Consider the following 72089-nt stretch of genomic DNA (forward strand, 5'->3'; position numbering starts at 1 on the left):
ATGGAATTATACAATATGTGACCGTTTGCATCTGGCTTTTCTTCAATTAGCATGATGCTTTTAATAGTCATCCATGTTCTAGCATGTGTCAATACTTCATTCTTTTTTATGACTGCATGATATTCTAGTTTATGTATATATCACACTTTGTTTTTTCATTAATCTGTTGTTGGACATCTTGGCTAGTTCCACCTCTGACTATTGAGAATAGGGCTTGTATGGCCAGTAGATGTGGCCACCATCACAGCCACCTGGCCCGTGCAGGTTCACGTTTGATTAAAAAAAGATGGTAATGAAACAACGGAGCCAAGAACTGGTGGGCCATTACCTTTAATCCTAGCTTGCACCCAGCGGGCGAGAAATACATACAGTGGGAAAACACTTCCCTTTCCATTCAGGGCTTCCAAAGCTGCTGACTTATCTGAGTATTCCTAGAATCAAAGATTTCTATCTCACCAGCCTTATTCACCTCTGTTCCCCATCTCCTCTCTGCACAAACTCTGCACAAACTGGCTTCTCCTTCAGTACTCCACCATCTTGGCTGCTTCTCCTCTGCAATGCTAATAGCAGGAACAGAGAGAGAGAGAGAGATCCTAGTCTGCCTCATTTTATATTATAGAAAATTAAAGCCTTTAAGCCAATATGAAAATAAGGCAGTCTCTGATACAAAGCCACTTATCTGAGGCATAAATGGGATTCCTCATAAGAGTGCACCACCCACATCATGCAACAGTCAAGGGTTTGGGGAAAAGCTTAGTGTTGAGAAGATCTTAGTACTAAAAGGTTGGGAAAGGCTTAGTCTTAAAACTAAGCCTTACTTGAACACAGGCTCATCAGCTTGAGTTCAGGGTCACTGGCTTGAGCATGGGATCATAGACATGACCCCATGGTCGCTGGCTTGAGCCCAAGGTTGCTGGCTTGAGCAAGGGGTCGCTTTTTCTGCTGCAGCCCCCTGGTCAAGGCACATATGAGAAAGCAATCAATGAACAACTAAGGAGACTAAGCAACAAAGAATTGATGCTTCTCATCTCTCTCCTTTCCTGTCTGTCTGTTTCTGTCTGTCCCTCTCTCTGTCTTTGTCACAAAACAAACAAACAAACAAAAAAACCCACCAAGACTTGGGTTTTACCAGAAGCTGGCTGTCACCAGTAAGTATATTTAAGTTAAACTCTGACCTGTGTGCCCATGTGAGTTATGGGAAGAGCTCCCATAAATGCCTTTAGTAATGTACTATTTTTGTTCCAAATTACTTTGGCCCTTTGAAAGTTATTTCTTCGATCATTTTAACTATATGTAATCACTGCTTGACATTTGTTTATGGATTTTCCCCCAAAGTAATAATGCACTAGTTTTTTTTTTTGTTTTGTTTTGTTTTGTTTGTTTGTTTTTATTATTTTTTATTTTTTTACAGAGACAGAGAGTGAGTCAGAGAGAGGGATGGGCAGGGACGGACAGACAGGGGTGGAGAGAGATGAGAAACATCGGTCATTGGTTTTTCATTGCGCGTTGCGACACCTTAGTTGTTCATTGATTGCTTTCTCATATGTGCCTTGACCATGGGCCTTCAGCAGACCGAGTAACCCCTTGCTCAAGCTAGCAACCTTGGGTCCAAGCTGGTGAGCTTTTGCTCAAACCAGATGAGCCTGCACTCAAGCTGGCGACCTTGGGGTCTTGAACCTGGGTCCTCTGCATCCCAGTCTGATGCTCTATCCACTGTGCCACCGCCTGGTCAGGCATGAAAGAAAGGATTCTTTTTAGGCCAGATATTTTGGGATGAAGGGAATAGCAGGGGTCTTATCAGGCAGATCACTTCCTTAGTATTGATCAGGAAATTCTAGACTGGTAGGTCAGTGGCTTTCAACCTTCTTACACTTGGGGACTGGTAACTTAGCCAGCCAGAAACGGATACATGCGATGAATAAAGTTACCTTACTGTGCATAACAGTGCAACATGGTACAAGCTGGTGCTTGATTCCTGAACTCCACCTGTATGATGCATTGACTACTACATAAGTTTGTCCAAATGCTTTTTGTCTCTTGTGCATGGTTTGTAAATGCTCTACACAAGGCAAAAGGTTGTTCAAATGAGCCTACAATTTCCAAAGCTATCTAAGACAACCCCAATAGTATTTTCATCAGTGATACAGGCTGATAAGTGGCCATCACCCTGAACATAAGCAAATTTCACTAAGATTGTTGGGTCTATAATCTTTATACAACATCAGGGGTGGTTAACTTTTTGGCAGACTGGCGTTTGAAAAACACAGGTTGGTTGTGAAGTTTTAGTAGTTGACATGGCTGAGCAAAGGTGATTGCATTCTGTCCTGTTTCTTTTCCTCACACTACTTATAGCCATTGGAGTCCCCAGTTTCACTGTAGGTCAGCAGATTGTCATCCACTACATTAACTAAATGCATAAAATGCTCATGCCCTAATACGCACATTTTTGGGAAGTGGTCTCATAATTCGTCATTTGTGAGCTTGCAAATATTTTCCTTGAAATATCCTGCACTTCTCAATTCTGAACGTCATGTACAAACAGCACAATGGTTGGAACCAACTGCTGGCAAACTGCTTTGCCTTTAACTTTTGTCATGTTACCCAGAATAGAGAAGTGGCCTTGTTTACTTGGTTCTCACTGAGAAACATTCTTTGTCTTCCAAGGAATATATGAGAAGAATTCCTGTATTAGAACATGAAGCTCTGAACAGTGCTCTGCTGGAGTATTTAGACCTGATGACTGAGCTCCAAGAGGAAATTGCAGGGAGAGGAGGTGGCCTGTGTTGTGGCACTGTAAGAAGACAGTTGTTTTGGTGGGGGACAGTCTTTCGTCTCTGTTCCCAGAGCCTGGGTCTTAAAGCAGTCAGTTATGGAAGAGGCTGGTGTGAGAACAGTGCAGAGCCCACTGGCAGACCTCAACCCTCTAGGAGTGAAAGAGGCCTTTGGTGTTTAATTCTCAAATCAGCCCCAAACTGGAAGCAACCACAGACAAAAGGGAAAACGAATTAAACTATGGTACAGCTGCACAGTAGAAAGGAGCTTATGATATTTTGATGAGTGGGAGGAAGAAAAGGTTTCAGCATGCCATATTATTTCATTTATACAGAGTCTAAAGTCAAGCCAAAGTGATTCTGAAGTGACAGGTCAGAAAACTCGTGGGGGATGGAAGGTCGGTGGGGCAGAGGTAAGGGAGCTTTTGGAACAGGTCCTTACCTTGATCTATCGGTGGTCCTTAGCTGTCTGCATGTCTAAAAACACCTAAAATTTGTGCTTTTTACTATATGTAAATTATATCTCAATAAAAGTCATTGTGTACACAAAAAAACAAAAAATCAGCCTTAGGCTATAAGGACCCTGCCTTCTTACAGCCTGTCCCCCATACCCAATGCAAACTATAAGCGAGCAAACATATACATCATATTTACAAACTTATTCGACCTACAGTGCTGCTATAATCATGTATGTACAAATATTTATTTGAACATCAGTTTTCAATTCTTTTGGGTATATACCTAAGAGAAGAACTGCTGAGCCATATGGCAATTCTATATTCAAGTTTTTGAGGAACTGCAAAACTGTTTTCCACAGCAGTTTAAATCATTTTACGTTTTCACCAGCAATGTAGGAGGGATCCAATTTTTCCACCCTCACCAACATGTTATTTTTAGTGTTGATATTAGTCATCCTAGTGGGTGTGAAGTGCTACTTCACTGTGGTTTTGATTTGCAATTCCCAAATAACTAATGAATTTGAGCATCTTCTCCCATTCTTTCTTGTTGTCATGTTATATTATTTTTGTTTCTTCATGATTATTTTAAAAGGAGGAAAAGTGAACACAGAGACATGCCACCTAAATCCTCTTCCAATGAAGGCCTTCCTGCCCCAGTTGCTGAGAGGGCTCCTCTTTAGTGCTGTCTGCCTCTTCAGGGCTTGCCTCAGCTGCAGAGAGCCAACTTTCCCAAGATAAGACCCCTCCTAGTATAGCCACATTTAATGACTTATTAAAGTGATATGTAAATATCTGCCCATCTCAGCCAAACCTGAGACAACTCTGAGGGTTATTCTAGCTCTAGACAGCCCCATGGGGCAGCCAAGGCCTGTATTACAGCTCATCTGATCCATCTGACTAGTCTTGCTATCTTTCTATCTTTTCCACTCCATAATAAACACCCTCCTGCACATTCAATGTTTTAGTGTCAGCATTCTGATGAACCCAGCATGAACTGGAAGTAGAACTAATCATTATTCCTCCAGTTTTCAGAAAAGTATTTAATATTTGCTCATATATTTTATATAGTAAAATTAGGAATGTTTGCTTTTGGTATCCCTCTTAAATCTCATTAGGCTCTGAGCTACAGAGCAGTGCCAATTTGAGACATCAGAGACCTAATTTTTATGATGCTCTCAGCCAAATAATTTAGTTTTTGTTGAAACTAAGCTACTTCCTTAAACACTGCTCAATGGGCCCTGACCTGTGGTGGTGCAGTAGATGGAGTGTTGACCAGACCTGGAATGCTGAGGTCACTAGTTCAAAACTGGACCTGTCTGGTCAAGGGACATACAACAAGCAAGCAATGAACAGCTAAAGTGAAGCAACTATGAGTTGATACTTCTTGCTCTACCCTTCCTTTATTTATTGACCCCCTATTGTAGGGTCAATAAATAAAATCTTAAAAAAAAACTGCTCAAAGGATTGAAACTACTGTGTGAATGCACCTGATGTTAAGGAGAGCATTTCACCTTCTCATCTGTTGGTGTGTTTAAGTACTTTGAAAAAAATACCATCTTTGAAATATCAATAGTGGGAGTTAAGGGTGTCTATAGCAATCATAGCTGCTTTGTGTTCCTTAAATTGAATTATGTGTCCAAAAAGTCAATCATCAGCTTTTGTTTTCACTTCTCCTGCATCATCATCTCATCATCATCTCCCTTTATTTCTCCCTTTCACCTTTTAAGCCCCTGGTGGTTGCCCTGCAAGTTCAAGCTCAGTTGTGTCTGTGCTTCTTGAGCTTTGTTGGAAACTTGAAGACATGCCCATTTCCCTCAAGTATTTCTTTGATTTTAGTCATGGCTAGATTGAGGACAGAGAGATTGTCTTTTTCTCTACAGAATTGTGTTGCCATCACATACCCTGGGGGTGCTTGTGGATTGGTCTTAATGGGTATAATTTCTGTGGAATTATTCAAACCTGCTCTCATGGACTCTTTTTTTTTTCTCATGGACTCTTATGGCACCAGTGCTTTCGTAACCATAAAAAGCCACTTCCATGTCCACTTGAGTTTTATTGGGTCACCATAGTAAGGGATCTGACATTGGGGTCAAATGTCTATTCATGTTATGAATGAATAATATATTATGTTCATTTTCTATTGCCATTGTAACAAGTTCCTACAAATTTAACAGCTTAAAAAAATACACCTTTATTAGTTTACAGTTTTGTGGGCCAAGAATTCAGACTGGATCATCTATTCAGGGTCTCACAAGGCTGCAGTTGAAGTATTGGCCTGGCTATATTCCCTTCTTAAGTTTGAAGTCCTTTGTCAAGCTCACGTGGTTGTTGGCTGAATCCATTTCCTTGTGATTCTAGGACCAAGTTCTCATCTTCTTACTGGCTCTTGGCTGGAGGCTGTCTTCAGGTCCTTAATGTCACCCACAGTTCCCTGCTATATGGCTCTCTATGAGCAATTACAATATGGCTTTTCAAAGATCAGTAAGATAATCTCTGTAGTCTTTGCTAGCAAGATGGACTCATATCTCCATCATAATATAGTCACAAGTGTGACATTCTGTCTCACCTTCACTATATTCTATTGTTTAGAAGCACCTAGTCCACTCACACGTAAAGGGAGGGGATAATACAAGGGTGTGGTTGACTCAGGGTCACCTTATTGTGCCACAAATGTCAATCAATACTAGCTGTTGACCAACCTTTATTAAAATCTAAACTCTCCCAGAAAGATACAGATGTCTGGTCTCTCACCTCTCAATTAGAGGCCTGGCTATTGTTCAGAACAGGCTTTCCAGCTTCCCCTCCTTTGAGGACTACAATGCCTCAGCAACATGCCAAAGGCTCTTGAAAAGTGTTGTATTAGGTGACTGTCTTCATGTCAGTTGTTTCCTCTGGGGAAGCACTTCCTTTTACCAAATCAAAAGTCCAACTGTGTTATGGTGATCAGGTTATGCTTCTGTCCCTCCTTCTGACAGACTGCACTCCTGGGGGAGGGTAACAGGCAAGGACCATTCTGCCTCCTTATTCCTCATGTATTCCCCTGCCTGTGCCCCTGAGCCTGGATAGGATGATACTAAGTGCACAAAAGAACAGACTTTTTTAGAGGCAGGAACTCTGTGTGACCTTTGCCTCATTCTCTGCTTTGGTCAACTCTGATTTTTTTTTCTTTTCCTCATTATGATTTTTTTTTCTTAATGGTATTTTGATAAGGGTAAGCATATAATTAGGTCCTTAGTTTATAAGTTAATAGGAGGCACCTGTTGCTATGAGAAAGTATTATAGATGCAAAGGAAAGAGGAAGTGAGAATAAGAAGTTTTTAAAGCATCCACGGAGTCCTCATTGACATGTCCTGAGACATTAAAGCCATACTTTGGGGAGAGAAAGGGCAAGACCCTGAGAAGTTACCAATACAAGGGAAGTGTCAGGATGAGGAGGGACAGCTGAGGGGCCACCTAAAGCCTGACAGCTTGGACCCTTGGCTAACGCTGGCCCACCATAAGGGGCTCTGGCCTAGGGAGAGCAAGCAGAGGCTGGCCCTTCTTGGGGTGACACTAGCCAGGCTCCAGCGTGAACAGCCACTCATGCAGAGGCACAAAGAAACAGCAAAACAGGTGTTGCAGCAGTGGCAGCAGGCTGCAGGCAGTAAACATACTCTGGCTACTGCTTGAGGAGTCACACCTCTCGATGAAAGCTACCTTGCTCCTCTATTTCCTGGCTGTGTGTCCTTCGTCAAGAGATTCTGTCTCTTTTAGTTTAATTTCTGGATTTATAAAATTGGAATGATAGCAGCATCTACCTCACAGTGTTGCTGTGAGGAGAAAATTGGCATGTTGCCTAGGTCATAGCAAACCCCCCAAAACAATACTAATGTTTATGCATCCCTTAATTTAAAAATAAGACAACAACAACCTCCAATCTGCCTGGCATTGTATTAGGTTACTTCACTGGGGAGTTGGGGGTGATTCAGAGGAAAGATGGGGACTGTAGTGTCCTTTCCAACCTTTAGTCCCAGGCAGACAGTGGATGATTCTTATCAGGGAAGTATGACCTTCACTCCTCTCATCTCCTATAAACAGCCAGCCACATCCAGCCTCTGTGACACCTAACACTGTAAAACGTGCTCCAAACAATGGCTGCTTCCTCTAGAGCATCCTTTTTGCAGACATCCACCTAACTTGCTCCCTCACCTCCTCGGAGCTTTTGTTCAAATATCACTTTACTGGCCACTCCCACAGAAAATAGCAACTCCTCCCCTCCAGGACATACATGCCCACTGCTATTCAATGTTCATTTGGTCACTTATTGTCTGCAAGCTCCAAACTCCCATGCTGCCAATGTTTGGTATACACATCTGTGGTACTTTGTATTTGTTGAATAAATGCATAGGAAAGGGGGTCAGTATATCTGGGTTTCACTGAAATAGAAGAGGGAAGGGGCCAGAGGAAAAGCATACCACGAGCAAGGGCAAAGAGGGAGGTCACTGCTAGTTAAGGACACTGGTTGCATCTCAAATCTTTGAAAACACCTGGAAAGATTCCCTGCAGCAGCTCTCTAAAAGGATCACTCTCAAAATGCTCTCTCTCGCCACCAGGCCCCGCCCCCAAGAAGCGGGGCAGGGAGGAGGCACGCAGGCGCAGTTGCGCTCTAGCGGTGCAAAGCCTGTGAGCCCAGAGCCCCTGACGGGCCGCCTGAATCGGTGGCTGCAGCGCCTGAAGCCCTGCCCTCTGTCGCAGCTTGTCACCGTGGCCCTGGAGCGACCTCACTGAGCTAGAAATGCCGCCGCCAGACCGGGGCCTGCTCTGGCTAGGCCTGGTCCTGGGCTCCTGCACCTCTCTTGGGTCCACAGCGGTGGGAAACAATGCCAAAGGTAATGCCTGTGTCCCTGCCCAGATTGGGGGCTCTCGTCCTCCCTCCCAACTCCTCTCCATTATTTCCTCCCTAAATCTATTCTTTCCTCCTTCACGCCCTTTCTCATAGTATTCCTTCTTCCTTCCTTCCATCCTTCTATTCATTCTTACATCCACCCTTCCTTTCTTCCCACCCAGTTTTTTCTTCCCTCTATCCGTACTTCTCTCCTTTCCTAAATTATTCTTTAGTCTATCCTTCCCTCCCTCTCTCTCCCCCTGTCTCTCTCTTGGTCTCTTCCTTTATCCCTCCCTCATCTGGGCTTGAAGCGATGGCCAAAGCTATCCCTGTCACCCAGGACTGGGGCTTTCTCTGTCCACCCACTCCCACCATCCTTGGCTTGGTTAGCTGGATTGTCAAGGTGTCAAGGTGCAGGGTACAACCTTGAGCCTTTCAGTACCCTAGAACCTGTCATGAGTGGGGGTTCAGTGTCAGTGCAGGTCATCTCACTGAAGCCCCACTCTCCTGTGCAGATGCTCTGAATATCCTCCTAATCATCGTGGATGACCTGCGCCCCTCTCTGGGCTGCTATGGGGACAAACTCATAAGGTCCCCAAACATCAACCAACTGGCATCTCGCAGTCTCCTCTTCCAGAATGCCTTTGCCCAGGTATGTCTGGGGTCCTTTAGGTGTGGTTGTGAGCCTTATGCAATGAGAGTTGGTGAGGGGTGGGCACCTCAGCAGTTGTTAGATGGCACTGATTGTGCCAGACATCTGCTTATTAGAGGGAAGCATAGTCTGGAAAATGGCGATTGAAATAATCTGGTTGTTTACTGACAAGGAAGATTGTGCTTTTAAGGGTTCCCCTCCTCCTTGGGTACAGCGTTTACCCTGGCCCCAATGTCCTCAGGATAGTCCTGACTAGCTTTCTTCCCCCAAAAGGAGGTGGCCTGATACTGAGAAAAAAAGGGTGCTGCAGAATGCTACCTTCAGACCTGCCGACTAACCTTGAACTAGTGTCAGCCAACTTGCCATGGTGGCACACCTTCCTGAACCCCCTCACAGGGCCATTCCCAGGACCCTTGCCTGTGAGACATTATTGTGTAGAAGGAGTACACAATCATCTGCTGGTTTGAGGGGCTAAGTCCTTCCCTCTCTCTTTCCTGGGAGACATTTCTGGTGACTAAGTGAGCCCCAAATCCCACGGTCTGGCTGTAAGATCTGCATGACTCAGCAGCCAAGCTGTTTGCTGAGGATTGGGAGGTTGCCTGGTTACGATTTAGCTCCCAGACTGTTTTCCTCTGATGTTGTTTCCTCTGCTTTTACTCCTTAACAGCAAGCAGTGTGTGCCCCGAGCCGTGTGTCCTTCCTCACTGGGAGGAGACCTGACACCACTCGCCTGTATGACTTCAACTCCTACTGGAGAGTACAGGCTGGAAACTTCTCCACCATCCCTCAGTACTTCAAGGAGAATGGCTACGTGACCATGTCTGTTGGAAAAGTCTTTCACCCTGGTACTGCGTGCTATCCAAAATCTGAGTTCTTTTTTGTTTCATGCCCAAGCATGGGGGATCCTGTTCTGGGGTTGGGGCTGTCTTTTCAGAGACCTCTTGGGACTGGGTGGACATCCCGTTATTCACTGTTGATTTTTTACAAAATCTTCTCAACCTGGCTTCATGTTCTCACCCAAAGTGAAAAAAGGTAGAAGGAGGTTTTCTTCTTTTTAGGAACTAGTTGTGGTGCTGTTTGGTTCCTTCAGCTCATGGGGCAGAAGATGTGCACTGGATGGGGAGGTAACAGTGTTGGGTGAGATTCTAGCTATGTGCCTGACTCTTTGTACCCCAGAATCCCTGTCAATAAAGTTAGGGGTTAACGGTTAGAACATCTGAGGATGTCCCATGTGACTAGCTGTTGTTGCTGTCTTGCTCAAGGAAGGGGCTGCTGCTGAAAGTCTGTGAATTATGTCAGCAAAAGCAGTGTGATTTGGTGCCCAGGACCTATAGGCTGTCAGGGGCTGCCAGTTGTGACCTTCAACACTGCCTGATAAACTGGCTCTCTTTAATGTCAAAATGAAAATGCTGAAGCACAACTCTAAGGCTTTTTTTTTAACATACAGAATAATTTCATGATTATTTGACAAAAAGATGGGAAAAAAAAGAAAGTATGAAATAAATGCAAGTCACTTGTAATCATGGCACCTTGTGGTGAGCTGTATTTTGATGTCTACTCTATTCTGGACACATTATTTTTCTGATTGAAGATTATTATGTATATAAAATTTTATATCAGCCCTGGCCAGTTGGCTCAGCGGTAGAGCGTCAGCCTGGCGTGCGGGGGACCCGGGTTCGATTCCCGGCCAGGGCACATAGGAGAGGCGCCCATTTCCTTCTCCACCCCCTCCTTCCTCTCTGTCTCTCTCTTCCCCTCCCACAGCCAAGGCTCCATTGGAGCAAAGATGGCCCGGGCGCTGGGGATGGCTCCTTGGCCTCTGCCCCAGGCGCTAGAGTGGCTCTGATCGCAGCAGAGCGATGCCCTGGAGGGGCAGAGCATCGCCCCTTGGTGGGCAGAGCGTCGCCCCTGGTGGGCGTGCCGGGTGGATCCCGGTCGGGCGCATGCGGGAGTCTGACTGTCTCTCCCTGTTTCCAGCTTCAAAAAAAGAAAAAATACAAAAAAAAAAAAAATCCCAAAAAACAACAAAAAAATTTATATCTGTATTTTTTTTTTTTTTTCCTGGAGCTGGAAAGAGGAGGCAGTCAGACAGACTCCTGCATGTGCCCGACCGGGATCCATCCGGCACGCCCACCAGGGGGCGATGTTCTGCCCATCCTGGGCATCACTCTGTTGCGACCAGAGCCAGTCAGTCTAGCGCCTGAGGCAGAGGCCACGGAGCCATCCCCAGCGCCCGGGCCATCTTTGCTCCAATGGAGCCTTGGCTGCGGGAGGGGAAGAGAGAGACAGAGAAGAAGGAGAGGGGGAGGGGTGGAGAAGCAGATGGGCGCTTCTCCTGTGTGCCCTGGCTGGGAATCAAACCCGGGACTTCCGCACGTCAGGCCGATGCTCTACCACTGAGCCAACCAGCCAGGGCCTTATATCTGTATTTTTAAATAAACTTTTTCATTATAGTTACTCTTCATGAAGAAATTTTAAAAGATTATTAATTGATTTTTAGAGAGAAGAAAGGATAGAGAGAGACAGAAATATAGATCTGTTTCTGTCTGTAACCTGACCAAGGATCGAACCCACTATGTCTGTGCTTTGGAACAATGCTCTAACCAACCAAGCTTTCAGGTCAGGGCCATGCAAATTTTTTAAATATCAGCAGAGTAGTCTAACATACAGATGTATTGTACGTTAGTTCAAGTTTTTTTTTCAGGTCTTTCCTGTCACACATACAGCTGGGATTAATATCTCTGGAGGTAGAGTGAACTGCTGTTGGGCAATACCACCAGGATTCTGGGCCCCTAGGTTTCAGTCCCAGCTCTGCCACTTCTTAGCTATCAGTTGCCCTTGAGCAAATAATTCATCCTCTGAGTCTCATATTCCTTTCCTGGGGAGCTGGAGTCATAGATCCCCTGATTACCTTCCAGGGAAGCATCCCAATGCAGGTATGAAAGTGCATTGAAAACCCAAATTCTATATGGTTCACAGTGCTTATCATTACGGGCAATGACTTGAATGTTTTCAATAGCTTTCCTTTTGCTCATTGCATACATCTGTAGGATCAGCAGCCGCCTTCTGGAACACAGCTGGTCAGTCTAGGTTGAGGGTAACTTATGGCTGGGCCAAGTCAGGCCCAGGTTTGAAGGTGAACCTGTCAGGAATCATGTGCAACCAAAAGCCCACCATCTGGGCAGAGTGTCGCCCTTGGTGGGCGTGCCGGGTGGATCCCGGTCGGGCGCATGCGGGAGTCTGTCTGACTGTCTCTCCCCCTTTCCAGCTTCAGAAAAATACAAAAAAAAAAAAAAGCCTACCATCAGAACTTTCTGCAATCAGTACTCATATCACCCCTTGTCTGAGTACCGCTGGAGACAGTTTTAGGGAAAGGAGAAAATATAGTAGAGGGGAGACCATGTTTCAGGGAGGGAGGCCAGACAAGACTTGAGTGGTGTTGCTTGGCTTTCTTCCTCCTGATAGTTAGTTTTGGGGATCAGGCTCTAAGCACTGTGTTAACCAGAGAACAAAAACTCACCTGCAGTCCTTGTGGAAACACATTTTTCAACTGAGTCTTTGTTCTCAAGACTTTGCTCTGTCAGGGAAGAACCTGTCAAGGATGTTAGCAGCCACCACTGAGTGAATTCTAGATAAATGCCAGTTAGTGTGCTAGGCAGTCTTTTAATCCTCTTCAAATCTTCAAGAGCAAGCAAGGTGGGTTTTTTTTTTTTTTTTTTTTTTATCATAGTCATCATTTCCTGAGGAGGAATTTCAGGCTTACGTAGGTCAAGTACCTTGCCCAAGGTTACACCAGTACTAAGTGGCAGTTCCAGGATTTGAATCCAGGTCTGTCAGTGGCCTCTGCTATATCCACTGTGCTTATTGTGCTGATGCACCTTCTACCCACTGCCCTGTAATGTGTCACTGTTCTGTGGCTCTAATGCACTTCCTTCTATGCTCCTCCTGGCTAATCCCCATAGGTAGCACTTCCCTTAATTACCCTTGAAAGCCTTACTGACCCCTGGAAGCCCTTGCTGCCCACCATCACTGGACCCACGTCACCTCTGTGCCTGGGGTGTCCCACCCTCACTTAACACAGTACTTTTACTCTCTAGATAGCTGGCAGTCTTTTCTTGGTTTCACATGTTGTCATTTTGTCTTCCCAAATAAGCTGTTAACTACTGAGTTTAGGACTAGGTTTATACTTCATGAATGACCACTGAACCTGGAGTTCTAAGGCATGGATTGTAGTGCCGGCTCATTTGTCTAATATCTATTTGGCATCAGGCAGGGCACCAACATTCTCTGAGCCTCCCTTTCCCCACCTGGCCCATGGTGATGCCAGTGCCTCTGCCGCCTCCTTCATAGGGCAAGTGAGAGGCTTCAGCTGGGGCTCTGCAGGGTTGTGTTGCTGTTAACAGGCTAGCTTAACTCATCCTTTTAGGTTTCTTCCTCAGCCTAGCATGAGCTACCAGGGCTTTAGAGACCAGGAAATCAGATGCTTAGTACTCAAATAGAAACCTAGAGAAAGTTGGCTTTAGTGGGGACTTCATCACGTGGCCTAAGCTCTTGATCTTATAGGTAAAACAACAACAACAAAACTTAGTATCAAAGAAGTGAGATGATATTTCCCTGTTTACAAAGTTTTAACTTTGGGTGAAGAGGACATTGAAAGACCCTTCATGTTTTATTTACTGACTTTCTTTTTTCCCCCCCTCAAGGAATATCTTCTAATCATAGTGATGATTCTCCATATAGCTGGTCAGTTCCACCTTACCATCCTTCCTCTGAAAAGTATGAAAACACTAAGGTAAGTATATGAAAGGGTTGCAGTTATGCAGAGGAAGCACTTTTTCTCTGTCTACTAATTTAAGGGTCACTGTTGTGTATACTATACCTTCTTTCAAGCTGGTTATCCATTGAAGTTTGTGATTATGACTTGACAGAGACATGTGTTTAGACCTTTTACATTAGGTCCAATAGGAGAGGTGGTTTTGTTTTAGAAGTTGGTGGGCATGTCTTTTTTTTTTTTTTTTTCATTTTTTCCAAAGCTGGAAATGGGGAGGCAGTCAGACAGACTCCCGCATGTGCCCGACCAGGATCCACCCAGCATGCTCACCAGGGAGCGATGCTCTTCCCCTCTGGGGCGTTGCTCTGTTGCATCCAGAGCCATCCTAGCGCCTGAGGCAGAGGCCACAGAGCCATCCTCAGCGCCCGGGCCATCTTTGCTCCAATGGAGCCTCAGCTGCGGGAGGGGAAGAGAGAGACAGAGAGGAACGAGAGGGGGAGGGGTGGAGAAGCAGATGGGCGCTTCTCCTGTGTGCCCTGGCTGGGAATCGAACCCGGGACTCCTGCACGCCAGGCCGATGCTCTACCACTGAGCCAACTGGCCAGGGCCGGGCATGTCTTGTTCTGGAACCTTATATTCTACTGTGTGAAAATCATTTAATGGCTCCTTGGTGCTCATTCTGGATAAGGTTCTGAGCTGAGGGTTGTAGGGGATGGAGAGTCATGGAAGGGAGAAGAGAGACCTGTGCTGCAGCAGTCTCAGCCCAGATTGAAAAAAAGGCAAATAGTCTGCCTGTCTGTCTTAGGCTTAATGGATATAGTTAGGTGCTGAGAACTTTGATGAGGGTTTTAAATTTTTAGAGCATTGTGGAATAAAAAAGGAATATACAAAGAAAATCTTCATTAAGAGGAATATAATATATGTATAGATGAAACTAAAACCCATATTTAAGAAATTCAGAAAACCAGATGCAGGACTGAGGAATGACATACATGCTCCTTGAAAATTTTTGAAGATATCATGTGGAGAAGTATGTGGATTTGTAGGGTTTGCTGTGGTGGAGAGGAGTATTTTAATTCTTGACAACTTTCTATTTCAGAATACAGTTAAAGCTAAGGGTTCTGGACTTTGGCTTGTGGCTTGAGTGTTAACAAAATGAGATTGGAAGACCCCATCTAAATCCTTCCACTCCCTGAAGCCATCTTGCTACTTTTTAATGACCTCTGAAATGTGCCAGGCCCCTGGCCCCTACCATGTGCAATTGTTTTCAAAGTGGTGGGTCTGACTGTACCAAACCCCCCATGAGTGCTGCAGATTCTGTGGAGAGCAGGTGCTGGGAGTCAGGTGCTGGGCTGTCTAGCCCCAGGGCAGGGTAAATGAGGTAGCCTATGGAAGGCAGCTGCTGCTACACCTGGGTCTTGGTGAGGTCGCAGTCATGGTCATAATTGACTTTGGCCTTTGACCACCGTGGCCACTTTGGGATATAAAGCAGCGGGTTCCATTTTATGCAAGGTGTGGTTGAGGGTCTGGGAATTCCATGGATTATCACCTCATCTAATTGACTGGGATCCTGTCATTTATAAGCTGTAATCTGTCTTTGAAAATGAAGACATTATTGCTTTTGTTAAAATTTTTGAGATATAATTATATACTCTAAAAATGACCCTTTAAAGTATATAGTTCAATGTTTTTTAGTAGTGACGGAGTTCTGAAACCATTACCAAAACCAATTTAATACCATTTTTATTAGCCCAGAAACTAATCCTGTGCCCTTTATCATTCACTCTCCATTTCCTCTCAACCTCCAGTTTGGGGAAACAACTGATGTACTTTATGTTTGGATTTGCCTATTCTGGACAAAGTGTATAACTGGAATTATATAGTATATGCCTTTTGTATCTGGCTACTTTTACTTAGCATAATGTTATTGAGGTTCAACTATCTTGTAGCATGAATAAGAACTTCATTACTTTTTATAGACAAATAGTATTCCATTGTATGGTTGAACATATTTTACTTGTCCATTTTTCATTTAAAGGACATTTGTGTTGTTTTTACTTTTTGGCTACTATAACTAAAGTGGATATAACATTCATGAACAAGTTTTTGTATGAACTTAAGTTTTTACTTCTCTTGGGTAGATTTGGTAGGACAGTGTTTGTGTGGACATAGCTTTTATTTATTTATTTGTTTATTTATTTATTTATTTATTTATTTATTTATTACAGAGACAGTGAGTCAGAGAGAGGGATAGACAGGGACAGACAGACAGGAACGGAGAGAGATAAGAAGCATCAATCATTAGTTTTTTGTTGTGCGTTGCAACACCTTAGTTGTTCATTGATTGCTTTCTCATATGTGCCTTGACCGCGGGCCTTCAGCAGACCAGGTAACCCCTTGCAGGGGCCAGTGACCTTTGGTTCAAGCTGGTGGGCTTTTGCTCAAACCAGATGAGCCTGCGCTCAAGCTGGGGACCTTGGGGTCTCAAACCTGGGTCCTCCGCATCCCAGTCCGATGCTCTATCCATTGCGCCACCTCCTGGTCAGGCGAGACATATTTTTTTGATAATTAGTTTATTTGGGTTTCTTTTAATTGTGACCTAGAGATAGAGGATTAGCAGCAGGGATATAAGTACTGGTGGATTTCTGACCCTTCCCTTGAAAAGACGAAAATACTTCTCTATTTTATTTCTACTTTTTATGGCCTGTCCTGAATAACTAATACTTAATGTGCTGCTGATCTGAATGTTAGATACATGGTATGTGTAACATTCATGACTTCTATTTCTTGCACTTAAAAGTTGACTTTAGGCCCCGGCTGGGCAATTCACTGAATAGAACATCATTCCAGTGCACCAAGATTGTGTGTTCGATCCCTGGTCAGGGCACATCTGAGAAGCAATCAGTGAATGCACAACTAAATGGAAAAACTAAGTGGAAAAAAGAGTTGATGCTTCTCTCTCTGTCTCTCCCTCTTCCCCTCACCCTTTCTCCCTTCCTCTCTCTTTCTCTCTCTCTCTCTCAAATCAACTTAAAAATTAAAAAAAAAAACTGACTTTATATGTTTTATTTTGAAAGACATGTAGGGGGCCAGATGGAGAACTCCATGCCAATTTGATTTGCCCTGTTGATGTGGCCGATATACCTGAGGGTACCTTGCCTGACAAACAGAGCACCAAGGAAGCCATACGATTGTTGGAAAAAGTGAAAACATCTGCCAGTCCTTTCTTCTTGGCCGTTGGGTATCACAAGCCGCACATCCCCTTCAGATACCCCAAGGTGAAGAGCTGGCTGAGGGCTGATCCAACCTAGCGATGACAGCTGTGTTGTTTGTTAAAGGAGGGATTTGTGTAGTGAAGGTGGCCACATCCTGCCATCCTCGCTCACCAGGGATGCCTGATGGCACTAATGTACTCAGAAGTGTGAAGATGAGATTCAGAGGTTAAGGCTAAGTAGTAGATTTAGAACATATAAAAATACTTTCCTCTACTGGAGGGTTTCATTTCATTTCCTTGAACTTAGTGAACAAATGTTGGGTTGGTTGGTGAGATTATCACAGAGAATTGAGTCAGAGCTGCCAAAGCCTGAAAATAGGGGATAGTCCTTGTGACACACTTCCAGGGAATGTGACTTCCTCTTTAGTAATTGCCTTTCCCCCAGATCCTGTGAGGTCAGACCACTTACACACAGGACACTGCATTTCTTGTTGGAACCTAAAATCCTGTGCTTACATGTATAATTTAGAGCTTGTAATCTCTTTAAAATTTTTTTTTCAATTTTACCCTATCATGTTATCCCTGGGCCTGAGCAGCCCATTGTTTTGACTTTGAAAAGAATGTCCCTTACTTATGATGAGAATCAAGACCATAATGTGGAGTGAGTCTCATTTCTGCTTCTTATGCAGAAAAGAGTTAAAATAGCAGGCATAACTATCATCCTTTGGAAGTCCTGCTTATGAGCTTGGCCCTTGGATGGGAACCTGGATTTCTGAAGTGTTCCTACCATTCCAAGAACTGATAAGTGACTCACTATACCTAAACTGTTTATGCAAACCTCTTCCTTCCTTCTTAGAGTCTAGAAGTTTGGTATGTGCAGGCAGAGGGTGCCTGGGTGACCAGCCCCAGTAAAAACCCTGGGTACTACTACCCCTGGTAGTGGTATTTCACAGAACTTGTTGCTGCGGGGATTAAGTACATCTTATTTGACATCATTAAGAGAGGACTCTGGAAGCTTGTGCCTGGTTTTCCCAAGACTTCATCCATGTGTCTTTTTCCCTTTGACAACTATTTGATCTCCTTTTACTGAAATCAGTCATAGCCACAAGTATAACTGTGCTGAGTCCCAGTGAATCACTGAACCCAAGGGTTGTTTGGGGAACTCACAATACCTCTCTACACCTTTTATAATAGGAGGAGTGCTGGGGATAAGAACAGGAGGGCATGATTTGTATGAGGAAAGAGAGCTTCACTACTCTGTAGAAAACAAACCATATTATTTCATTACCATTGGCATCTTGTGGGAGTGCTTTAAGTTCTTGACTTTCATGTGGGGGGGGGCATACCTGAGCAATGTTAGTGGGCCATCATGTGAATGCTCCACAGGCTTAGAAAAAAAGGCAGTATAAATACCGTTAGAGTCTCAGCCTTGTACCTTTACCAAAAGGGTGACAACCTGGTGACTTTGTGTGCTTTCTCCCAAGGAGTTTCAGAAGTTGTATCCCTTGGAGAACATCACCCTGGCTCCTGATCCCTATGTCCCTGCTGGCCTCCCTTCTGTGGCCTATAACCCCTGGATGGATATCAGGCAGCGGGAGGACGTCCAAGCTTTAAACCTCAGTGTGCCCTATGGCTCAATTCCTGTGGACTTTCAGGTACCAAGGACATATTTTGGGGGAGTATTGGAGACTTATGGCATGATGTCACTGGTGATACCACTTTTCTTAGTGGATGCTACTCCATCCATTATGTCTTACTAAGAACATTCTCTGTGCAAAGCATCTTTCAAAGTGCTGGTGTTGGGGGTGGTCTAGAGGCATTTAGGACATGAAAAGTGCTGGATGGATAAAGAATCTTCCAGTCAATGTCTCCACTTCCAAAGAAAGGGGAATCTAGAGATTTGAAGACTTACTGGATGTGGGCACAGAGGTTGGGAAGAGACCTAAATGATCAACAGTAACTCATGGGAGATGCTATTTAATCTAGGTGACAGTTCATCAGTTATAGGGTGGTGGGCAACTCCTATGCATCCCAGAAAACTCAGTTTACTGGTACTTGCAGATCCCCTCTGCAGGCAAGCCAGCACGAGCACACATCTCTCTCGGGGGTAGCTTGGTAAATAGGGTCTTGGCTCTGAGAGAGCTGGGGCACCAACATGGCCGGTGCCATCCAATTGCAACATCTGGTTTCCCTTTGCCATGGTGTGGGGATGGAGCAGATATGGAGTTAGAATCCTCACAGTGACTCATCAGTTACCCTCTCCTTGTGCAGAAGACATACTGACTAATGCTATTTCTGGAATATTCCACATTCAGCCCTGCCTTTCTGTTACCATGAGAACACTCCAACAGGCAGTCTACAGTGGAAGGAAGGAGACCATTTATTCAAAGTGTGCTTTCTGGACCACCTGCAGCAGAATCACCATGATGGCTTTTTAGAAGCACAGACTCCTGGTCCACTCATATTTAGGGAATTCAAAGGTAGAGTTGGGGTCCAAGAACCTGAATTTCTAAATAAAGTACATACACAGTTGACTCTGATGCACACAGAAGTTTTAAGAACCACTGCTATTGGGTATAGTTTACAGCAAAATATAATATATAGGTACCTCTTGCTATTCATACATATTTTACCGCTGAGTTTGGATAGCAAGAGTTTGGGTGGTAAGGGATGTATGTCCCTCACATCCATTTGATACCTGAGCTTCTGATGGCAGTTGTGAGAGTTTGGAAAGCAGTAGATTCATGAGTTAGTTTGGTTCCTAATTTCCATCTGTAGGGGTTTTAATAGAGAGGTTGCTTGAATTGCAGCTTTGAGGCTGTACCTGGGTACCTTCTTAGTGATTGGTCTCTTAAAATTACCCTTAATAAAATTGACTGTGTGCCTGGAAGAATGCTCAGTATTTTTTGTGTGTTCTCCGATCTTTTGGTCTCCATGGGAACCAGATGGGGTACCTGCTGTCTCGGTTGTCTAGGTGAGGAATTAAAGACAAAGAAGTGTGGTGACTTACTCCAAGTTGTATGACTGCCAGCACCTCTTCTCAAATGCTACTCCTGTGTGAAACCTTCACTGATATCCCCAGGCTGACTTGAGGGCTCATTCTCCCATGTTGTCCCTGGGCCCTACTAGTAACATGTGCATGTTCTAATCTTCAAGCTTGTGTCCTCACTGGACAGATGACTCATTAAGGGTAAGGACTACATCTGCTTCTTTCCCAGCATAGGAAGGAGGGCATAGTCTTGAATAGGAAACAGCAACCCTCCAGGAGAATCAAAGTTCCCCAAGTTGTGGACTGAAGGCTTTTATCTAGTAGAACACTGAAGTAGGCCAATGTTTAGAATAATCCTCCTAGGAAGTGGTTAGTTAAATGGACAACTGCCATCTTTACCTCATGGGCAGAGTGGATGAGTCCTCACTGGAAGGAAGAATAGAAGCCAGCAGGTCTAGCTGATAAGATGGCTAAGCACATGGTAGAAACTATGGTTACTCTGGTATATCAGTGGCCTCCTTATTTCTCAGCCTTGGTGGGGGTGGGGTTCATAATTTTTGAAATATTTGTGAACAAGGCTGGGAGGGAGCGATCCCAGATGGGACTGTGGCTCTTTTACATCAATGCTTGGCCTGCCTGCTCCCAAAGTCTCTCTTGGGTTTAGGGACCATGGACAGTGGGGTGTACTCTTATCCCTCCTTTGCTCTCTTGCCTGCTGGGACTTAGAATTGAGCCATACATGGCAGCCACCGCCCATGAGGATAAGCAGTTGCCATCTTCTGCTTGGTTAGAAAGTGGTCAGAGGAAAGGCCCTGCCCACTGCTATTGTTATGTGTTGAATTGTGCCCCTCAAAAAGATACTTTGAAGTCCTGAACCCCAATTGCTCAGAATATGACTTTATTTGGAAACTGGGGTTCACTGGGGATGTAACAAGTTAAGGTGAAGTCATATTGGAGTAGGGTGGGCCCTGATTCAGTCTGACCAGCATCCTCATGAGGAGAGAGAGACACACATGGAAGAATTCCATATGATGGAAGCAGATTGGAGTGCTATAGCTGCAAGGCAAGGAATGCCAGGGACTTCCACCACTACCAGAAGCTAGAAGAGGCAAACTTCCCTTGAGCCTTCAGAGACAGAAAGGCTCTGCAGACACCCTGATTCCAGACTTCTGGCCTCCAGAACTGGGAGATGATATATTTCTGTTGTTTTAGGCCCCCTAATCTGTTGTCATTTGCTACAGCGGCAACAGGAAGTGCATACATCTTTATGGTATCTTTGATGTGACCCTTAGCAGAGTTTAGAGAGACTGAGGGATCAGTTTCTGTGTACATGGTCATCTTCTGGGCCTATAAGAGTAAGTGAAGGAGACAAAAAGGAACAGTGTGTGGCAAAGAAGTGGCGTTTACATCTGCTGTGTCCAAGTGAAAGCTGATCTCCTTAAAAAAGAATCTTACTTGTAGACTTGCAGATTTCACTATGACTATGGGGCGAAGGGATGTAGATGGTATAGAAATGAATGTCATCTTTTGGCTGAGAAAATCAAGGACATCAGCAGACGGATGTGTTTAGGAGGGATATTCAGTGAACAGTATGTCTGTATACTACTGCCATTTAAATCTTAATCCCTCTCATTATTATTTAAATTTGTAGCGGAGAATTATCCAGAGCTATTTTGCCTCTGTTTCTTACTTGGATACCCAGGTTGGCCACCTTTTGAGTGCCTTGGATGATCTTCAGCTGGCGAACAACACTATCATTACATTTACTTCAGATCATGGTAAGCATTTTGAAATACCCTGGTGAGTCACTCAAAGTCTCTGAACTTTTCTGTGAAATGTGATTTTCTAGATTGCCATAAATATAGGCATGTTATTTTTTGGGAGTCAGTGGTGCCCTGAATCTGGGGTTTTGGGGTGCTTTATGCCCACCTTGTTAGCCTTGGGACTTCTCTCCATGTCTCTGTGGGTCAGAAGAGCATGTTGGATGCTTGAGTGATGAAGGTAGGTGGGTGGGGGAAACTTGTAACAGTCTTTTTTTTTTTTTTTTTGCTTGGTGAACTCAGCAGGAACCCTCCGTTTGTGGAAAGCCCTTTTAACTTCCATTTTAGCTTCCATTTTAACTAAAGGTTTGAAGAACTTTTTATTGGTCTTAGGAGGATCTAGAACATTCCTGATAAAACCCAGTAAGGCCCTCAGATATGCCTCTACCCCTCCACCCCAGCGCTGCTGCCCTTTCTGTCAGGAGCCTAGGGTTCACGACCCTTATTTTTTCTAAGGCAGTTTCTCACTTTTCCCCAAAATGGAAATACCTTCTTTTCTAAATTCTTTTTTTTTTTTTTTCATTAAATGCCAGTTTATTACTATTTAGATCTTGTTTTTTGAATCTGGGCAGTACTTTCATGGGGGCATGAATGAACTGGATTAGGAACCATTTCATATGAAGACTATTTCAAGGATGTGAAATATTTAGACTAAAAAGATAAAACTTTGGGGAGATGTGTTAGCTGCCTTCAAAGAGTCACAGCCTGTCAGACTGACGAGCTGTGAGAGTTGTTCCAGTTGACTGCAAGTGTTAGAGCAAGAACACTGGGAGAAATTACAGACAGACATGTAGGCACGATGCAAGGGACACCTCCAGATTAGCTGTCTGCAGTTGAGTGTAAATTGATAGCTTTTTTTTTTTTAGGGAACAACTTAATGATAAGAATCAAATTCTTAAAAATGGGTATGCCATTTTTTTATCCAGCCATTTTATTTGGGAAACTTTTTTTTTTTTTTTTTTAATAATAATTTTATTTTTTTAATGGGGTGACATCAATAAATCAGGATACATATATTCAAAGATAACAAGTCCAGGTTATCTTGTCGTTCAATTATGTTGCATACCCACCACCCAAAGTCAGATTGTCCTCTGTCACCTTCTATCTTGTTTTCTTTGTGCCCCTCCCCACCCCCTTTCCCTCTCCCATTCCCCCCTCCCCCCCGTAACCACCACACTCTTATCAATGTCTCTTAGTTTCACTATTATGTCCCACCTACGTATGGAATAATACAGTTCCTGGTTTTTTCTGATTTACTTATTTCGCTTCGTATCATGTTATCAAGATCCCACCATTTTGCTATAAATGTTCCGATGTCATCATTTCTTATGGCTGAGTAATATTCCATAGTGTATATGTGCCACATCTTCTTTATCCAGTCATCTATTGATGGGCTTTTTGGTTGTTTCCATGTCCTGGCCACTGTGAACAATGCTGCATCTAAATTCTTTTTAAGTTGAAAATTTTCAAACATGCCCAAGAGGAGAGGATAAACAACAGCTCCTTGGTCTCCATCTTCCTCTTCCCCAGGTATCTACTCATGACAGTCTTATTCATCTCACCCTTCCCCACACCCCCACTCCTGAATTATTTTGAAGAAAATCTCAGGTTGTTCATTTTTATGAACAGTACCTTTAAAAATTTTTGTATTTTTGGAAATATAACCATACTACTATTATCGTACCTAGGACCAGAAAAATAATTATTTAATATCATCTAATATGAAACACAACAATGTTAGAACATAGCATGCCCATTGTAAAAGGAAGAAAAAAGTATACAGAACATATCATACAGGGCCAAATCACCCTGCCCTTTTATCCCACCTGCTCAGGTGACAGATATGGGGCCATCTACCAGCCTTTGGTTGAGCATATACATGTGGGTATGGGTTATGTGTGTGTACATATATAATATACTAGTAATGAAACAGGGCAGGATTGATTTGCTGTGTGCTGTTTTGTTCCCAGGTTTTTTATGACTTAACAATTTCATAGTTTTCTGTGTCATTTCTCACAGATGTACCTTATGCCTTGTAAAGGTCTGTATTCCTTATAGATGGTGGTGTCATAATTTTTCAGTTTCCCTAATGACCTTCCATCCACTTCAGACCTCTCTTTTCAGTGCCCAGTTTCCTCTTTCAGTGCTAACACAACCCACCACATAAAGGGAAGGCCTACTTGAAAACTCTCTTTGCTCTGAGGCAGGTGCAGTAGATTACAAATGGTTCCTCTCAAAGGGCTCTCCCAGGACATCCTACATCCAGATTCCAAAAGCCTTCTAGAATGCTTGCATAGCAGCTTCTTATGGCTTTGGTTATTTTGTAACACACAACACTGAATGTACAATCTTTGTCATACATATATTTATTAAGTGAGAGGTGGGAGGCAGAGAGGGAGAGACAGACTACCACATATGCCCCAACCAGGATTCATCCAGCAAGCTCCCTACCAGGTGAGGCTCTCCCCAACTTGGCCTCTGCTCCATTGCTCGGCAATGCACTATTTTAGCACCTGAAGCGAGGCCATGGAGCCATCTTCAGTGCCCAGGAATAACTTTGCTGGTCCCGTTTGAGCCATGCTGTGGGAGGGGAAGAGAGAGAGAGAGATAGAGGGGGTGTGGAGAAGCAGATGATTGCTTTTCCTGTATGCCCTGACTGGGAATTGAACCGGAGACTTCCACATGCTGAGCAACTCTACCCCTGAGTCAACTGGGCAGGGCCATTTTATATTTTTTTTTTCAAAAAAAGTACTCAAACTTTAAAAGATTAGAAATTTATAACTTGGAATAAAGTTATCTTTTGCAAGGGATATTTTAAATCTGGGTTAAAGGTGGTTTTTAATCAAGGTTAAGGATTCGGAATCAAAAGTTATATTGTTCTGGTCTATAGTATGACTTAAAAGTTATACAAGCTGTTATTGTCTTTTTTTTATTTGAATAATTGTGCCACACTTTCACAGCTTATTTTTGGTAGTACACACCCAGAAGTGAAAACCAGAACTGTGAAACTTGAGGTAAGATACATAGTTACAAGATAAGGCAGTGGTGACAATACATCTATCAGGGTCTCTGCACAGTCAAGAGTGAGCCCATCTTAGCAGGGGAGGTGGGTCTAGGGGTGGAGCACTGATCCATTGGAGCCCAACCTAAATGCATATTGCTAGTTGCTTGCTAAAAGAAGATACTTTAGTTTGGGAATTTATTATTATTTTTTCTTTTTTTAAAAATGTATGTTTTCTTTAAAAGTTTACCTCAATCAAGATAAATGTCTAAATTCCAATAAAGCAATATTCAGGTGCTATCACCGTTGTTGTGGTAATTCTGGAGGGATTTTTTTGTAGGTGATAGGTTTTTGCTTCTAGTGAATTTTAATAATAACAGGAAATGAACTTGTGTCTAAAATGAACAAACTCTATGTTATTATTTCATTTTCTGTCATTCTATGCTTTCTTATGAATCAGGGTGGTCTCTAGGTGAACATGGAGAATGGGCCAAATACAGCAATTTTGATGTCGTTACTCGTGTACCCCTGATGTTCTATGTTCCTGGAAGGACGGCTCTGCTTCCGAAGGCAGGCGAGAAGCTTTTCCCGTACATCGACCCTTTTGATTCCATCTCAGAATTGATGGAGCCAGGTATACATATGCTAAAGTGGATGACTGCTGACACTAATAGCTTCTTTAGTTTTTATAAACCACCTTACCAAATCATACTGTAGGGGCTTTCTGTCCACCCTCCTGCCCAGTGTTGGTATTCCTATGCATATTTCCTGGGTACTTTCCATGCTCTGGGTCAGGGAGGAGTGGCAGGGCCAGAGTTGACAAGTGTGATCCCTGTCCATGAGGAACCATGGATGACGGGGGCTTGGAGGGCATCCCCAGTATGGGGAGGGCTTTCATGCAGGTGACAACCAACTGCAACCTACTCCAGAGCACAGGGGAAGCGAGTAGTATTCTCAGCCAGGGAAAGGACTGTCCCCTACACACACATACACACACAACCCCTACGCACAAACACCTCTGTTACCTATACACACTTTTGGCAAGGACTTGGCCCTTTTGTGAGAGAGAGACATTTGCCATTTTGGCAGCTCATCAGTCTAGTGAATCATTAGTTCTGTAATATTACCAGGTGATTTTCCTTCTGCCCTCTCTAACAATGAAGGTCAAGTTTACTTTGTCTTCCACATTCCAGTTCTTCTAAGCTTTGAAAAAAACATAATCTTCTCTTGTCTAGACTGAAATCCCTAGTCCTTCAGTTGTTCCTCTCAAGATAGTATTAAACCTATGGTTATACTAGGATTATCCTGGTCTCCATCTTCCAAAATGCTCCAGTTTGAGAAATTATTTATAGAAATATCTTTTGGGCAAGATATACTCCCTGCTGCATAGGGAAACCTGAATTTTTTTTTTTTTTTTTTGTGAGTTGTCTCTCGACTGCTCAGTGAAAAGATGAGGTTTGTACATTAGACAATATTTGTTCTTTTTGGAGTACTTTTTCTATGAACTCTGCTAAAGCAGGTTATCCCCTTTCTGGAGTTCTGCATTTGGTCCATCTTTAAAATCTATATTCTGCACTTTATATTGATTCCTGTTTATATTTTTCCTGGTTTTAGACCATTGTTCTTGGCCTTTCTGGATCTGTCCAAGTTTGCATACTGCTCCATTTGATTTTCTGCACATTTGACTTTTGTGTCCTGTATATTCTGTCTTCTTTCATGTCACTGATAAAAAGTTAAAAAATTTATTTTATTTATTTATTTTTAATAATTTTATTTTTTTAATGGGGTGACATTAATAAATCAGGATACATATATTCAAAGATAACAAGTCCAGGTTATCTTGTCGTTCAATTATGTTGCATACCCATCACCCAAAGTCAGATTGTCCTCTGTCACCTTCTATCTAGTTTTCTTTGTGCCCCTCCCCCTTCCCCTTTCCCCCTCCCTCTCCCCCCTCCCCCTGTAACCACCACACTCTTATCAATGTCTCTTAGTTTCACTTTTATGTCCCACCTATGTATGGAATAATGCAGTTCCTGGTTTTTTCTGATTTACTTATTTCACTTCATATAATGTTATCAAAATACCAACATTTTGCTGTAAATGATCCGATGTCATCATTTCTTATGGCTGAGTTGTATTCCATAGTGTAAAACCACATATATGTAGTCAAATAATTTTTGATAAAGGTGCCAACAACACACAATAGAGAAAAGAAAGCCTCTTCAATAAATGGTGCTGGGAAAACTGGAAAGCCACATGCAAAAGAATGAAACTGGACTACAGTTTGTCCCCCTGTACTAAAATTAACTCAAAATGGATCAAAGATCTAAACATAAGACCTGAAACAATAAAGTACATAGAAGAAGACATAGGTACTAAACTCATGGACCTGGGTTTTAAAGAACATTTTATGAATTTGACCCCAAAGGCAAGAGAAGTGAAGGCAAAAATTAATGAATGGGACTACATCAGACTAAGAAGTTTTTGCTCAGCAAGAGAAACTGATAACAAAATAAACAGACAGCCAACTAAATGGGAAATGATATTTTCAAACAACAGCTCAGATAAGGGCCTAATATCCAAAATATACAAAGAACTCATAAAACTCAACAACAAACAAACAAACAATTCAATAAAAAAATGGGAAGAGGACATGAACAGACACTTCTCCCAGGAAGAAATACAAATGGCCAACAGATATATGAAAAGATGCTCATCTTCATTAGTTATTAGAGAAATGCAAATCAAAACTGCAATGAGATACCACCTCACACCTATTAGATTAGCTATTATTAACAAGACAGGTAATAGCAAATGTTGGAGAGGCTGTGGAGAAAAAGGAACCCTCATACACTGTTGGTGGGAATGTAAAGTAGTACAACCATTATGGAAGAAAGTATGGTGGTTCCTCAAAAAACTGAAAATAGAACTACCTTATGACCAAGCAATCTCTCTACTGGGTATATACCCCCAAAACTCAGAAACATTGATACGTAAAGACACATGTAGCCCCGTGTTCATTGCAGCATTGTAAAAGTTAAAAAATTTAAAGGCATGATTATATCCCTCTCTTTACTTGGAGAAATCTTTGGACAGGTTGACCATGTTTTTTAAAACTTTTGTTGGGAGATGTTCAGCAAATAAAAATTCATAAAAGTGTATTGTCATCCAGTTTATTTACAGATTTTATATCTATCCTGCATCTCTTTCTTGAACTTTGGTCTTGGATTTTCAACAGCCTCTCTTACCTAGACAGTCTCACATGCCCAAAGCTAAATTTCTAACATTTCACTTCAAAGCTTTCCTTTGACATTCTTCCCCTTCTCAGGAAATTACAGTAGTCTTTCCAGCCAAAAACTTATGGAGGCATTCTCCTTTTTCTAATTTTTAATTTTTCAAAATTTTATTTATAAAATTAACATAGTGACATTGATCAATAAGAGTACATAGGTTTTAGGTGTACATTTCTAGAGCATTTGAACCATTGATTATGTTGTATACCCATCACCCAAAGTCAAATCATTTATCGTCACCTTATATTTGTCCCTTTTTACACCTTTTGCCCCCCCTCCCCCTCCCCATTCATCTACATCCTCTTCTGCTCTCCCATAATCCGTTCACCCTAGTACCCACTTCACTTTTATTTATGTCCATGAGTCTCAGTTTTATATCCCATCTATGTGTGAAATCAAACAGTTCTTAGCTTTTTCTGATTTACTTGTTTCACTCGATATAAAGTTCTTAAGGTCCATCCATATTGTTGTAAATGTCACTATGTCATCATTTCTTATGGCTGAGTAGTATTCCATTGTATATATGTACCACATCTTCTTTATCCAATCCTCTATCTAGGGATACTTTGGTTGTTTCCATGTCTTGACCACTGTGAATAATGCTGCGATGAACATGGGGGTGCATGTGTCTTTACGTACCAATGTTTCTGAGTTTGGGGGTAGATACCCAGGAGAGGGATTGATAGGTCATATGATAGTTCTATTAATTTTTTGAGGAACGACCATATGTTCTTCCATAATGGTTATACTACTTTACATTCTCACCAGAGGTGATTGAGGGTTCCTTTTTCTCTACAGCTTCTCCAACACTTGTTATTACCTGTCTTGTTGATAATAGCCAATGTAACAGGTGTGAGGGGGTCTCTCATTATAGTTTTGATTTGCATTTCTCAAATAGCTAGTGAAGATGAACATCTTTTCATGTATCTGTTGGCTATTTGTATTTTCTCTTGGGAGAAGTAACTGTTTAGTTCCTTTCTCCATTTTTTTTTTCTGAAGCTGGAAACGGAGAGAGACAGTCAGACTCCCGCATTCGCCCGACCAGGATCCACCCGGCACGCCCACCAGGGGTGACGCTCTGCCCCTCCGGGGCATCGCTCTGCCGCGATCAGAGCCACTCTAGCGCCTGGGGCAGAGACCAAGGAGCCATCCCCAGCGCCTGGGCCATCTTTGCTCCAATGGAGCCTTGGCTGCGGGAGGGGAAGAAAGAGACAGAGAGGAAGGAGGGGGGGGTGGAGAAGCAAATGGGCGCTTCTCCTATGTGCCCTGGCCGGGAATCGAACCCAGGTCCCCCGCATGCCAGGCCGACGCTCTACCGCTGAGCCAACCGGCCAGGGCCCCTTTCTCCATTTTTTAATTGGATTGTTTGCTTGTCTGTTGCTGAGCTTTGTGAGTTCTTTATATATTTTCGATATTAACCCATTATCAGAACTGTTGTTCGCAAATATAATCTCCCACTGAATTGGCTGACTGTTCGTTGTTGGTTTCTTTTGCTGTGCAGAAGCTTTTCAGTTTGATATAGTCTCATTCATTTATTTTTGTCTTTACTTCCCTTGTCTTTGGTGTCAAATTCATAAATTGTTCTCCCACAGTGAAGGTCCATGAGTTTAGTACCTGTGTTTTCTTCTATATAATTTATTGTTTCAGATCTTATGTTTAGGTTTTTGATCCACTTTGAATTAATTTTTGTGCAGGGGGACAAACTATAGTCAAGTTTCAATCTTTTGCATGTGGCTTTTCAATTTTCACTGAACCATTTATTGAAAGGGCTTTCTTTTCTCCATTGTGTGTTTTGGCTCCTTTGTCAAAGATTATTTGTTCATATAGATATGGCTTCATTTATGGGCTCTTGATTCTGTTCTACTGGTCTGAATGTTTGTTTTTCTGTCAGTACCCTACTGTTTTGATTATCATGGCTGTGTAGTATAATTTGAAATCAGGTAGTGTGAAACCGCCACCTTCATTCTTTTTTCTCAGGATTGCTTTGGCCACTTGGGGTGTTTTGTAGTTCCATACAAACCTGATAATTTTTTGTTCCATTTCTTTGAAAAACAACATTGGGATTTTGATGGGGATTGCATTAAATTTCTATATTATTTTGGGTAATATGACCATTTTAACTGTTGATTTTTCCAATCCATGAACATAGCCTACTTTTCCATTTCATTGTGTATTTTTCTATTTCTTTCAATAATGTTTGGTAATTCTCAGTACATAGGTCTTTCACATTCTTTGTTAAATTTATTCCTATGTAGTTTATTTATTTACTGTTGCAATTGTAAAAATAATTGATTTTTTGAGTTTCTTTTCCAAAGTTTTGTTATTGGCATATAGGAAAACAATGGACTTTTGTACATTGATTTTGTGTCCTGCAACTTGACTCTATTGGTTTCTTGTTTCTAACAGTTTTTGGTGGAATCTTTGGGGTTTTGTAGATGGCAGGATCATGTCATCTGCAAAAAGTGATACCTTCCTTTTTCCCAGTATTGATGTCATTTATTTCTTTCTCTGAGCTGATTGCTCTGGCTAAAACTTCAAGAAATATGTTGTGCAAAAGTGCAGAGAGTGAGCAGCCTTGCCTAGTTCCTGATTTTAGAGGAAATGCCTTCATTTTTTCACCATTTAGTAAGATATTAATTGATGGTTTTTCATATATGGACTTTCTTATGTTAAGGTACTTTCCTTCTATTTCAATTTTATTGAATGTTTTAAACATAAAGGGATATTTTATCTTATCAAATGCCTTTCTGCATCTATTGATAGGATATGATTTTTGTTTTTTGTTTTGTAGATATGGTGTAGTACGTTGATCAATTTACGTCTGTTGAACCTTTCTTATGCTCTTTAATGAATCCCACTTGATAGTGATGTATTATTTTTTTAATGTGTTATATTTGATTTGCTAGTATTTTGTTTAGGATTCTTACATCTGTATTCATTGGTCTGTAGTATTCTTTTTTGTGTTGTCCTTGCCAGGTTTTGGTATGAGGGTTATGTTAGCCTCATAAAATTTGTTAGGGAGTATTGCTTCTTCTATTTCTTGGAAGACTTTGGAAAGCATAGGTACCAAATCTTCTATGAATGTTTCGTAGAATTCAGTAGTGCACCCATCTGGTCATGGTCTTTTCTTTTAGGGGAGATTTTTGATAGTTGTTTCTATATCCTCCCTGGTTATGGGTCTGTTTTGGATTTCCACTCTTTTATGACTCAGTCTAGGAAGATTATATAGTTCTATGAATTTATCCTTTTCCTCTAGGTTGTTGAATTTGGTGGCATATATTCTTTTATAGTATTCTACAATGATCCTTTGTATATCTAAGATGTTTGTGGTAAATTCTCCTCTTTCATTTTGGATTTTGTTTATATTAGTCCTTTCTTTTTATCTTTAGTGAGTCTACCCAGGAATTTGTCAATTTTATTGATCTTTGCAAAGAACTAGCTCTTTTATTAGTTTTTTCTATAGTGTTTTGATCTCTATTTCATTTAGTTCTACTCTAATTTTTACTATTTCCTGTCGTCTGCTGACTTTACGTTACCTTTGTTCTTCTTTTTCTAGTACCTTAAGATGTGATGTTAGGTTGTTTACTTGGGATCTCTCTTCTTTCATGATATAAGTCTGTGATGATATAAACTTTCCTCTTATTGCTCCTTTCGCTGCATCCCAAAAATTTTGATATGTTGTGTTGTTATTCTCATTTGTCTGTATATATATATATATTTGATCTCTGCATTTATTTATTCTTTGACCCAGTCATTTTTTGTAAGTATGTTGTATAATTTTCTTATTTGTGTGGGTTTTTTACATCCTTTTTGCAGTTGAATTTTACTTTCAAAACCTTCTGGTCAGAAAATATGCTTGGTATAATTTCAGTCTTTCTAAATTTGTTGATGTTAGTTTTGTGGCCCAATATACCATCTGTTCTTGAGAATGTTCATGCATATTGGAGAAGAATGTATAATCTGTTTTTTTGCCATTAAATGTTCTGTAAATGTCTATTATGTCCTTATGGTCTAGTCACTAGAATCTAGTATATCATTTAAGGCAGTGGTCCCCAACCCCTGGGCTGCTGACCGGTACTGGTCCGTGGGCCATTTGGTACTGGTCTGCAGAGAAAGAATAAATAACTTACATTCTTTCCATTTTATTTATATTTAAGTCTGAACGATGTTTTATTTTTTAAAAAATGACCAGATCCATCTGTTACATCCGTCTAAGACTCACTCTTGACACTTGCCTTGTAAGTTCGACAATTATATATATTTTAAAATACCAGTTTTTACGCTGGTCGCATAATTTTATTGCATGCATTTATCCGTCCCAACCTAAAGGCTGGTTCGTGAAAATATTTTCTGACATTAAACCGGTCTGTGGCCCCAAAAAGGTTGGGGACCACTGATTTAAGGCTGATATTTCTTTAGTGATTTTTCTGTTTGGATAACACTGGGGAACAAAATTTTTGTTGCATCCACAAAGACACTTGCTCTTACCTCATTTGAGTGTGCTGATCTCAATCTGACATTAGTTTTTCTCTGTAAGCTACAGTTTTTTTGCAATTCCAGATTTTAGGTTTTCATCTTATTGTAAAATTTTCAACATTTAGTTTAACATAATGAATTAGAATGTCTTCTTGGGCATCATTTTTGTGAAAATATAATAATTTATATAATGCAGTAAATATACTATTATGCTAAAATATATGATTGCACCAGAATTTGTCTACAATTTCGAAACAGAACATATTAAAACATTATTTTAATCATAAAATTTGCACAAAACTTATTTAAATTCTATTCAGGCAAAATTTTGCATTTGTAGTTCTTGCGTTTGTGTACTTATTCAGAACAGTCTTGTTTGATGCTCTAGCAGTAGTCTGCTCATCACTAACAGCTCCATGATTTTCGGGAAACTTATCAAGGTGACTGTTCAGGAAATGAATCTTAATGCTCATGTTTCATCCAATGTCGCAGAAAGCCAACAGCATCTTTTAAACAAGAAGTTCATAGTTTTCTGCTTTTTTTGTAGCCAAGGAAGTTCTTTGTAACTGCCACAAAAGACTGTCAGGCTGCTTTCTCCTCCTTATTCATCTTCCTGGCAAAGTCTTTGTCATGTATGAGGGTTTGGATTTAAGGTCCATCAAATACACCTGCTTTTATCTTCTTGAAAGACAAAGCAGGAAAAGCAGAAATAATATGTTGAAAGCATTCACTTTCTCTATTCAAAGCCTGAACAAACTGCTTCATTAAGTCAAGTTTGATGTGAAGTGGGGGAAAAATGATCCTGTCTCGATTAACTACAGGTTCATTTACAATATTTTGCATGCCTACTTCCAGAGCTTCACATTTCGGCCACTCCTTCTGTGTCCAGTGTTTCTCCCGAGCTCGGCTGTCCAACAAACTCAGAAAGCAAGGATACTTCGGGAAACCTCTCTGCTGTCCTAACAGGAAATTTACCATCTTAAGATCCACACAAATAATCCAGTTATGCTCCTCATAGTTCAGAAAGTCGAGGACAATTTTTATGTCATTATAATCTTCTCGCAGATGAGTTGAATAACCAGTTGGAACCGCTGAAAATAGGCAATATATGCACATGTCACAAATGATGAAATATTCCGCCTTTGACGTTGAAGTGTGTAACAGCCACATATATAACAGTAGGTATCAGGACTGTTCTTACATTTACGGTTACTGGAAGAAGCCATGATTCAATCTTAAAACAAAATAAGAGGGTGTTTTTATCAGATAATAATTTTTTACATTTAAAAACAACTGCAATTATGTAAAAGAGATGATTGTAACACATTAATTGCCTTGTGGTTATGTTCAATCCAAGAGTTGTTGCCCTTTAACTCCAATTTAAAAACCAATGCATACCATTAACTGTAACAAAAAAATTAAAATTGCATAAAAACTAGAGCATCCACAAAAAAACAGATTTCAGATTTGGAATCAGCAATGCAGAAATACTGTGTATAGAAAAAATTCTAAAACCTCATGCAACAGAGAATGAAATTTTTTTTTTAATTTTTTTTTTTTTTTAGATTTTATTTATTCATTTTAGAGAGAAGGTACACAGGGAGAGAGAGAGAGAGGCAGAGAGAAGGGGGGAGGAGCAGAAAGCATCAACTCCCACATGTGCCTTGACCAGGCAAGCCAGGGGTTTCGAACCAGCGACCTCAGCATTCCAGGTCGATGCTTTACCCACTGCGCCACCACAGGTCAGGCAGAAAATGAAATTGTACCCCGGTGTTATCCTTGTTTTTATTGTGAAATTGTTTTTTATTTGTAGTTTTGATTTGTGTTCTTTGTGTTTGGTCAAATAATGCCCTTGAGTATTTTTTGTTGTGGGGTTTGTTTCCTGGTGATAAATTCCCTCAGCAAAGTCTGCAAAAGTTTTTATTTTTCCTTCATATTTGAAGTATAATTTTGATGGATATGGTATTCTTGGCTGGTAACTCCTCTCTTCAGTACTTTGTTTGTGCTCACTCTCTTCTGGCTTGTAGAGTTTCTGCTGAGAAGTCTAATGATAACCTAATGGGCTTTCATTTATATGTTATAGTCTTCTTTTCTCCAAGCTGCCTTGAGGATTCTTTCTTTGTTGATTTTTGAAACTTTTATTATGATGCATCTTGCAGTAGATTTGTTTTGTTTGAATTAAGTTGGCATCCAGTTTGCTTCTTGGATTCAAGGCTCTAAATCTTTCAATAGGCTTGGGAAATTCTCATCAGTTTTTTGTTTGAATAGGCTCTTTATTTCTTTCTCCCTGTCTTCTTCTTATGATATTTTTATATTGCTCTTTCTGGTAGAGTGAGACAATTCTTTAGTGCTCCCTAATATTTTTTTAATTCATGAATCTCTCTCCCCTTCTCTCTGTAGCATTTCTAGTTGTCTTTAATGTCAAAGATTTTTTCCTTTATCTGGCTTGTTCTGTTAGTTGAACTTGCTACCTCAGTTTTCAGTTAATGTATTGAGTTCTTCATCTTTGTTTTTAAAGTTTCAATATGCTGGGTGAGCTCATTAAGTTGCCTATTGGTGTTTTCCCATTATTGAGTATTTTTAGAACTTCTGTTTAGAATTCTTGATCACTTAACTCCATGGTTTCCATGTGATTAAGGTTTTTTTGTTTTGTTTTGTTTTGTTTTGTTTTAAGTTTCTTTCTGAGCAACATTTCTCTCTTGTGTGGCCATACTATTCATTTTCTTCCTCCTTGCTGGCATTTGAGAGTAGTATTGTTAAGAACTCTAGCAGAAAGAAAAAACAACGTAAATGAAAAATAAAATTTAAAATATATAAAAATTTGAACTATAATGACAAGTAAAGAGGAAAAAGCACAGAAAACTAAGATTAGGAAAGAAAACTAATAATACACCTACAAAAAATATGAATAGAATACAGTGGTCCCTCTTCTATTGTAGGGGTTAGGTTCCAGAACCCCCCGCGATAGACAAAAATCTGTGAAGTAGTGACCTTATATTTATTTTATTATATATATTAAGGCTTTATCAACCTTCCTCCACACTTATAAACCTTACCAACACTGTTATTAACCTTTCCCACACTCTTTCAAACACTTCCTGTGCTCTTAAACACTTGCTACACTCTTAAACCTACATAGTTTTAACAACATATAAAATTCTATGTGGGTACTCACCAGTGAATACTAATGTTTTAATCAATATTTTTAAAGCCCTGGCTGGTTGGCTCAGTGGTAGAGTGTTGGCCTGGCATGCAGGAGTCCCGGGTTGGATCCCCGGCCAGTGCACACAGGAGAAGCGCCCATCTGCTTCTCCACCCCTCCCCTTCTCCTTCCTCTCTGTCTCTCTCTTCCCCTCCTGCAGCTAAGGCTCCGCTGGAGCAAAAGTTTGCCCGGGCGCTGAGGATGGCTCTGTGGCCTCTGCCTCAGGCACTAGAATGGCTCTGATTGCGGCAGAGAAACACCCCAGATAGGCAGAGCATCACCCCCTGGTGGGCATGCCGGGTGGATCCCAGTCGGGTGCATGAGGGAGTCTGTCTGACTGCCTCCCCATTTCCAGCTTCAGAAAAATACAAAATATATATATATATATTTTAATATTTTTTATATTGTTTTCAATTTTTAGGCTAGAAAATGCTTATTTTACCACAAAAATAATTAAAATAATAAATATATAAAAATACCTATATACCACCAAATCCTGCAATATAGCAAAAAACCCATGATACAAAATTAGATATATGTAATTTAAAAATCTGCGATACAGTGAAACCACAAAAAGTGAACTGCAATATGGCAAGGCACAACTGTATATAAAAACTATAGAAAGTTAAATTCAAAAGAGAAAAAGAAAGAAAAAAATGAGAAAAAAGTGAAAAGGAAAAAATGAAAAAATAAAAAGGAAAAAGAAATTTGGGTTTTGAGAGATTACTGTTTTCTTCTAGTAGGTGTCACTGTATTGTAAGTTTTAGCTCTGTGAAATTCCTGGGCTGTCCTCCACCTAGATGTTGCTGTGGCAGTGATATAGGCAGGTCTACTGTCACATTGGTGTGTGGGGCATGCTATGAGGGCTTTAAAGCTTTGGCTTCACTGCTTCAGTCTTCTGACTTTATGGCTCTAGCAATGGTGACCTCAGACCTCCTGATACACTTTTCCACATCTCAATGGACTAAGGCCCTGGTCAGCAAACTGTGGCTTGTGAGCCACATGCGGCTCTTTGGCCCCTTGAGTGTGGCTCTTCCACAAAATACCATGTGTGGGCACTACCTCGATAAGGAATGTACCTACCTATATAGTTTAAATTTAAAAAATTTGGCTCTCAAAAGAAATTTCAATCTTTGTACTGTTGATATTTGGCTCTGTTGACTAATGAGTTTGCTGACCACTGGACTAGGGGACCAGAACTGGAGAACCTGTATTCTTCAGGGGAGAGAGTAGCTCTGGAGAGCTAACTGTGGCATTTATTTCTGCCACTCTCTGTACCTGTGAGGTGAGGTAGGTGGGATCTGGGAGGCTGGCACACCGCATTTCAGTTTTTTCTGTCTCTGCTGATAGCAGGCTGCAGGCAGACTTGTGTCACTGGCCATGACCCCATGCTCTGCCACTGCTTTGGTTTAGTATTTCCCTCTGTGCTCTCTATCTCATAGCTCCTCCTGGAAGAAGGAAACCCAGTTACTCTGGGTTTCCTTCCCTGTACCCCTCAGAACAAGCCCAGGCAGACCGAGCTTCCCTCCTCCTCAATGTCCAATAGAAAAAAAAGTAACCCAGTCACTCTGGGTTTGTCTCCTCTCAAGAGCTGACCATGAATGTGTTTTATCTTCCACTCTGCCGAACCCATCCCACCTTTATTCCATTCGATGCGTGGATCTTTCAGGCATGCTTGTGAGTCCATCTGGAGTTCCTTTGCTGCAATATAGTTGTTCAATTTGTTAAAATTTCAAGGGGAGAAATCAGGAGTATCTCTCACTCTGCCATTATCCTGACATCATCCTCTCATGGAGTCATTTCATCCCCTGTCTTTTTCTCATATTCCATATGCAATATGCTGTGTGTCAGCAAGCCTTTTCCTCTCCATTCAGAATCTGTTCATAATATTTCTCACCATTTCACTGCCACCACTGTGAACCATGCTGCCACTATTTCCTGGTGGATTACAACAACAGTTTGCTAAGGTCTTCCAAATGTACCCTTAATCCCCTAGAGTTTTTCTTCTTCACAGCAGCCAAATGATTCTGTTAAAACCCATATCAGATTGTGATATAGGCCTGCTCTCAAGCCTTTTATGTACTCCTTTCTTACTTTGAGCAAAAATCCTTACAATTGCAGCAAGGTCTGCTGTGATCTAGTCCACTTTATCTTTCTAACCATATATTTTTACAAGTGTCCATACCAGTTGTCTTGTGAAACAACCCAAAGGCTAGAATTGTCTGACTGCTTACTCATGATTAGATTTTGGTAAAACTTTTTAACACATCCTCTGCATGTGAGGTTCTGTGCTCCCATTGCATCACTTTGAGGGTACTTTCTGGTAGCCTGTACCATTATTAGTGATGCCAGGTTTGATCACCTGGTTAAGGTCACGTCAGCCAGATCTTCCATTATTAAGGTAATCTATAGGATCATACTATGAGAATCAGACTTCCTTAACAGACTTTTACCCAGTGGTTTGGTCTTCCACTGATGACTTTTGCTTGAATCAATTATATAAACTGATTCTTCCAAAATTTCAATAGTTTTTAAAAGTGACAATAGGCTGAGGTCCCTTTCATTTTGCATCCTGTTATTGGGTGAGGTGCTAATTTTGCATTGTTTCTAAAATTATTATGCTAAAATAAATGTTGTAGAAGGAAAAAAGACTGGTTAACCTGTGGAGCCCAGATATTCTTGTTTACTCATTCTGCCTGGCTGTGGCAGGATTCTGTAATATAACCCATTCTTCTGGATCTTTTTCTCCTTCAGGCCAGCAAGCCATAGACATTGTGGAACTTGTCTCTCTCTTCCCCACGCTCGCGGGACTTGCAGGATTGCAAGTTCCACCTCGCTGCCCTATTCCCTCATTTCACGTGGAGCTGTGCCGAGAAGGCCAGAGCCTTCTGAAGCATTTTCAATTTCATGACTTGGAAGAGGATCTGATTTCCCATGGTGGTAATCCCCGTGAGTCCATTGCCTACAGCCAGTACCCCCGGCCTGGAGACTATCCTCAGTGGAATTCTGACAAGCCAAGTTTAAGAGATATAAAGGTCATGGGCTATTCCATACGCACTATAGACTATAGGTATACTGTGTGGGTTGGCTTTAATCCCCATGAATTTTTGGCTAACTTTTCTGATGTCCATGCAGGGGAACTATATTTTATGGAGTCTGATCCTTTGCAGGATCATAACATGTATAATGAAGGGGGAGACCTTCTCCAATCACTTACACCTTGAGTTGTACCAATACAGAGGGCAAGTGTGTGTGTGTGTGTGTGTGTGTGTGTGTGTGATGTGCTTCCTTCCAGCTGTTGACAGAAAGAATACAAGCTCATTATTTTGTGAGTACCCTTGATATTAGAAGTAGTCCAAGGGGTATGCATTCAAGACCTGAATCAATAATTTGACCTAAGAATATATAACAGCCAAATCTTTTGATTTGGACTTCATTCATTTATAATTGGTAATTGAACTGGGGCTGGGCTGAACCTTTTCATACCCCCTTTTTTTTCAACAGTCATAACATATTTATTGAATGACTAAGTACAGAGTGGGCAAACAAAAATTATCATGCCTTTAGATATCAAGACCATAATAACAAAACATAATACTATATTCAAAAACTACTTTTAATTATTTGTTGAATTTAGTGCATTTCAAAAAGTAAGCATATATCAAATTAGGTTTGACACTAAATTCCTGGTTCTTTTGTTTATAATTTAATAATTTGTCTTATTTAGCCTAATGTATTAAAAGTATTGGCCCTGGCAGGTCGGCTCAGTGGTAGAGCGTCGGCCTGGCGTGCAGAAGTCCCAGGTTCGATTCCCGGCCAGGGCACACAGGAGAGGCACCCATCTGCTTCTCCACCCCTCCCCCTCTCCTTCCTCTCTGTCTCTCTCTTCCCCTCCCGCAGCCAAGGCTCCATTAGAGCAAAAGATGGCCCGGGTGCTGGGGATGGCTCCTTGGCCTCTGCCCCAGGCGCTAGAGTGGCTCTGGTCGCGACAGAGCAATGCCCCGGAAGGGCAGAGCATCGCCCCCTGGTGGGTGTGCCAGGTGGATCCTGGTTGGTCGCATGCGGGAGTCTGACTGCCTCCCCGTTTCCAGCTTCAGAAAAATACAAAAAAAAAAGTATTATGTCAACATGTAACTAGGTTTCTTTTTAAAATATAAAGTTAAATAATAATATTAGATGCCAAGCCCTTAAAATCTTTTAATTTTTGTTTTTAAGAACTCAGAATTGAATATCTAAAGATAAAATATATATGAAGTGATTAATGTAGATTTTGTACATAAAATAATAAATAATGTTCAGTAAACTAGAAGCATGACATATTTGAGAAATTCAGTTAAAAATTTTGAGACTTCCTGACTCAAATAATAATTTTTTAGTATATAATATGACCCTTGAACCCAAAGCCCATCTGTTAAAAGACATTGTTATTTATAATAGAAAACATTTAAAAGCATAACTGTATCCATGAACTGAGTTATCCACAACCATATCAGTGTTCTCCTCAGGAGTATTTGGTTACAGACATCCCTTTATCTGGGAGGCAAGAAATATTCTACTTTTACTTACTGATTAAAGACAACATGAATTTTATTTAAGTCTAAATTATTTTGAGAATTGTGAAAACTTTTCATTAGTAGGTCATTTTTAATCCCCCAGAATGTAGTTCTGTATTCCCTAAATATGAAAGTAATCAGAAAGACCTTTAAATGATAAAGCACTTGTACAGAGAGAAATACTAAAAATCACTCACTTTGATACAGGACTACATTTACTTAGAAAGTGGTTGACTCTTCTGATGACTACTGTAATTGGTCAGCTTCAGCATGTTGTAAATACAAGTTGTGAATACTCCATTGTTTTTAAGGTAGTGTAAAGCTTAGCCTATGTCATCTCAAAGATATTATATTAAAGATTACTTCAAATCAGTAAAATTTCAGAAATTTTTTTGTTTTGCCTTTTTTTTTTTTTTTTTTTTTTTTTTTTTTTTTTTACTAAATAGCCTACAATAGAAGTATACGGTAACAGAACAATGTTCTAAGTGATTAAGTGACTTCGTCTTCTGGCAACATTTCTACTTCAGGAGTGAAGGCCTTACTTATCTTCTCTGGTCCTCAAGCTCCTCTATCTCATGAAAGCCTCAGCTTTACATGTACATGGTTTTCCTCAGCCTTTTCTTTCTCCTTCTTCATCCTCTTTATGGCTCTTATCATTTCCACTAAGATTTTTACATTCCAGTCTAAATTTCTCATGACATATTTTCAGTGTATGTAGCTTTATCTCCTACTTTACAGTTATATTCATTTTGACCTAGAGTTTTATTTCACATTCATTTGTTGCTCCTGTTGGCTACAGTACATACATTTCTTAATTTGTTTCTCACTTTATTTCTTGAAGCACAGTTTTATTATCACAGATCTCCAAATTCTGGCCCTGGCCGTTTTGCTCAGTGGTAGAGCATCGGCCTGGCGTGCGGAAGTCCCGGGTTCGATTCCCGGCCAGGGCACACAGGAGAGGCACCCATCTGCTTCTCCACCCCTCCCCCTCTCCTTCTTCTCTGTCTCTTTCTTCCCCTCCCGCAGCCGAGGCTCCATTGGAGCAAAAGATGGCCCAGGCGCTGGGGATGGCTCCTTGGCCTCTGCCCCAGGCGCTAGAGTGGCTCTGGCCGCGACAGAGCGACGCCCCAGATGGGCAGAGCATCGCCCCCTGGTGGGCATGCCGGGTGGATCCCGGTCGGGCGCATGCGGGAGTCTGTCTGACTGCCTCCCTGTTTCCAGCTTCAGAAAAATACAAAAAAAAAAAAAAAATCTCCAAATTCTGCTCTTGCTGAACTGTGCCAGAACAGAGTGTAGTGACGTGCATGTTGGATATGCATCTGCCATTTTGTCAGTAATTTACCTGCATCTGGTTCTGTGTCTACATGGAAGTGTTTCTGTCTTATCTTTACTATGTAAGGAAATAGCCTCAGAATGCTGCAGCTCTCCTTAGAGTGTTTTGTTTGTGGCTTCTTTTTACAAATCTCTCATTTCAGAAATGAAGGCTACATTTCACGTTTAGTGGCATGCTCTTCTAAATTATCTTATAGGATATGGTTGATTTTTTTGTTTTTGATACTGAATCCAACTTAGAGCCACTTTTTCCTTCCTTTTGCATGTCTCCAACACACACTAAGATGAGCAGCCCACTTCTGGTTTTCTGGTATCAAAGCTAACCGTGCTCTATAACTTGACTTAGTTTAGGTAAACCACATCTTTTCTTTATCTGTCCCCACTGAACTGAACACCTTTTATTAATGGTTCCCCAGTGAATTTATGTGTAGAAAGCCCCATTTGACTTGACCAGGGGTTATTGTATACAATCCACTTGTTCACTTGAAACCATAACAAGTGATCCCAAAAATTTTGAATGGTCCCAATTCAGTGGTTCACAAATATGAGGGTTCATCAGAGAACCACTTGAAGTGCTTGTTAAAATCCTGTGTTTTGGGCCCTGCCTGCAAATGTTCTGATTCAGTGCATGTGAGTGAAGCCTGAAAATTTGCATTTCTTACAAATCATGCTACTCCTCTAAAGGCCACACTTTGAGAACCACTACCCCTATATGTGTGTTGTCCAGTAGTCACTAGGCACATGTGACTATTTAATTGTAAATTAATTAAAATGAAATAAACATTTCAAAAGCAGAAACTCAGTTTCACTTGCCATATTTCAAATGCTTAATAGCCACATGTGGTTGGTTAGTGGCTACCATGTTGCACAACATAGATCTAGAATCTTTCTGTCATGACAGAAAGTTGACTCAATGGAGCTGATCTTTATTAACTCTGAATTTGATCTAGATCCAACTGGTTGTTGATAAGTTCTTCCTGTGGGCTGATTCTCTACCCTGTGTTTGCCTGCAAAGCTATGTCCAGAGGAGAGTGGAGTATGTTTGGTTTAAGCATAGCATAGGGAGTTCACTCTGGCAATCAGCCTCTTTTTCTCCACTCCGATGTCCATCACCTCAGCCCTTCTCACCTTCTTCCCAAGTAGTTCATCCGCACCCCCCTCTTTCCTCCCTTGTTCCAAAAAAAAATCCATAGTCTTCCTGAAATCCCACTTTGATCATGCCCTTTTAAAACACCGTTAGTGCCTACTACTGAGTCTTCACAGACCTCCCCTGAGCAGTCAGAGTCTTCCCTGACTCCACGAAGCCCCTTTCCTTGGTTGACCAGTTTGCATACTGGTCCCTAACTCTCCTTTGCCAATCCCTGCCTCCCCGTCCAGTCTTAGATTTTCCCTTCTCCCTTCAACAACCATTCATGATCATTCTTCATACTCTGCTCCAAGGCTCCCACCTCCAAGAGGCTGACTTTTTGTGACTCTAGACTACATTCTGAGATGAAATGCGCATTGCTAAAGAATCTTGTGGTTCCCATTATTTAAAATATATTTTTGTTGATCATAAAGTTGTGCTAATGATAGAAAAATTGGAAGACAGAAATATACTAAAAGGTAAGAAAATGCATTAGTATTTTATCCCAAGATAACCACTTAATATCTTGTCTTTATGGGGGTGTGAATTTTTACATGGTTGTGATCAATATGTGCTTTATTGTGCAATTTTGTATTTTTGCTTTTTCCCCACTATTATATGTGGTTATTACAGATTTTTGCAGCGATGCTTTGTAAGGCTTTATTATGTAGTTTTTATCAATTTACATAACCTCTCAATTATTCAAAGTTTAGGTTATTTCCAAATTTTTAGTATTATAAGTAATGCTGTGGTGAACAACTTTTTGAATAAAATGTTTTTATGTATTTCAAGTTACTCTCGTAAAATAGTCTTTCAGTGCCATATTGTCAAAAGCTTCTCTGTTTTGCTCCTCTTCCCAATCTCCTGCTACCTTAGGGTAGTAAACCTGAAAAATAAAGCCAATAAGCATACAAATAAAAATCATAAAGCCAACAAAGACCTTGAAAACCCACCTCTAATGATAATAGATCAAAGTAGTATTCTGTTTTACCTTCTAATTCTTGAATTATTGGTGACTTTGTTCATGTTCTCACTGTACAAACATTGGGCATCTGTATTTCTAGAATGTGAATTTGCCTTTTAATTTTGGTTATAGCTTTCACATTTTAAATAATGAAATAAATTGCTCTTTTTTTAATCTGGTTTTTGTTCCTATCTTTTCCTGTTAAACCTGGAGACCTCTCTCAATCTGGAGATTGAATATTCAGATTCCTTTGCTTTTATTGTGACTTGGTTTTATGCTTGATTTACCCTATCTCTCCACCCTATTATCAAAATAACATATGCTCTGTGGAAAATGGTGTTGATGATGTGTGCATTTCTTTCTGCTCTTTTCCACATACATATATACAGATATGGACATTTTTATCTTTACATAGCTGAAATATACCACACACAATTCTGTATCTTGCTTTTTTGATCTAAAAAAAGTGTGATTTTCATGACATTGACAGTTCTTGGTTAACAGTTACAATGACTATAGCACCCTTCATACACTAATCTTTCTTTTCACCAAAATTCTTAAATTTTGGTATGCATTTTTAAAAATTGTAATTGAATACATGTAACTTGAAATTTACCATCTTAAACATTATTAAATATACAGTTCAGTGGCAGTGAGTACACTTGTATTGTTGTGCTGCTGTCACCTTTATTCATCCACAGAACTCCTTTTCTCTTGCAAAATTGAGAAACTCCGTTCTTCTCCTCCCTCTAACACTTGGCTCCCACCATTCTATTTCTTATGAATTTGGTTAACCTAGGAACCTCATATAAGTGGAATCATGTAGCATTTGTCCTTTTGTATCTGGCTTATTTTACTTAGAATAATAATTTTAAGGTTCAGACATGTTATATCATATAGTACAATTTCCTGCCTTTTTAAGGGCTGATTAAAATCACTAAGGCTTGAGATCTAATGTATTTGTCACCTACTAGGAAGCCAGAGTTAGGATGGGGGAAAAGAGAGGAGTAAGGAACTGAGGTAAACAGCTTTTAATTTTTTCTGTCTATACATGTTAAGGGCCATTGATTAATATGAATATGATTTGGAGTAGGATTGAGATTGACATTTACACAGCGCTTATCTTTATTTATTGTCATTTTGGGTGTGTTTTGGAAAGAAACTTTTACATGTAATTTATATTCAAAACTCATCATTTACTTGACAGGTTTTATGAATTCCTCTCTTCCATGCTATTACAAAGGTACCCTTAGCCTTACCTGTGCTGGTACAGTGGATAGAGTCGACCTGGGACTCTGAGGTCCCGAGTTTGAAACCTGAGATTGCTCGCTGGTGCATAGGCTTGTGGGCTTGAGTATAGCCTTGCCTGCTTGAGTGTGGGATCATTGGCTTGAGAATGGGGTCTTCAGTGTGATCCCAAGAAGCTGGCTCAAACGCAAAGGTTGTTGGCTTGAAGCTGAAAATTGCAGGCTTGAACCCAAAGTCACTGTCTTGTCAGGGGTCTCCAAACTTTTTACACAGGGGGCCAGTTCACTGTCCCTCAGACCATTGGAGGGCTGCCAAATACAGTGGTCCTCTCACTGACCACCAATGAAAGAGGTGCCCCTTCCAGAAGTGCAGTGGGGGCTGGATAAATGGCCTCAGGGGGCCACATTGTGGCCCGCTGGCCGTAGTTTGGGGATGCCTGGTCTTGAGCAAGGGGTCGCTGGCTGGGCTTAAGTCCCTTGATCAACACGTATGAGAAGCTATCAGTGAACAACTAAAGTGAAGCAACTACGAGTTGATGCTTCTTATCTTTCTTCTCTCCCTCTCTCTCTCCCTTCCTGTCTCTCTCTCAAATCAATAATTTTTTCCCTAAAATGGTACTCATATATGTGTTAAGGGAAACATTTGCCATTATCATTGTGTGTGCAATTCTTGCTGTTTTAAGACTGCTTGATGCTGCCTTAAAATAAGTGAAACCATTTAACAAATCTTGATATTGTGGTACAGGTTTGTCCCTTCATACTATCCAACCTGTTCCCACACATGTGGGGACAGGGCAGGTGTGGTGTGGGTTTTGCAGAGGAGTGAAATTCTTTCTTGATGGTAGGAGGTGAGTTGGTCTGGAGTGTAGAAGTGCCTTTCTGAGCAGTGATATTTCTCCTAGCTTGCCCTGCAATTAGAAACTTCTTAGAAAGAAGAAGGAAGTGTGATCAATCAGGTGGACCTCTGTTTAGCAAAGCCATATATGCAATAGCAACCACTTAAAAGAGGGCTGACTTGTCTTCTTGAAGGAAATTTGAGAGTACCTGAGGTCCCAACTGGAGAAGTCTCTACTTAGTGCCTTGACTTAAATTTACTTTGATGAGCCTTGACTTATCTTTTTCTACCTTTCATTACCGATGGCTGAGTGAAGATGACATAAATTACGAGATATAACAAATATAGGCTGGAAGTATTGGGTGAATCAAAGCAGGTAAATATGTCTAGTGTATTTGCTGACTTGTTTATTGTGACTAGATAATATATAAACATGGTATAAAATTTGAAAGGCACATGCATGTATACAATATGTCATTTTCTCTTCCATCCTATCCCCAGCTATCCTGTTATCCTCAGAGGCATGTATAGTGACTAGTTTCATTTGAATTGGTGAAGTTTGAGAAGGATAAATGTAGTCCAAACAGGTTCACCCCAGAACCAAGGTGCTATGAAGGGATGACCCAAGGGAGCAGTGTCATGCATGAATACCTTTAGCATTTTGGTCAATAGCTTAGTATGGGGACTTAGTGTGACATAGCTGCGAGGAAGTGAAAGAAACTTGGGGCTACAAAAATGGATATTCATGAGGAGGGAGGTAGTCAGCTCTTAATCCTGCACAGTCAGCCAGTTCCTAGACAATTTTGTTTAGCCAAGGACCCAGAGATATCATAGAAATGTGGACTAATAGGAGACCCAACACAGCATGTGTCAACAGCCTAAGGAGGAATGTTCAACTTGGGAGAGAAAAGACATGGGAGCATGTAAGGGGGTGCTAATGGGGGGCACAGCATGACACTATCTTGAAATCTCTAAAGAACCATCATAGGCAAGAAAGATTGGATATGCTCTGTAATGGACCCAAGGAAAGAACCAGCACCAGAGGCTGCAGGAAACAGATGGCAGTTCAGTGAATAATAGCAGCTCATGGTTGGAAGAGTCTTTTTCCAGTTGTGGTGAGCTTTCTGTCACCTGAATATATAAGCAACATCCAGGATGTTTGTTGTCAACAGGAGTTATTCTACCCTCGCGATATTTGGCAAAGTCGGGACTCAGTTTTGGTTTTCACAAGTGGGGGCAGTACCACTCACATTGAGTGGGGACAAGCTAGGCATGATAGAAAGCATTCACAGGACAGCCCCCCACAAAAAAAACCATCTGACCCCAAATGTCAGCAGTGCCAAGGTCAAGAAAATCTGACATGAACAATCATTTTCTAGACCAGGACTAACTACTAATGCCCCATCTGTCTTAGACTTCCATGATTTGGGGAATACATACTCAATTATTACAATAATGTGCTGACTATATAAAATGAGTAGCCCTGAAAACCTGTTTCTCTCTATGTTTGTCCTTCACCTTCCACTGCAACCACCTAACCATCATACTTTCTGTTAATCTTTTTTTTTATTTTTTATTTTTTTTTAAATTTTTATATTTTTACAGAGAGAGAGAGTCAGAGAGATGGATAGACAGGGACAGACAGACAGGAACGAAGAGATGAGAAGCATCAATCATTAGTTTTTCATTGCGCATTGCATCACCTGAGTTGTTCATTGATTGCTTTCTCATATGTGCCTTGACCGCGGGCCTTCAGCAGACGGAGTAACCCCTTGCTTGAGCCAGCGACCTTGGGCTCAAGCTGGTGAGCTTTTGCTCAAACCAGATGAGCCCAGGCTCAAGCTGGCGACCTCGGGGTCTCGACCCTGGGTCTTCCGCATCCCAGTCCGATGTTCTATCCACTGCGCCACCGCCTGGTTAGGCTCTTTCTGTTAATCTTCACTAAAACAAAAAAGGGAGCTAGGTAAGATTATGCTATGAAGACATGTAGAGTTAGAAAAACAATTAGAGACAGCAAGGCACCTTAGGGTGAAAGCCCTGAGTGGATGAGAGCGCAGGAGTCTCACTGCACTGAAAACAGTGCATATTGAAAATAGCAAAAAAGCAGGATAAAATTCAGTAACAGAAAATGTTTAGGCTTTCAGAACAGAGATTAGCATGTTCTTTGTCCTTTACTTCGCCCCCTGAAAACTTCAGCTGTCTACTTCCTTGAGTTATTTGTACCTGCTAATAAATATCTGAGTAAGGCTGGGGACAGGGCTTCAGTCCTTTGGTCTGCTTACCAGGGCTGTTGCCTCCCTCAGCCCCTCAGAGCATGTCATCTGGACTCCGAATAGTTTATTGTCACTGTGACACAAATTCATCACAGAGAAATTAGAAAAATAGTCCACAACAAAGACAGTAATCTACCACTGTTAACCTGGCGTAGCCTTTCCTATGCATAATAATATTAAACAATTTTAAATTATATCTGTTTTGTGCATCCTATTTTACAACCTTCTCTTCATGCTGCATGATTTCTAAGGGTTTTCCCAACTCCAACTTTCTATGACATGTAAATTTGACATATAAAAATTGCGTGTGAACATGCGATGCTATTTCTTGGAGGACAAAACTGAAAACCTGAGAGTTTCCTTCCTCTCCCATGAGAGCTTACAAATGTGAATGTTTCTACAGAATTTAACATTAAATCTGCTGCTTTTCCTAGCCTTTACTTTCATGACTACTGGTCCCAGGTCCTAGAGATCCATGCCACCCCATGGGGTGTAAACATTCACCAAAAGACCATGTGTAATATATCCTGAACCTGTCCAGACATCTTTCTCTACCAGTACCATTCCATGCCACCATCTCCTATCGCTTGGACACCTAACCACTTCCTCAGTGGTCTTTCACTCCTGCTGAACTGCAGTTCAGTTCATACAGTTCTCAAAATTATCTTTGCAAGATGCAAATTGGATCATGTTGCTACCCACAGTTTGTACTTCCTCCACCCCCAAATATAGTGTTCAGTGGCTTCCTATTGAAACGAAGACAAGCAGAAAACACTTTAACTTGGCCTTTGTGTATACCCTTCATGATTTGGCCCCTACAGACCTGCTATATCTTTGTCCTGACTTCTGTCTTTAGTGTCTGCTTGGCCCTTCTGAAGGACATCCTCCCCTAATGCCTTTCACTAGGTTAGGTTGCAGCATACATATAACACTTCTTCTTAGCCCTCAGCTCATTTGTACTTTCACATTTATGTTAATACTTCATGTGTGTTTTCCTCCAGTAAGCTCCTGGGGGCCATAGTGTCTGTTTCTGCACTATTAATCTTCTAGTCCTTAGCACATGGTAACCCCACAACAAATGTTAGTGGAATGAATGAGTATAACATAACTCTAAAGGGTTACGTTGTAAAAATGGAATTTCCAGGTCAAAGGCATGTATAGAGAATATTTGTCATGATTTTGGTTACCAGCATCACAAACATCTTGCTCTGCTGGGAAAATTCCTGATGTTATTATTTTGGGTGGGAAGCAGAGCCCATTTGTCAATGTAGAGGTACAAAATGCCAGATGGCCACTTTTCTTGTAGCGCTCTTGTAGCTAGAGAGCAGGTATGTGTCCCTGACCCAGCTAAGCTGATGCTCTCTTCCCCGATTTGTGAAGCAGAAACCATGGTACCTCTATCCTTGTGGTAGGTAGCAATGGTGGCATGGCACAGCATGCAGGCTTTGAGCAACAGTGGGAGAGTAGTGGCCACTAGTGTCCAGCAATGACAATGGTATTGTCAGTGCCAGACTGTTTTTGTGGTGTGATTTCAGCTGTGGTTGTGGCCTTGTCCTATATGTCCCTATCTGGGTCTGAGACTGTAGTCTTACCTGGGACTCTGAGTTACTCAATACCTTTTAATTAATTAGTTAATTAATTGTGTTTACATAGATTCTAGTGTCTCCCCAAAAGCATCCCCCCTCTCCTGTGTTCCCCCCAACATTTCCCCTACCCCCTCCCAACAGCTCCCACCCCCCTTCCCTTCAGGTTTAATTCCATTCCTCAGTTCACATTGTTCCTTGGATTCCTCAAATGAGTGAGGCCATATGATATTTTTCTTTCTCTGCCTGACTTATTTCACTCAACATAATAGTTTCCAGGTCCATCCATCTTGCTGCAAAAGGTAATATTTCCTTCCTCATAGCCCCATAGTATTCCATTATATATATGTACCACAGCTTTTTAATCCACTCATCCACTGATGGACACTTGGGCTGTTTCCATATTTTTTGCTATTGTGAACAATGCTGCCATAAACATGGGGGTGCATTTATTTTTTTCAGTCGGTGATACGGTGTCCTTGAGATATATTCCTATAAGTGGGATAGCTGGGTCAAAGGGCAGATCCATTTCTAATTTTTTGAGGAATTTCTATACTGTTTTCCACAGTGGCTGTACCAGTCTGCATTCCCACCAGCAGTGCAGGAGGGTCCCCCTTTCTCCACATCCTCGCCAGCACCTGTCGTGTGTTGTTTTGTTAATGAGCGCCATTCTGACTGGTGTGAGCTATCTCATTGTGATTTTAATTTGCATTTCTCTAATGATTAGTGATGTTGAGCATTTTTTCATCTGTCTATTGGCCATCTGTATGTCCTTTTTGGAGAAGTTCAATACCTTTAAAAAATCAAATCTAAACCCTTTTTTGCTTAAGTTAACTAGAGTCAGTCAAGAAACTAGGGCTCCCAACTAATGTAGTATGCACATTAGACAATCTTGAATTTGGTGCCAAACTGGCCTCCAAAGTGGTTGCATGAATTGACAGTCCCATCAGCAGAACACCCAGTGTTTGAGTTTATATCTCTATTCTAGTACTTCTTTTGTTACTTTTCAATGACCTAGTTTGAAAGAAGGGAGATATTCCTTATTCATTCTCTATGCTGTTTCTAACCCAGTGCCTGCAATATTTTAGGTACTTACATGTTCATTAAATGAACAAAACTTTTTAAAAAAAAATGTATGAGGAAGACGAAACTAGATTCAGGGAGTTAGAATTGGGAGGATGCCCATCCAATTCCTTATTCCAGGAAAGGAGCTGAAATCCAGAAGAGGGAAGCCAGTCAGCCAAGGATTTGCAGCTAGCCAAGTGGCAGCAGGTCTCAGACCCAAGTCCACTAAGTCTACGCTATGGTCACCTCTAAGTCCAGTTCTGTGTAGCAGCTGCTGCAAAGGCTGCAGCTTGGGAAACCTTCCTCTTGGGTCTCCCCACCCAGGAGGTAGGTTTCAGCTGAAATGGTGACCAAATAAGCCAACTGAAAGCTGTGGAGCTGCCAGAAAATCGACTGGAGAAAGGCTGGTGACCATCTGTTTTGAAAATTGCCTATGCTGTAAATGGAAGTCACCAGTATATGTATGAATGTAACAATCAATTGTGAACCCCTCTATGGCCATATTTTTCATTTCCCTTCTTTCTTTGTATTGCTTTCAAATCAAAGAGAAGCTGTAGCAGAGAACCTATTCCTCCAAGCTACATATATGACTTGAACAAGGTTAATGGCAGTCTTATGTTTTCAATAATGGATCCATTGTGCCTCCTTTTGTTGGACATGAAGGGAGATGGCTGCTAGGTTGAAGTCAAGAGGCAGTAGGTAGAGGTGGGGTCCTAAGTCCTAATTTAGTGGTTTTACCTTTCCCACACCCCCCAACTATCCATTTCAGCATTAAAAAAAACAAACAAAAACAACAACGGTAAAAGAATCAGTTCTGAGCCCAACCATTTCTCATTCTATTAAAGGTGTTTTTTGTTTTGTTGACTTTTCCACAACAACAGCTTGTTAGTTGAATAAAAGTATTCACAAAGCCGAGTTCATTGTGAAGAGACCCTCTGTAAAACTGGATCAGCAGATAGGTTACATGTAGGAAGGCAAGAAGAAATACAACCCTAGGGGGAGCTTCACAGCAGCAAGAAGAGCTTTGTTTCCAAGTAGTGCACTTGGACTTCCATTGGGCGGCAATCCTTCCACATCTTCCAGGTCCCAGGGCGGTGACTGGCGCTGGTGCTCCATTAATGAGCGGAGGGCTTCTAGCCCAGGGCTGAGAATTTGTGCGGTTCCCCAAGAAGCCAGTAGAGGCCGTTGTGGCACCAGGAACGCACAGAGTGCGACCAGCTGGCGGAGGGTGCATCTAGGAATAATGACTCACTTTCACACAACAGTTCTGGAATTCTAGTCCAGAATTTTAAGCACATTGTTAGGAATTAACAAGGATAAAGGACACGGCAGATGAAATGCAGGTCCCTGATCCCCTGGGATTGTTTTCTAACTGCTTTTCTAATTCATTTACCCCCTTCTAGGACCGGGTCTCATTTGTATCCCTCCATATGCAGGCTTTATATACGATGTAGAGACAATCCTTCAAAAATAGCATGAGAGGAAGTGTCACGACTGCATCCTGTAATATTTATCCCCAAATACTTTAGCAAAACATGATATTACACTGGTTTCTCCGTCAACAAGTACTGTTGGCAGGTGCCAGGCACCAAGTAAGCTAAAGGAATAGGGCTGTGGGATAAAATCCGGCCACCCAGATAATATACATTTTAAAATAACAATGAATAATTGATTAAAATGATTTGTTATTTCCTGGAAATTCTAATTTAATTGGATGTCCTGCATTTTGATTTGCAAACTCTGGCCACCTTACACAGGAGGGGTGACCCGAGGGGACTTGGAAACTCGGAGTCTTCAAGGCTGAAGCCCTTGCACAGAGTGTTCTAATCCCAGGTGGATGGCAGTAAGTGCATTATGTTCAGGCAGAGAATGAATGGACTGCCAGACCTACCTAGTGGTAAGGAGTCTCGGAGGAATGGGCTCACTTACTAAGAAGTGGAAACTAGGGGTAATGTTCTATTGATCCTTCTTTGGTCAGGCCCTACCCCCAACATCTGCGCAGGCACATCAACTTCAGAGGGCTTGATTCCCAGACTCATTGAATTCAAGTAATGGTCACATGTGTCCTGGCTGTGAGAAACCCTGTGTATACACACTGTACTGATATAGGCCCCACAGCAGGCTTGGGGTTGCAGGTGGGATTAATAGTAGATTTAACTCTGGGCAGCCAGAGAAGGAGGTACAGCCAGCAAGAGGCATTTGCATTGTATTATAGGTGTCTCAGGTATTTTGAACGTGGAGCTCTTAAAGTCTCTGAGGTCCCAACGCATAAATTTTCACCTCTTCTGACTCTTCACAAAGCTTTCTGATCTGGTTGGAGGTCTCCAGGATTCAGTGAGGACATTCACTTCCTGGTTTGGTAAATAAACCAGATTTCCTGAGGAACCCCCAATCTATAGATCCCTCATATGGATCTACTTGGATCTCCAGGTGGCCCCAGAGAAGTCCTGGGGGAGATCTGTAATAGCCCACACAAATAGACGTTGATCCCATTCTGCCACCTGAGAGCTGGATTACCTAGTGCAAACCATTTTCCCTCTCTGGGCCTGTTCACTTGGGAGAATGGGAGCTCTCAGTGAGCAGGTGCTGAGAACATGACATGTCTGGGCAGGTTCTAGTATCAGCCCACATGTCTTCTCTTTATCCAAAATTTATGAGGCCAGGGAGAAGGTGGGATCCACTTGAAAGTAATAAATCTGCACATCCCAGGCAACCACTGCTGGAGTAGAAACATTTAAGAGGGAAGTGCATCTGATTAGGGGATTCTTCTGGAAAAAATTGCTATTTAATAGAATTATTACTTTGCAAGTATTAAAGTCAATGGCAATTGTTTGGAACATTTTTTCATTATTTGCTTAGGTTGTGAGCACCTGAAGGTTAAGAAATATGTTCCCATCTCTGCCATCCCAGTACTGAAATTCAAGCCCTGACCCTGACTATTACCCAGGGGGTGATCTGGGACAAATCTCCCTGGCCCTGGGTTTCCCCATCCAGGATATATCATCCTTCCCTGCTGTCATACTCTAGAGTCCTGTGAAAGGCCAGCTCTTCTATGCATGGGAGCTATGTTCATTGTAAGTGGTAATATACAATCATACATTTATTTTCTTTCTAATTTTTTCTAAAACTAGACCGAGATGAGTTTAACATCAAACCTAACTCAAACACACATTTCCTGAGTTCCTTGCACTGGCAGGGTCCTAAACCTGGCATAGTACTGGGCCAGACTATAGTTTGCAGGCCCTACCCAAGGTGAGGGGGCAGAGCTAGAGGAGGTTATCTGACAGAACGGATGCTTACTGTGCAGGTCATGACCTCCAGGTCTGGACCTTGATCTGAATAACTGGCCTTGCCCTGGCATTCACATGTGTACAGCCTAGGGGAATACGATTTCCTCAAAGGGTCCTAGCCTTTAGAAAATGTCACCTGCCTCATTGCCCTTTACACTCAGTATTTAGAGCTGCCACATTTCTCCCATGTTACCTGACTTCGTTTCTTTCATAGCTTCCACCATTTTCTGAACTTAAACTATGTTTTTGGTAAGAAGTCATTGCACATTTTCACTACTGGAATATTAGGTCCAAAGAGCAGAGACCTTGTGGTATCTTATTTACCACTATATTCTCAGAATGTAGAACAGAGTTTCACAAGTGTTTGCACAGTATCTGTTGCATCACTCTCTGATCACTGTTGAGGGATGTGAGAGAAACCATGGCAGGTAAAAATGGGCCCTGATTTAGGAGTATGAATTCTGATTTCACCCAATGCTAGCTCTGTGGCCTTAGGTAAGTTCATTAACTTTTTTGAGCCTAAATCAGTCTCTTCATGTGTAGAGGGGTGACACATCCTGCCTATCTCACTGGGTTTCTTTTAGGACTTGATCATACCATGTGAATTGTCCAAGTGTCTCAGCCTAAAGTACCAGGGTGGCTATGCTGCTGCAATACCGTCCTGCATTTAGACAGTCCTTGACAATGGGGGATCAGTAGGGATGCTGACATTAGGACACTGTTTTCCTAAACCCTGGTCTAGATCACTTCAGATTTCTTTTTCATGGTCTCATCAAAGTGACCTTGTGTAATGCTGGTGTTTGAGGCCAGGCAGCTTCTCATTGAATTTGAGCAGACAGTAGAGGAACTGAGGAGCTGGACAGCATTGGGCCATACACATTTGTTGGAGGCTTGTAAAGACAGGTGAGTGAATAAGGAACAAAAGGAAAAGAACTAATAAACAAAGGAAAGCCTGTTTTTCAGGTGAGGGCAAGGGAGCAGAAAAACCATGCGTTGGTGGGAGAACAATCTGGGAGAATGACTCCTGAAGGAAGGCACCTGTAGCCTTACATAGACTATCCATACATGGTGCTGCCACATGCTCACACACAAGTCAGGCAAGGTGTTTGCATCCAGTAAACCAGCAGACAAGCCTAATACAGCTGTTTTCCCCACATTCCACCCCTTTAGGGTTGCTTGCCACACAATCTACAGGACAGGTATCTTTCATGATGTTCCCTGTGTGAGGAGTGAGGTACATTACAGAAGCAGTACAAATGACAGCAACAGAATTACAAAAACACAAGCTATAGGTGAAATGTAAGACTGGTCAGCAGCACCAAGAGAGGCAAATCTTTCTCTTCTGACAGAATACAGGCCAGAGTTCTGTCTGTAGACAGCACAGTAGCTGGTACCAGAGGCCGCCCCAGGCAGGCATACCAAACCTTATTGGCCTGTACACCAGGATCTGCTGGTTCTATGTATAGTAAAATGGGAGAACTCATTACTGGACATAAAGAAATTACAAGGATACTCTTCATAATGTGGTCTCCCTGAGCACTCAAGGGATAATACACTTCTATCTTAGGCGGCCAGGTGCTATTTGCTCAGGTAGTTAACTGAAGGTCCACCTCTAGGCCCTTTTCCCACGGTGCCAACAAGGCCACCCAGCATAAGTGGGGGGCTTGTACAGACAAGGACCATGTCCATTGAAGCCATTGGCCTTTAAGGAGGGCTGTTGGGGCACACAGGAGCATATTGTCCTGCTCTCCAAAGCCCAGTCTGAGTAAAGCATCCTTGGTGCATATGGAAACTGGATGGGAGCAGCTGCCCAGTATAGGAGGGCCTTCTCCAGAGCTGGGCCCCCATGTCACGGTCTCTCATTCAAAATCCAGAGTACTTTCTGTAAGCAGCATGTCCAACCAGTAAGGGAGCTGGTGCCTCCCTCTGTCGCAGTCCCTGCTTTAAGAGTAGATTATACCTCTCAATGATACCAGAGGCCTTTGGGTGGTAAGAAATATGGTGCTTCCAGTCCACCCCCAGCTCTTGAGCCCATTGCCTCACCATAGAACCAGTGAAACAGGAACCAATGTCACTTTCAGGGCCAGCAGCCACCTGTACACAGCACTCATGGGGTACAGAACCTGTGTAACTGCCCTCTGGTCTGGGTTACGGGTGGGGTAAACAGCAAGCAGACCGGTGGCAGTATCTATTGTACAAAAGTGCATACTGTTACCCATCTGACCTTGGTAAGAGTCCAATGACGTCTATCTGCCACTATGTCAGTGGAACACAACCTCTCTGAATTTTTCCTGGTGATATCAGTTGTCTCTTAGGGTGTTCCTTGGAACACACTGCACATTGTAAGCTGCAAGTACCTCTTCATAGGACACAGGCAAGGTCCATGCCTTAACCCACATAGTTTTCTGTTCTGCATGGAGCAGATGCCAGTGGGATCACTATACCGCATCACCTGCAGGTGCAGCCTCCACCATCACACCCTTGCCAAGGTGTCTGCCTCATCATTCCCAAGATGGGCTAGAGGGGCATGACCCGTGACATGATATACTGTCACCTGCCTCTGGTGTCTTATTTCCCATAAGTCCTGCCACATGGACTGACCCCATAGCGAATGGTGCTTTACCATCCACTGGTTAATGTGCCAAGTAGCAATCCAAAGGGTCAATCCATGATAGACAGCCCAGTTGTCGGTGCAAATCATTAGAGGTGAAAGTTCATTATGGGCAACTAGCCATATGGCTCTTAATTCTGCCCATTAGCTGCTCTGGCCTGTAACTATGTCCATCTAAATAGTCTTAATGGTTGGATGGAAGGCTATGGCTGTCCACTTTGCAGGTTGGCCCCTGCTAGAATCATCAGTGTACCAGGCATCCTTGAGGATGGGCATCCATCCCTCCTGCTAGGAACTGACTTCAGGTTCTTCCTCCTGATCCCTAGCTGCACCTAACTCAGGTCACATAGGTGACTGGACTCAAGGCTTCCTGCAGTTCTCCCTTCAATGAGCTGGTGCTAAGAGCATATCATTGTTGCAAATATGCACCCCATTTTTCCAGGGTGGAAGTTTGAGCTGTACCACTACATGGGTTGGTTGCCCAATCTCTAACCCATCCTGCAATAGGGTATATTATCTTGATCGTAACTGGCATTGTGGTTGTAATACTCTCAGTGGTCAAGAGAGCAGCATACACAGCTGCCAACTGTTTCTCCATTTTTAATGAGTAATGGACTTTAGCACCTTTCCACAAATGCAACTAATACCCAATAGGTTGCCATAGTGCTCTGTCTGCTGCCACAAGCCCCATCCAAACCCCTCAGAGGTTACATGGACACCTAGCTCACAGGGCCTGGAAGGATCAAACACATTCAAAAGCTGTGCTACCTTCACAGCTCTCTTAGCTGCTGCAAACACACCTTGTGTCTGCTCAGTTCAATCCCAGTGAACCCCCTCCCAAATAAGGTTATATAAGTAGCATAGTAACTGATCCAAATGAGGTATGAATACTCACCAATACCCTAACACAGTGGTCCCCAACCATTTTTGAGCCATGGACCGGTTTAATGTCAGAAAATATTTTCATGGACCGGCCTTTAGGGTGGGACGGATACATGTATCACGTGACCGAGACAAGCGTCAAGAGTGCATCTTAGATGGATGTAACAGAGGGAATCTGGTCATTTTTAAAAAGTAAAACATTGTTCCGACTTAAATATAAATAAAATGGAAATAATGTAAGTTATTTATTCTTTCTCTGTGGACTGGTACCAAATGGCCCATGGACTGGTGGCCCGGGGCTTGGGGACCACTGCCCTAACAGACCTAGGTGTTCCTGTAACTGTTTTACCATAGTGGGAATGAGGGACACTTGGATCTTATCTGCATCGGGGATATATTTTGTCTTACCTGACCAGACAACTCACAAGAATTTAACAGATATTCCAGGTCTTTGTAATTTGCCCTTGTTGACCACCCATCCACACTTTCAAATGGGGTAGCAGGGTAGGGACTGCCTGCTTCAATTCTGGAAGAGTCACTAGGTAGCATGTCATCGATATAATGGTACATACACACCACCTCTGGCTGTTTTCATTTAGCCAGTCCAGCAGCCACCAGCCCATGGCACAAGGTGAGGCTATGCAAATAGCCCTGGGATAATACTGTAAACAGTGGTCCCCAACCCCCGGGCCATGGACTGGTACTGGTCCATGGGCCATTTGGTACCAGTCCGCAGAGAAAGAATAAGTAACTTACATTATTTTCGTTTTATTTATATTTAAGTCTGAACGATGTTTTATTTATTTTTTTTAATGACCAGATTCCCTCTGTTACATCCGTCTAAGACTCATTCTTGATGCTTGTCTCGGTCATGTGATACATGTATCTGTCCCACCCTAAAGGCCAGTCCATGATAATATTTTCTGACATTAAACCGGTCCGTGGCCCAAAAAAGGTTGGGGACGACTGCTGTAAGGTTCAATTTTCTTCCCAAGTGAAGGCAAATTGGTCTTGACTCTTTGCAGTGATATCAATAAAAAAAAAAAGGCTACATCATTATTTTTTATAATAGTGAACGAGTTAAATTACTCTTGTAATTTGTTAACATGGAATATGGTGACTTGTAACATTCTACTCTCTCACAGGATATCTTAAAACATACCAATTATTAAGCTTTTTGGTTATCAAATAGATATAGATATAATTCAACATTAAAGCTGCTCCTTGAACTTATTACTAAAATTCAAAGAAAATTTATAAACAATTTATATGATAATGTAAAGTATAATTATGTAAATTAATAAACTAAAATATTGTGTAAAAGAAAAAAAAAAGGGCATTAGCCAAATCTGCCACAAACTGGTATGTCCCGAACTCATGGCTTAGCCCATCCATCATGTTAGCTATCGAGAAAACAGCAGCGTGCAAAGGGGGAACAACTTTATTAAGTTCTCTGTGATCTACTGTCATTCTCCAGGTTCCACCTGGTTTGCACACAGGCCATACCAAGGAGTTGTAAGGGCTGTGTGCCAGCAGGATGATCCCCACCTTTTCTAGTTCAAGGATCATCTCTGGGACTTCTTTATAATTGTCTGGCAGGTGATATGGCTTTGTGCTAGTCACATGCCAGGGAATGAGTAATTGCAAAGAGGAATGTTCTTCATGTCCTCACAACACTGCCTTCAAAACCCGATACTGTAGCTGGAACTCCCAGGCTCTGGTTTCCAATCATAGTCCTTTTAAGACATATACCCCTAAAATATATTTAGAAAGAGGAGGTACATAATATACCTTATATGGCTTATGAGGCAGTCTGCTTATCCCCAATGGAATAGTTATTGGCTTCGTTTGGCCAGCATAACCATCAATGGCCACTGAGGTACCAGCAAACCATTCTGGGTTCCCATAGAGGAGGGAACATACTGCATGTGTATCCACTAAGGCCAACACTTCTCGTACATTGGAAGGGAACCAGTAGATTGCCAGTTCCACATAGGGTTTCTGGTTCCTGCCCTTCCCTGTTAGATGGGTCCCTCGGCTTTCCCCCTATTTAAACTGGAACAATGGGTCTTGGGAATCTTCTTCTCCCTCAGCATTCCTCATCATATAGTCTTGTAACTGGCTGCCTACACACCAACTGTATTATTGGTAGCTGCTGGAGCCTTTTGTCTCAGTGGATGGAACTTCTGTTCTGGTTTAAGCCACCACCAAAGCTCCAAAAGAACTTTATTAGATTTGCCATCTAATTTCTCCTTATCTGCCCCAGCTTCAATCAAACCTACCCACATCTGAGTTTGGGTAACCTTTACAGGCTCGTTTCCCTTGTTAGTCAGGGGGCAGCATGGGCAGCTCCCCCAAATCTGCTACCATCTGCATAACCATGTTGCTGAACTGCTCCACATAGGGGCCCAAGAAAGCCACTAGTGACCCAAAAGGGGCAGATGGGGAGCTTCAGAGAATAAGTTCCCTCATATCTGCCATGAACACTTCTTCATCTGGACCACAGGACCTTGGGTTTGAAAGCAGCATTCTTCATATCTAGTTCCCAAAAGACCTTTACTAGCTCACTAGAACATTGCCACCTATTCAATATTCCTGGCAAGTCTCTGGCATTCTGCCAGACTATATGAATGGCAGCCATCACCCATTCTAATAGGGTATATTTCCCTGGATTGTCATGGCAGTTCTGAAGTTGCTTCCTTAAGGAGAAGTATGTGGTAATGGTGGCCAATTTTTCCATCTCTGTTCCGGAAAGCATGATGCCATCCACTTGTGTGTCCCACAACCACAGCAACCAGGCTGCCAGGGGCTCAGTAGGTTTTTGTCAGATTTGCACCCCTAACTCTGTCAGCTATACCCAGGTGTAAGGACAGACCAGAGAGTGCTCCACTACTTATGGAGGGGGCTGTGCCCGTCCCTGAGTGACTCTTGGCTGCAGGGATTTTTCTTTCTGGATGACCACTGGCTGGGCTCTAAGCCTGCAGATGGCAGCTTCAGCCAGATCCTCCTGGTCCTAAGAAGAGGAGGAGTTGGAAATGCCTGCTCACACTGACTCAGAGCCACTCCACTAGCAAGGATGCTACTTTTTTTTCAGTGACTGTTTCAGCTCCTGTGGCTGCCAGTTCTCAGCCTAAAGCTGAGATTCCAGCTCTTGAACCCATAGTTTTGTCTCCACTGTCAGTGCCAACATTCTGCTTCCGGGGCAAACTGGAGCTCATGGATCTGTAACTCCTTCTCCAGAGATTGCTGCAGTTCCAGGCATTGTTGTTGTTCACTTTGCATCTCACACTGCAGCTTTTGAGAACAGTCAACCTTCTTCTCCAGTGGTTACCTCAGTTTAAGCAGTTGCTGGTTCTCAGCCTGTAGCCTGACCTGCAGTTCTCAGACATACAACTCTTTCTCCAGTGACTGTTTCAGCTCATGCTGTTGTTGCCACTTGGTCTGCAGCTCAACCTGGAGCTTTTGACTTCAGGCAGTTTCTCACACAGAGCTCTTGGTTTCCTCTTGCAGGGTTATAAAAAACACTCAGCCCACGGCCCCCAAGAGGAGAGCCATGGGGAACCATACACTGTAGAGCAGTGGTCCCCAACCCCTGGGCCACAGACTGGTAGCAGTCTGTGGGCCATTTGGTACCAGTCTGCAGAGAAAGAATAAATAACTTACATTATTTCCGTTTTATTTATATTTAAGTCTGAATGATGTTTTATTTTTTTAAATGACCAGATTCCCTCTGTTACATCTGTCTAAGCCTCACTCTTGACGCTTATCTCGGTCACGTGATACATGTATCCGTCCCACCCTAAAGGCTGGTCAGTGAAAATATTTTCTGACATTAAACCAGTCCGTGGCCAAAAAGAGGTTGGGAACCACTGCTGTAGAGCAACAACCACTCCTCTACCCCACTCTTCAAGGGTGTTGGCCGCTCCATACCATTCTGATCTGAATCCTGCCAGCTGCGCCAGATGTAAGACTGGTGGTTGTAGCCATGCAGATTCACATTGAATTTGGGAAAATGGTAAAGGAACTTTTGAGCCAGAAAATGGTGAGCCATACCAATTCATTGGAGGTTCACAAAGACAGGCATGCCAAAAGAAGAAAAAAAGGAAAAAAAAGGAAAATGTGCTTTTCCAAGTGGAGGGCAAGAGATCAGGAAACAAACCGCACCTCAGTGGCAGGGTGTGATCTGATCTCATTACCCCTGAGGGTAAGCACTTATATCCTTACAATAGTGCTGTCATGTGCTTATGCACTAATTGCACAAAGTGCTTGCAGTCAGTAAACCAGTGAGCAAGCCTAACAGCTATTTTCCCCACAGGGAGTCAGGAGGAAAGAGTCACCCTATTAGAACAATTGTATAAGGCTCTTTTTACTTTTAATTTTTTGAACATTTACTCATCTGGACTTTGCAGCTGAGGGGCATTTTGTACCAGCTGAGCTATGGCCCAATGATATGGATATGACTCCTTGATGACAAAGCAAAATACTTCACATTAATGTGACTGTTACTTAAGGTGACCAACTTTTTACAATGAAAAGGAAGACAAAAATAAATTGAAGAAAACAATATTGTAAATAAAAGAAACATTTTACTCATTGCAACAATAACACACTATAATATGATAAATGCATAATAAAAACATTTGTAATATTTTATAGTATAATTATACTTATATGCCTATTAATTTTTAATAATAATTGTAAGAATATCTAAATGAGTACTTTTACATTGAATGAATATTTTTATCAATGTATCATCTTGTAATCATATATTGGAAATACCTGAACAAGAAATATCTTTCATATTGAATTTTATGGCAAGTGCTGCAGTTAGAGTATAAACATTCAATCTCAATTTCTCACTTGTCCAAAAACTATTAGCAATTGAAAAAACTCTTTGAACTGCTGCATTAGTTCCAGGGCAGCACAATGTAAATTAAACAAGAATAAATTTTTACATGGAATATGTTCATTTTTGAAATGGATGAATATTTCCACCCATCTTTTATTAATTTCGATGTGTTCATTTTCCCATCGTATTAATTTTTCAGAATTTAAATATACATTCAGTCTTCTAATTTCTTCAAAGAGACAACTGTCATCTATTTTGATGTCTGGCATTTCTTTAGATAAAAACTCAAGACAAGATTCAATATCTGTCCAATATACTTGCGATAAAGTAAAAAAACACCATTGAAAACTGTTATTTCCCATGATGTTTGTTTCAGACCATTCTTCGATATATTGAAAACATGTCTGGTAGAAATCCTGCACTTCTTTGATAAACTTTTCTGTTATGCCTGGATTTGATTCCTCTAAGTCTGACAATTTTTTTTTTATAATTAAAGAAATTTTTCTTCAAAACGAGATTTATATTGAAGGATAAAGTCATTCAAAATAAAAATAACTTCCACAGCTGAAATGTGTTCACCTTCAATTTTTTTGAATCGTTTTGTGAAAAACAGATGCTTGATTATGTACAGAATACATTAATATCTCAGATATTTTATTATTGAAAAAATGATTCCAGGACTTTAGGAAATGTGTCTAAACTTAAAAAATATGAACGGAGAGGCTCAAATAATTGTAGAACACACTCTATAGCATGTGTTAGAGCAAGCCGTCTAACTTTTGAATATCCTAAAAGATTTTTTTATTCAACTTTTGATTCTTCACAAAATTGTTTGAAAGTAACAACACAAATGGTAAAATGACTAAAATGCAAATAAATTGTAGTTACTATTACTTCTACATCAATTGGTATGGCACATGACACTGTGTTGACTGCATTTGATAAAATATGTGCATTACAACCTATTCCTAATATTTTCTTTTGGAGTAACTCTTGTAATTTTGCATATACATTATTCACCCCTTTGCATCTTCACTCACCAAAATTTGTATTTGTATTATCAGCCGTTAGTGCAACAACTTCGGATTTCAAATTGTTTTCATTTATTACTCTATACATGGTTTGACAAAATTTCACACTGTTGGGCAGATAAAATACATTATGCTCACTTTGTTAAAAATGGCGCTGCCCACGTGGAAGCCCATCTCCCAGGTGATGATATTAGTTGCCCTTATGCTTGGAATGGGTGTAATTATATTAATGTGTGTTGGGGGCGGGCTGTGGGCAGGCAGGATCCTTGTAGCCTGGGGCTTGGTTTTAGGATTAAGCCTTTCCCACCCTTTTTGATGTGGGGTGGACTTTGTATCAGAGACTTCCCTATTTTGTATATTGGATTAAAGGGGTTTTGATTTCTGCAGTATAAAGTGGGGCAGACCAGGAGCTTGCTCTCTCAGTTCCTGAGATTAGCATTAGAGAGGAGAGCAGAGAAAGGCACTTGGAGGAGCGGGGAAGCAGCCAAGATGGTGGAGAGCTGAAGGAGAAGCCAGTTAGTGCAGAGTTTGTGCAGGAAGAAGGAGATGGGGAACAAAGGAGAATTAGACTGGTAAGGTTAGAAACCTTTGATTCTAGGAAACTTGGATAAGTCAGTGGCTTTGGGAGCCCTGAATGGAAAGGGAAGTGTTTTCCCACTGTGTGTATTTCTTGCCCGCTGGGTGCAAGCTAGGATTAAAGCTAATAGCCCACCAGTTCTTGGCTCCATTGTTTCTTTACCGACTGTCTGAATCCAATGTGAACCTTCATGGACCAGGCAGCTGTGATGGTGGCCGCAGCTACTGGCTTTACACACACTCAATGGATTCTAAATTTAAAATTTTTACTTAAGTGCCCTTGATAGCATTAAAATATCTTACTATTATTGGATACAATTTAATTTCATTATGATTTGATGCATCAGATAAAATGGTTATAAATGTTGCAGTTTCCAAGTCCTCTGTAGGTATTTTGTCACAGTGATTTTTAAATATTCATTTCAAAATAGCCTTGTATTTTGTCCTGGCACATGAAAATTTTGCATTGTGAAACTTTTTCAGTAATTTAGTTGTACAATCCATACTAGGAAAACTGTGTGAGTTATGGTATGAAATGCAAATCTTCCCTCCATTGCAGCCAACTGTTTTTCATCTTCAGAATAATTTGAAATTTTTAAAAAAACTTGTTACTTTACAACTGGAAACTGATGCATCTAATGATTTCTTATGTTTGTTGGTGGTCGTTTCATTACCACTGCTCTGTCCCTAACTGCAATACAAAATTCTTTGCTGCAAATATGGCAGAAAACGATGGTATCTTTCTTTGATATGAGGAATGGAAATTTCTTTTTAAATTTATCATTGAAGTGACATTTTCTTTTTTTTATTTTTTCATCCCTTAAATGAAATTTAAAATTAAAAATAAAATATAGAGCTACACGAATGATGCAAGCACATTAGGAACTGAAAACATTACATCATGCTAGGCGAATTTTTCACAAGCTAAGTTAACAGAACTAAATATCAAACAAAACCACTAATTTGGAGTGACATTTGGGTGTATTTATCATTTTCTAATTAAAAACATCTGTTTTATGCAATTATTTAGTCAAAATGCATTATTAACAAATATGGTTTGAGGTTAGATTTCCACTTTAAAACTCAACTTTTGGGGAAATACTTGTAAATAAAATTAAACATATTTGGAAATTATAAAATAGATAATGAATTAATAAAATGTGAATTGTGCTTACCTATCTATGATTGAATATTCACTGAAAAAAAATTTTGAGTCTACAATGTCTTATGTGCCACATCGTGTTTCAGTAAGAAGTACACAAAGCCATTTGCACGACTGGTATATTGCATTCTCTTTCAAGGTCTCCTGTGCAGAGTGCATGCATTTCATAATCGGATCTCACTGCACTGTAATGATCCTTGATGAATCATCATGTCAAATACATCACTTCACACACAATGGATCGACTCTGCATTGATCACATATGGACATTTACAGATTATTCTTCCAATATCAAAAAGGAGGACATGTAGGAGAACACATTTCAAGGGAGGATGGAACTTACAAAAGAAGGACTGTCCTCCCTAAAGGAGGATGATTGGTCACCTTACTGTTACTGCTTCTTTGTTCTGTTTTTACTATTCCCGCTTTTTTAGCTTCTGTAAACCCACTTCCGCATTCTGCATACCTTGTAGCCCCACCCAACTATATGACCTTAAAACCTCAAAGATCCTGCTATTCAAAGCTCAGACTTAGTAGAATTAAGTCCCCTGAGCCCACCAGTGTAATAAACTGGTTCTCCAACTCTCTGAGTGCTGCTTGGCTTTCTGCACATTAGGAAGCTCCACTTTGTTCTTCCACAGCATTTGGTTCCCTAACTGGAAAGCCAACCATACTGGAACCTTGTGCCACCAGCAACAAAAGCCATCAGATGGAGAGGACCTTCTGTGTGAATGAAGTGGCACTACCTGACATTTTGCATGGGACCTCTTTCCTGGAGGCTCCCCCATGCCTGGATGGTAACTGAACCTGACTGGACTTAACAGAGATGGACAAACCTTTTTGGGATGCACTTCTGGACAAGGTAAGGTTCTGGGACCAGTTCCGCAGTCTGGTCTGTCTCTAAATGGAAGGGAAGCTTGGTCATCTCCCATAGTTTTAGGATTGAGACACCAGATAGGGATTTCCTGGGGAAGTGAGGGAAATATTATAACTTCTGAATGCATGTGTGAGTGAGTGAGAACCTATTTGTGGTTCCACAGCATAAGCTACGGAGTCCGAGTGGCTCATAACCTATAGTTCCATGGCAGTGGCATATGGAATAATGGTGATTCACTTCTCATAAGAGGTGACCAGGCTCAGGTTTATATGAGTACACCTTAGCCGAGACATGCCTAAGTTCTCATGAGAGATGTGGCCAGATGAGCATCTGAGTGGTCCCTAAAGAAGGAGCACTCAACCTTTGTTTGTCTTGTGGTACTAGACACAGGGAAAACAGAGGTAGAAATGGGGTCCAGTCAGTCAAAACCCACCATCTTCGACTGCATGCTTAGTAATTTAAGAAAGGGATTTTCTGATGACTGAAATATGAAATTAACCCCTGAAAGTTCTGTACCATTGCAAACTGGAATGGCCCACCTTTCAGGTTGGGTGGCCATCAGAAAGAAACTTAGATTTGCCAATGGTTCAGGCAGTGTACCGGATCATGATGGGTAATACCATCCACCCAGATTGGTTTCCCTATATGGATTTCTGGTTACAGATAGCACAGAACCTGCCCCCATGGGTTCAGTTCTGCATTAATAAAAAGGGACAGAGTAGAATCCTAATGGCCCAAACTCAGTCCTCAAGGGGACTCAGGTAAAAAAAAAAAAACATTTATCAAGGAGACCCAGAAGAGGACCTCACACCTCCACCTTATGTCCCAACTTCCCTGCCAGCACCAGCTACCATGTGCGAGAGTCCATCACTGTCAGTCTCCCCGCTGCACAAGCCTGAGTCTGAGAAGCCAGACCAGGAACCCATTGGGAGATGCCTGTGATCAGCCCCACAAACATTCACCTACCAGATGCTTCTCTGGGAGACCTGTGGGCCCCCACAAGTGAAAGATGATGATGTCTCTCTTGAGCCTGGGCAGCCCATCTTATATTATCAACCCTTCACCACCACAAACCTTTTGAACTGAAAACACCACATGCCTTCCTATTCTGAGAAATCTCAGGCTGTCATAGATATCTTAGAGTCCCTCTTCCAAACTCACCAGCCCACTTGGGATGACTGCCATTAGCTGCATTTCACTGTGTTCAACACTGAAGAGTGAGGGAAAATCCTGACTAAAACCTGGAAATGGCTACAAGATCAGGAACCCTCGATGTGGAAGTATGGGTAAAGGCTGTAGCCCCAGACACCAAACCAGAGTGGGACTTCAACACTAAGGGAGGAAGGAATTCCCTACCTCTGTACCATGTGGCGCTTCTCCATGGAGTCTGGACAGGGGTTAAGAAGCCTACCAATATGTCCAAACCCACCTCTGTGAATCAAAAACCTGATGAGCCTCTTACTGATTACTACAAATGATTCTGCAAAGCATTGCAAATCTACACCCTGTTTGACCCAGAAGCAGCCAAAAATCAACAAATGGTCAATGCTACCTTCATAGTCCAAACATATCCCATCATCCACCACAAGCTCCAGAATTTAAAAGGCTTTGCTGGAATGAATGCCACTCAGTTGTTAGATGTCGCCAATAAGGTCTATGTTAATCAGGACTGGGAAGCTTGGAAAGATGCTGATAAGAGAATGAAACAAAAAGTCTCCCTCCTGGCTGCAGTCCTTGGGAATCCTGATCTGGAAAAGGCCTGGACATCCGAGGAAGGGTGGAACAACAGGATGCCAACCCCTGAGAAGTGATCAATGTGCATATTGCAAAAATATCAGACAATGGAAAAATAAATGCCCTAACTGAAAAGCAGCCTCTGGTCTCACTGACAAAGGCGCTCAGTCAAGAAAAGGAATGTATCAACCAGAACCAGCGGTCCAGAACTTGATCGGGCTAGCTGAGGTTGATTCCAACTAGGTAAGACTGGGCTTCATAAAATTAGTTCCCGGAGCCCATGGTCAGCATTATGGTAGAGTGCTAGCCAATGATTTTTATGGTGGACACAAGCGAAGAACACTCGGTAGTCACCATGCTGGTCACACCTTTTACTGAATGGGAGGCCACCATAATTTGAGCCATAAGTGCTCAAACTGCTCATCCCTTCTGTGGGTCTCGGAAGTGCCAACTCAGGGGATATCAGGTTGTTGATGTTTCTGTAACTGCCTGAATGCCCTATCCCTTTTTTGGGAAGGGCCCAGTTGACCACTCTGGGAGTCCAAATAACTTTTACTCCTGGAAAATCTGCCAGCCTAACTTTAGGAACACAGGATACCCTGATAAAGTCTGTAACAGTTCCAAAAAAGGTTGAATGGAAACTCCACACTCAGGAGATAAATAAGTCCTCCTGAACTACTAGAGGAGTTCCCACTGGTGTGGGCTTAAAAGAACGCCCCTACCCCAGACTAGCTAAGACCCACGCACCCTGTTGTGGTAGATCTAAATCCTGGAGCCATCACAACAAGGCAAAAGCAGTACCCAGTGCCCAGGGAAGCTCATATTGGGATACAGGAACACATTAAGAGACCCAAAGAAGCCAGGATTCTAGTTATGTGTCAGTCCCCTAGGAACACACTTCTACTACAAGTGAAAAAGCCAAACGGAGGTGAGTACTGGCCAGTCCAGGATCTGAGAGCAGTCAATAGCACAGCTGTTACTCTGCACCCAGTAGTCCCAAACCCCTGTACCCTCATGAGTCTTCTTCCTCTTAGAGAAAGTTGATTCACCTGCCTGGTCCTTAAGGACTCCTTTTGCCTACGATTGGCCCCAAAGAGCCAGCTGTTGTTTGTGTTCAAATGGGAAGAACATTACAGGGGCAATAAAATTCAGCTAACTTGTACATGCTTGCCTCAGGAATTCAAGAACTCATCCACCCTGTTTGGTGAAGCTTTGGCTGCTGACCTCAGGACCTTTCCAGGGGAAGAAATAAATTGTGTCCTACTAAACTATATAGTTGATCTCCTCCTGGCCAGTGACTCCCGAGAAGATTGCTGGAGAGGCACAAGAATTTTGATACAATCGCTGACCAATGCAGAGTATGAAGTATCCTGGAAAAAGGCCCAAATATGCCAGCCCTGGGTTTGATAACTTGGGTTCACCATCACTGAAGGACATCGCCCTCTAGGGCCTGAGAGGAAGCAAACCATCTGCTCAGTCCCTTAACCTGTCAATAGAAGGAAACTCCAAGAGTTCCTTGGAGCAGTGGGGTTCTGCTGCATCTGGATCCTTGGGTTCTCAGGAAAGACAAAGCCTGTATATGAAGCACTCAATAGGCCAGAAGAAAAACCTCTAGACTGGAGCAAAAAAAAAAAAAAAAAACACCCGAAGAAAACAAACAAACAAACAAACAAAAAAACAAAACAAAACAGGAAACAGCATAGCAAGCAAGAAAGAGACTGCTTGGCAGGGCCCTGGTGCTAGGACTGCACAATGTAAATTGTGAATTCAATCTTTTTATCTGAAAGAAAGACCATGAAGCACTAGGGGTCCTCACCCAGACTGTCAGGCCATGGCAGAGACCAGTGGCCTATTTGTCTAAACAACTTGACCCAGTGGCCACCAGTAGCCCTCTTGCCCCCAGGCACTAGCTGCCATGGTGATGCTAGTCAGGGAGGCTGAAAACTAACTGTAGGCCAGAACATCCATGTGAAAGTCCTGCATGCGGTGACAATCTTGATGAATAGCCGGGGGTTCTGGTGGCTCACCTGTGCCAGCATGGCCCACTATCAGGCATTATTGTGTGAAAACTCACAGGTGACATTAGAAACAGTGTACACACTGAACCCAGCCATATTCCTCCCCACTGAGCCCAGGCCTCCAGATCATGACTGAGGAAACCACGGATGAAGTCTGTTCAAGCCTACCTGATTTAACAGACACCCTCCTTATTAAACCTGAAGTGTAACTGTTCACAGACAAGAGTAGTTTTATCCAAAATGGGAGCTGGAAAGCTGGATATACAGTGACCACCTACTACTGGGTCATCGAGGCAGAGCATTAACATAGAAATGGTCTGCTCAAAGAGCAGAACTATGGGCACTAATCTAAGCACTACAATATTTAGAAAGGATGAAGGTCAACATCTTCACTGACTCTAAATATGCCTTCACAAACCTACATGTGCATAGGGCAATTTAAAAGTGTTGGGCAGATAAAATATATAATGCTCACTTTGTTAAAGATGGCGCTGCCCACGTGGAAGCCGTTGCCCAGGTGATATTAATGTGTGTTGGGGACGGGCTGTGGGCAGGCAGGATCATTGTAGCCTGGGGCTTGGTTTTGGGATTAAGCCTTTCCCACCCTCTTTGATGTGGGGTGGTACAATCCAATCATACCTCAGAGAAGTGACTTTGTATTAGAGACTTCCCTATTTTGTATATTGGATTAAAGCAGGGGTCTCAAACTCAACTCAGCATGTGGGCTGCAGAGCAAGAGCACAGCCGTTTGGTGGGCCGCACTAGGTCTACAAAAGGCAACTGTTATGCAACACTTTTCAGTGTCACAAAACGACCAGAAACTCTAGTTCGTGGATTAGTCTGCGGGCCGCACAAAATTAGTTCACAGGCCGCGAGTTTGAGACCCCTGGATTAAAGGTTATGAATCTACAGTATAAAATGAGGGCAGAACGGGAGCTTGCTCGCTTGGTTCCTGAGATTATCATGAGAGGAGAGAGCAGAGAAGACAGCAGAGAAGGGCCACGTGGAGGAGGCCAGGAGAAGCAGCCAAGATGGCGCAGTGTTGAGTGAGAGGCCAGTTTGTGCAGTTTGTGCAGGGAGAAGGAAGGAGATGGGGAACAGAGGTGAATAAGGCTGGTGAGCTAGAAACCTTTGATTCTAGGAAACTCGGATAAGTCAGTAGCTTTGTGAGAACTGAATGTAAGTGGGTTTTGGAGCCCAGTGTGTGTTTTTACTTGCCCGCTGGGTGCAAGCTAGGATTAAAGAAGATGGCCCACCAGCTTTTGGCTCTGTTGTTTCTTTACCTACTGTCCGAATCCAATGTGAACCTACATGGGCCAGGCTGCTGTGATGGTGGCCGTGGCTCCTGGCTTTACAATAAGGAAAGAGGACTACTCACATCCAGGGGTAAGAAAATCAAAAACAAAGAAGAAAATTTTCAACTACTGGAAGCAGTCTGGAAACACAAAAGAGTAGCAGTTATATACTGCAAAATACATCAAAAAGGAACTGACTCAATAAGCCTGGAAAACTGTTTTTCTGACCAAATGGCAACAATGGCCTGCCTTTGTGTCAAAAACATTGTTCAGGAAATAGCAAAAGTATTAAAAATCAACTGGAAACTACATGCCTCTGAGTTCAGGGAAAGTTAAACGCATGAATTGAACCCTAAAGACTACCCTAGCTACATTCTGCCAGGAGACAGGTCTCCCATGGGTAGACATGCTACTTCTTGCCTTGCTATGGGTGCAAGGTACTCTTGGACCTACAGGATACTCCCCCTTTAAGATTTTATATGAAAGACCTCTACCCATCATTAATAACCTAAGAGGAAACCCTTGACAAATAGGAGAATTAGGCCTCTTGACCCAACCCCAAATGCTAGGAAAAATGTTCCATAAGATAGCCTGGCTGTTTTAGAGAGGGACCCATTCCACTAGGAAACTGGACCCACTGCTGTTGACTTGGGGACTTAGTATAGATTAAGGATTAGAAAAAGGAACTACTCCAACCTATTTGGACAGGTCCACATGTAGTTGTCTTGGCTACTCTGATTGCCTTTAAAATTGCAGACATGGTGCCCTGAATTCACCATATCTAAAGTAAAAAAAAAAAAACCAACACGGAGGACTTGCCAGAGACCTGAAGCACTCACTGTGACCCCATAAAGCCATTACAAGTGATGCTGCAAAGGACCACAGAGTCCAAAGAGCAACCAGGACTGTAATGACCTACCAGCTGCTGTTCCTGATCATTGTTGGGATCCTGACCCTACTTCTGGGCATAAGACTAGCTGCAAGCACTCCAGTGGATTGGAGTAAACTAGAGACACTGTTATTATTAGTCACTTACATACTAATAGTAGAATGTATTGTTACTATAAACTGTTTTGGAAACTTTCTATTAAAACAACTCCTTACAAGATCCTAATCAAACTCATCCTAATAAGCGTCACCCTACAAGTAATGTGGTAGGTACTGAAAAATTGCAAAAATTAATATTAATGCAGGAGAAGGAAGAAAGATTTAAGTAGTCCTTTCCTCTCCCCTTTCTTTCTCCTTAATGGGTGATTTACAAATGCTTATCCT

The 72089-nt window shown here is 41.8% G+C and overlaps 1 protein-coding gene across 1 annotated transcript; it reads left to right on the top strand.

Annotated features, from left to right (window-relative positions):
• Positions 1-7883: 7883 nt before the first annotated feature.
• Positions 7884-43344, top strand: IDS (iduronate 2-sulfatase). The gene is made up of 9 exons (XM_066356098.1): positions 7884-8097; positions 8609-8745; positions 9413-9590; positions 13449-13537; positions 16594-16794; positions 18215-18385; positions 21371-21497; positions 25001-25174; positions 38269-43344. Exons 1-9 carry the CDS (start codon positions 8004-8006, stop codon positions 38736-38738), a joined length of 1641 nt encoding a protein of 546 aa, XP_066212195.1. The 5' UTR covers positions 7884-8003; the 3' UTR covers positions 38739-43344.
• Positions 43345-72089: the final 28745 nt, after the last annotated feature.

The sequence above is a fragment of the Saccopteryx leptura genome, chromosome X, assembly GCF_036850995.1.
Source record: "Saccopteryx leptura isolate mSacLep1 chromosome X, mSacLep1_pri_phased_curated, whole genome shotgun sequence".
In the NCBI taxonomy this organism is placed as follows: Eukaryota; Metazoa; Chordata; class Mammalia; order Chiroptera; family Emballonuridae; genus Saccopteryx; species Saccopteryx leptura.

Excerpts from the sequence above, each read along its gene's own strand:
- IDS (XM_066356098.1), top strand. The coding sequence starts at position 8,004 with ATGCCGCCGCCAGACCGGGGCCTGCTCTGGCTAGGCCTGGTCCTGGGC. Across the intron at positions 16,795-18,214 it reads TCCCCTTCAGATACCCCAAG|GAGTTTCAGAAGTTGTATCC; the intron begins GTGAAGAGCTGG and ends CTTTCTCCCAAG. Across the intron at positions 21,498-25,000 it reads TACATTTACTTCAGATCATG|GGTGGTCTCTAGGTGAACAT; the intron begins GTAAGCATTTTG and ends CTTATGAATCAG.